Source organism: Loxodonta africana, chromosome 1, assembly GCF_030014295.1.
Source record: "Loxodonta africana isolate mLoxAfr1 chromosome 1, mLoxAfr1.hap2, whole genome shotgun sequence".
Taxonomy (NCBI): Eukaryota; Metazoa; Chordata; class Mammalia; order Proboscidea; family Elephantidae; genus Loxodonta; species Loxodonta africana.
The window spans coordinates 71,932,882-72,004,970 of NC_087342.1; the positions used below are offsets into that span (position 1 = coordinate 71,932,882).

At 41.0% G+C, this 72,089-nt stretch overlaps 1 protein-coding gene and 1 non-coding gene across 14 annotated transcripts; one reads left to right on the forward strand and one right to left on the reverse strand.

Annotated features, from left to right (window-relative positions):
• Nucleotides 1-17,697: 17,697 nt before the first annotated feature.
• Nucleotides 17,698-38,929, reverse strand: ZNF322 (zinc finger protein 322). 13 transcript variants are annotated; one of them, XM_064282031.1, is made up of 7 exons: nucleotides 38,617-38,929; nucleotides 37,727-37,815; nucleotides 26,483-26,766; nucleotides 22,101-22,233; nucleotides 20,479-20,553; nucleotides 19,666-19,680; nucleotides 17,698-19,568 (listed from the first exon to the last, which is right to left on the reverse strand). In XM_064282031.1, the coding sequence occupies exon 7, from the start codon at nucleotides 19,496-19,498 to the stop codon at nucleotides 18,290-18,292; it is 1,209 nt and encodes a 402-aa protein (XP_064138101.1). In that variant the 5' UTR covers nucleotides 19,499-19,568; nucleotides 19,666-19,680; nucleotides 20,479-20,553; nucleotides 22,101-22,233; nucleotides 26,483-26,766; nucleotides 37,727-37,815; nucleotides 38,617-38,929; the 3' UTR covers nucleotides 17,698-18,289. The 13 variants fall into 13 exon arrangements, with proteins under 13 accessions (XP_064138101.1, XP_064138071.1, XP_064138093.1 ...); XM_064282001.1 differs by having other exon boundaries at nucleotides 17,698-19,680; nucleotides 26,575-26,766; XM_064282023.1 differs by lacking the exon at nucleotides 22,101-22,233.
• A 27,646-nt stretch (nucleotides 38,930-66,575) lies between these two features.
• On the forward strand, nucleotides 66,576-66,648 carry TRNAM-CAU (transfer RNA methionine (anticodon CAU)). Its single transcript has one exon. It is a non-coding gene; the product is annotated as a tRNA-Met (tRNA).
• Nucleotides 66,649-72,089: the final 5,441 nt, after the last annotated feature.

The following is a 72,089-nucleotide window of genomic DNA, read 5'->3' on the forward strand; positions in this document are numbered from 1 at the left end:
TTAAAAGTTATGAGTTAAAGATTTCTTTCTGTGAAACTGGCAGGATGTACATGATTTTTAATAAATAAATATAACAAATAGCAAGGTTTGTAAATAGAACAGTCTCACTAAAAAAAAAAAAAAAAAGCTACAATGAGATGAAAAATGACCACTATAGGCAGACCTCTATATTTGCATGAGAATGGAAATTTAGAGAACAGGCTAGTAACATTGATTAGCTCAATAAAGTGGTATGGATTTAGTCATAGGAGAGATTTTAGAATACATTTATACATATTTAGATATTGTTTCACTTCCCACTGTAAGCATGCATTATTTTGCAGAGTAAAATTTAAAAATATGACAAAGAAATTTAAGTATCTAGATTTGCCTTATAAACTCTGTAGGCAAATAAAAAGAATAAAAACAAACAGACACACAATGAAGAGGCGTCTGGAACTCCTCCTTGGCTCATGGCTTAAGTGTGTGAAAGCTGAAAGGAAAACATGGCTGAAGAATAAAGACAGGACTATGGTATTGGAAGAGAAGAAAACCTCAAATCTGGAGGCTCCACAAAGGGTAGAGGGAAGATAACAGATCTCAGAACTGGACACAAATACCGTAAAGAGCTCTTTGGGAGTGGGAAGAAGGCAGGGTCCTCTATGGGAGAGAAACTTCAGCCTAGAGCCCAAGAAGGCAAACACCGTAGAAAAGGGATGGAATCAAAAGGAGATGGCTCATGCAGTTGTAAAGACTGGAATGTCTGAAGTCCATGGGTCAGGCTGGAGGCTTCTCCTGGTTCACGTAGGCGCAAGGGCTGGCAAACTGAAGATCCGCAGGTCAGAGAGTAGGGCTCTTGCTCATAGGCTGTGAAGATGGGTGAAGCTCGTAAGCTGTTAGCTCAAGTCCCAAGAACCAGAGTCCACATGAACAGGAGCCAGCTGCAGGATCCAGAGCAAGCAAAAGTCCATGAGCCTTGCCAGAATGTCCACTTACATTCAATGTGTGTGTGTGTGTGTGTGTGTGTGTGTGTGTGATACTGTAGAGCTTGTACAAGGACAGTATCCCCTGCAGAGAAGCAGCTGAAAGCCTAGAGTTTGGAATTTCTGAAGAAAGTCCAAGAAATACCCTGGGAAGAGCAGGGAAATGGGAAGAGATGAATGCTAGTGCCTGCAAGAGAGAGGGGAAAAGTCTGGGACAGTTTTTCGGCTTCTATAATGTACTCTTCAAAAATCATTGATAATGAATGTACCATAAATTAAATCCATAAACATATGCTTAATGTCCTTTATACCAGTAACAGACTATGATGATACAGTGTTCAAAAAGGCTGATTATTCAGGAAGACTCATCTATTAACCATAATTGGGACTGTGGCCACTCAGAGCCCCCAGGCAGTCTACACTGGAGCACATATTGATCTCCATGGCTCCCACTGGAGCTGCTATTGTGCCACTCAACGTGAAGGGAAATGATCTTACCCCGATTTTCCCCTGCATTGAATGGCTACTGGCTACTTCTCCCAGTGGGCCTGACTCACTGATAACTAGGCTCTGTAGTTGCCACCTCTGCAGAGCCCAAATTCAAAGAACGCTGTGAAGATCCCAGAGGAGACAGCGAAGTTCACTGTGCGTGGACCAGCTTTATCCTGCAGTACGAGGGAGACATACCAGGCTGACAAATTGTGTCACCATTTGCTGAATCTTGAACAAGCATGGACCCACTATGGAGTCACGACGGAGTCTCTATTCACAAAAGCAGCACTATTCACAAAAGCAGCACTATTCACAAAAGCCAAGGTGTGGAAGCACCTAGATGTCCATCAACAGATGAATGGATAAACAAAATGTGATATATACATACAATGGAATAGTACTCAGCCATAAAGAGAGATGAAATCCTGATACATGGCGCAGCAGTTTTTCAACCATAAAACAAACTTATAATAACTAATAACTATGTGTTGTTATGGAGCCCCGGTGGCACAGTGGTTAAGCGTTTGGCTCCTAACAAAAAGGTTGGGAGTTCAAATTCACCAGCTGCTCCTTGGAAACCCTATGGAGCAGTTCTACTCTGTCCTGTAGTGTTGCGATGAGTTGGAATCAACTGGAAGGCAACGAGTTTTTCTTTGTTTTGTTCTTTGGTTATGTGTCTTTAGTTGCCGTGGAGCTGGCTCTAACTCATGGCGACCTTTCCTGTTGTGGCAGCTGAAGGCCTCCGACTCACCCTCGAGACTGGCAGAAGTTGGCCGACCCCCTACTTGAAAAGTCGCTCAGCAGATCTTGCTGCGAAGGGCGGGGCGCGGGGCGCGGGGCGCAGGGGGCGGAGCGCGGCTGGCGGGACAAGTGGGCGGCCCGCAGAGCAAGAAGCTCTAGAGGGAGGGACGGGGGCAAGGGGCGGGGGGACCGGGAAGGGGGCGACGGGGGACAGGGGGCGATGCCGGGCGCGGGGCTGGGGGAGATGGGAAGATGAGCGCGGAGGTCCGGGGGCAGAGCGAACTCTGTCCTACTGCTATATGGGTTATGTAGGAACCTGGTCCTGGGCAAGAACTTTGCTCTGAGCAGGAGTCTTAGATAAGAATAACGAACGGGCCACCGGCATCTAATTAGGAAAAAGCCACGAAGCTGGGTTAGGAACAATTTTAGCCTATGACTTTTAGAGAAACAAAAAATACACTTTTTAAAACGTAGGTTTCCGGAGTTCTGAAGGCTGGCACCTTCCTGCGCTTCCTGGAGGTAGGCGAGTCTGGCCTGAGGCTGCCGGCCCACCCCCAGGGGCTGAACCCGCTCAGGGGTTCCATGGTAGAAAGACCCCGTGCTCAGCTGTTGTCAAGATTAAGCCAGGAAAACACTATGGGGCAGCTTTTCTCTGTCACTTGGGGTCACTATGAGTTGAAAACGACTCCAATGCGTGAACAACAGAAACGTTTAAGAATTTCTTTGCACCGTTTATTGGTAATAGTAAAAGGGCTTTTTCATGGATTGAATTGTGTCCTCAAAAATATGTGTCAGCTTGGCTAGGCCATGATTCCTGGTATTGGGTTATTGTCCATCATTTTGTCATCTGATGTGATTTTCCTATATGTTGTAAACCTTGCTTCTATGATGTTAATGAGGCAGGATTAGAGGCAGTTGTGTTAAAGAGGCAGAACTCAACACACAAGATTAGGTTATGTCTTAAATCGATCTCTTTTGAAATATAAAGGACAAGTGAGCAGAGAGACATGAGGACTTCATACCACCAAGAAAGCAATGCCAGGAGTACAACGTGTCCTTTGAAGTCTAGGTTTCTGCACTGAGAAGCTCCCAGACCAGGGGAAAAGGTGGCACCCCGAATTTGGACTTCCAGCCTCCTAAACTGTGAGAGAGTAAATTTCTCTTTGTTAAAGCCATCCACTTGAGCTACTTCTGTTATAGCCCCAACCCAGTGCCCTCGAGTTGATTCCGACTCATAGTGACCTAGATAATTAAGACAGGCTTAGAACTGACAACAGCTGAGTAACAAGTAAAACCATAACCTAGATCTTGGTTTCTAAGTACCATTCCCCACTAAAAGGAACAAGGGCTACTTGGAGAAATGGTTAATTCTAGGGCTTGGGCAGGTAAAGTACAAGTGAAAGTAAAACTTTGCTGTGCTGGAAAACTCAACAGAGTGCTCAGTTGCTTGTAGGGACAGATCAAATTAACATAGGAGCTGGCTTGAAAGGATTCCTACTGACCATGTTTGGCACAATTTGAGCATTTAAAAGCATAACGATGGTAATGGATTAGAACACATCAAAATAAGAATCCCTAAATCCATAGTGATACTCAATTTAAAACAGAAAGGGTGTTAAGGAAAGTTCTTTTTTTTACAGAAGATTAGCTAAAAAAAGTAGAAGAAATGATAGAAATGGGAGCTATCCCCTTTGCAACTACCAAAGTAATAATCGATTCAGGCAAGGATCATCATGGATGCTAAAACCATTTCACACATTCTTAAAAGTATCATTTATTTACAAAAGGAAAATTCTGCAAAGGGGAAAAGGTACTTTCACCTTGGAGATATCTGGTATACACTCCTTAACCAAGTGCTTAAACTTGGCATTATCAATAATAGGACAAGCTGACAATTATGTGTCTCCCGATGTCATCCAATGGGAAGTGATATTACCCGCCTTGTTGTTAGGTTGTTACACGCGTTGAGTCAGTTCTGACTCACAATGACCCTGTGCACCACAGAATGAAATGCTGCCTGGTCCTGCGCCATCCTTACAATCTTGTTATGCTTGAGCCCATTGTTGTAGCCACTGTGTCAGTCCATCTTGTTGAGGGTCTTCCCCTTCTCCACTGACCCTGCAAGAAGCATGATGTCCTTCTCCAGGGACTGACCCCTTCTGACAACATGTCCAAAGTATGTAAGATGCAGTCTCACCATCCTTGCTTCTAAGATTACCTACCTTATATGTGGTAATGTGGAATGTCATAGTTCTTAGGAGACAGATGTTGAAGTATTTGGGGGTGAAGTGTCATGACTACAAACCATATCTAATAACTCAGAAAATAAGACTATTTATATATATAAAGTAAATGTGACAAAAATTAATTGCTAGTGAGTTTAAATAAACTTTCAACGTTTCTGTCGGCATGAAATTTTTTTAAATAAAAAAAAATTGTGGAAAGATAAAACTAAACCAACTAAATGAATGAAAAAGTGAATGACAGAGACACACATTTTTTCCCCTGGGTGTCCTAACGTCTAATGAGAAGGCAGAAGACTTTCAGGCATTCTACACCATAAGGGAACCAGCAAAAAGGTTTTTTTTGTTCATTCAGTCAATGTATTAATTTTCTAAGGCTGCATAACAAATTATCACAAATTTAGCTACTTACAACAACACAAATTTATTATTTTCTTGCCCTGCTCAGTGTCTTGTCAGGATGAAACCCAGGTGTCGCCAGGGATGTGACCTCATCTGAAGCTCAAAATTCTTTTCCAAATTCACTGGCTGTTGACAGAATTGACTTCTTTGCTCCTATAGGGCCGAAGTCCCCATTTTATTACTGGCTGCCAACTCAAGACTGCTTTTAGCTCGCAGAGGCTCCTCTCAGGTCTTTTCCACATAGGCCCCTCCTTAGGCCCTCTCATAACATGCCAGCTTCTTTTCAAGGCCAGCAGAATCTCTCTCTAGTCAGATTGGGTAAAGTCATGAGCACAATGTAATCATGTGAGTGGCTATTCCATCACGTTTGTCCTATAAGGTAACCTAACCAAGGGAGTAGAGCCCTGGTGGCACAGTAGTTAACAGCTACTGCTACTAACCAAGGTCAGCAGTTCGAATCCACCAGCTGCTCCTTGGGAGCTCTATTATAGGGCAGTTCTACTGTGTCCTGTAGGGTGGCTATGAGTTGGAATCGACTCGACGGCAACAGGTTAACAAGTAATCAAGGGAGTGACTATCATCATATTCGCTGGTCCCACAAACATAAGGGCAAAGGATTACACAGGATGTGTACAGCAGGGGGTGGGAATCTTGTGGGTGATCTTAGAATTTTGCTCAAAGCAGTCAATAAACATATATTAAGTGTCTACTGTGTTATAGGCAATATTATAGGTTCTGGGGATACAGTGGCAGTTAAATCAGACACACTCTGCCCTCATGGAATGTTCATTCTACAGGAGGCAGAAAATAAAATTTAAAAATATAAGCTAGTAGTTAAGTGTGATGCAAAGAATTAAAAGTGGATTATGTTACAGTAGTTTCGCAATTACTTTAAATGGCTGGAAAATCCTCTCTGAGGAGGGGGCATTTAAATTAAGACCTAAGTAAAAGAGAGATGACGAAATTGAAGATTTTTACCAGCTTCTGCATTCTGAAATTAATCGAACATGCAATCACACTGCATTGATAATTACTTGTGATTGGAATGTGAAAGTTGGAAACAAGGAAGGATGGGTAGTTGAAAAATATGACCTTGGTGACAGAAATAATGCCAGACGCGGCATGATAGAATTTCGCAAGACCAACGACTTCTTTATTGCAAATACCTTTTGTCAACAACATAAACAACTACTATACACGTGGACCTCACCGGATGGAATACACAGGAATCAAATCGACTACATCTGTGGAAAGAGACAATGGAAAAGCTCAGTATCATCAGTCAGAACAAGACCAAGGGCCGACTGCAGAATAGACCATCAATTGCTCATATACAAGTTCAAGCTGAAGCTGAAGAAAATTAGAACAAGTCCACGTGAGCCAAATTACAACTTTGAGTATATCCCACCTGAATTTAGAAAACCTCTCCAGGATATGCTTGATACATTGAACACTAATGATGGAGATCAGATGAGTTGTGGAAGGATATCATACGCGAAGAAAGCAAGAGGTCATTAAAGAGACAGGAAAGAAAGAAGAGACAAAATGGATGTCAGAAGGGACTCTGAAACTTGCTCTTGAACGTAGAGTAGCTAAAGCAAATGGAAGAAATGATAAAGGAAAAGAGCTGAACAGAAGATTTCAAAGGGTGGCTCAAGAAGACAAAATAAAGTATTATGACATGTGCAAAGACCTGAAATTAGAAAACCAAAAGGGAAGAACATGCTCGGCATTTCTCAAGCTGAAAGAACTGAAGAAAAAATTCAAGGCTGGAGTTGCAACAGTGAAGGATTCTATAGGCAAAATACTGAACAATGCAGGAAACATCAAAAGAAGATGGAAGGAATACACAGAGTCACTGTACTAAAAAGAACTGGTCGATGTTCAACCATTTTAGGAGGTAGCATATGATCTAGAACTGATGGTATGAAGGAAGAAGTCCAAGCTGCATTGAAGACACTGGTGAAAAATAAGGCTCCAGGAATCGACGGAATACCAATTAAAATGTCTCAACAAATGGATGCAGTACTGGAAGTGCTCGCTCATCTATGCCAAGAAATTTGGAAGACAGCTACCTGGCCAACCAACTGGAAGAGACCCATATTTATGCCTATTCCAAAGAAAGATAATCCAACCAAATATGGAAATTATCAAACAATATCATTAACATCACAAGCAAGTAAAATTTTGCTGAAGACCATTTAAAAGCAGCTGCAGTGGTATATCGACAAGGAACTGCCAGAAATTCAAGCAGGACTCATAAGAGGACATGGAATGAGGGATATCATTGCTGATGTCAGATGGTCCCTGGCTGAAAGCAGAGAATACCAGAAAGATGTTTACCTGTGTTTTATTACTATGCAAAGGCATTTAACTGTGTGGATCATAACAAATTATGGATAACATTGTGAAGAATGGGAATTCCAGAACACTTAATTGTGCTCATGAGGAACCTGTACATAGATCAAGAAGCAGTCATTTGGACAAAACAAGGGGATACTCTGTGGTTTAGAGTCAGGAAAAGTGTGCATTAGGGTTGTATCCTTTCACCATACTTATTCAATGTGTATGCTGAGCAACTAATCCGAGAAGCTGGACTATATAAAGAAAAACGGGGCATCGTAATTGGAGGAAGACTCATTAACAACCTTCGTTATGCAGATAACATAACCTCGCTTGCGGAAAGTGAAGAGAACTTGAAGCACTTAACTGATAAAGATCAAAGACTACAGCCTACAGTATGGATTACACCTCAATGTAAAGAAAACAAAAATGCTCACAACTGGACCAATAAGCAACATCATGATAAGCAGAGAAAAGGTTGAAGTTGTCAAGGATTTCATTTTACTTGGATCCAGGCTCGACACCCGTGGAAGCAGCAGTCACGAAATCAGACGCCGCATTACAATGGGCAAATATGCCGCAAGAGATCTCTTTGAAGTGTTAAAAAGCAAAGATCACATTTTAAGACTAAGATGCACCTAACCCAAGCCATGGTGTTTTCAATTGCCTCACATGCATGTGAAAGCTCGGCAATGAATAAGGAAGACCGAAGAATTGATGCCTTTGAATTATGGTGTTGTGAAGACTATTGAATACGCCATGGACTGCCAAAACAAATCCGTCTTGGAAGAAGTACAGCCAGAATGCTCCTTAGAAGTGCGGATGGCAAGACTTTCTCTCACATACTTTGGTCATGTTATCAGGAGGGACCAGTCCCTGGAGAAGGACATCATGCTTGATAAAGTAGAGGGTCAGTGAAAAAGAGGAGGACCTTCAACGACATGGACTTACACAGTGGCTGCTACAATGGGCTCATGCATAACAACAATTGTGAGGATGATGCAGGACAGGGCAGTGTTTTGTTCTGTTGTACACAGGGTTGGTACGAGCCTGAAGCATCTCAATGGCACCTAGTGACAGCAACAACAAAAAGAGAACATTCCAGTCAGTGAGAAAACATTCCAGGCAGTGGGAATGTTTACTTGGTGATTAGAAGGAATAGAAAGGCCAGTGTGGCCACAGTGTGAAAGGAGACAGGGAGTAATAGAAAATGAGGTAAGACATAGTAGGCAGGATTCAGATTACATCAGATTACATGGGGTGGTAATCAGATTATGGTCAGGGGACTGGGCTATATTCTAAAAATTGAGACATCACCAATAAAATTTTTAAAAACTGTTTATATTTAACCAGATATTATTAAATATAAATGTCCCATGATTTTTAAAACTGAGTGAGCTCAGTATACTCAGGCCACAAAATCCAGGTATACAAAAAACTAATTTTCTATAATTTTCTTAAGGTATTCATTTATTAGTTGGACTATTTGTATGTTTTCTCAACTGTTTTGATTCTGAGTATTAGAATTTATATAGAAAAAGTAGGATAAATGCTTGATTCTTCCCCCATTTACTGATTTTCAAAATAATGTTTTGGCTTCTTAACATCGCCAGAATGTGCCCAATTCATTTGTTTCACATTATAAACTCATAGTTTTAAATATATTTGATGTGTTTCAATCCATTGTAGTTATTATCCTTCTCAGTTCTTAAGGTGTTTCATCTCTGGCCAGTGGGGGCCTCTTCATGCTGGCTTTTGAGTCCACTTAACACAACCTAAATCTTTGATAGCTTCCTTGCTGTCTGGTGTGACATGATGTTGCAGACTCATCTTGAACATTTCCTGTTCCAAATTTGGTACTAGTTCTTTCTTCAAAGAGCCCTGGTTCCTTTAGAGGGAGATATATTTCAAGATCAAATGTTAGTGCCAGGGGATTTACTGCTCCTGAGTTGGTCATTTTAGTGGATAGATTAAAGTTGAGAAAGTTGTAGAAAAGTCCAAAAGATATCTTGCAGAACATCTGTAACTTGAGTTGGGCTTTAAATACAGTTCTAGATAGTTCATTGACCCACTGAAGCCTTTGTGTGAGTTCAGGTACAGAAGGCAGTATAAGCAAAAGAACAAGTATGTAGAGGATTGTAAAAACTTCCTAGATAGGTAAGAAGGGAGTTTAGGGGACATATCAGGATGTTTTCAGATACAAGTAACAGAAACTGAACTCAAGTAGCATAAACAAAAAGGAATTTTTTTTGGCTCATATAACTGGAAGTTATTACTAGCTCACTTCAGGCATGGTTCCTGACCCATCTCTTGGCAAATCTTTCAGCTCTGTCCTCTTCTACTCCCCAAAGCCTCTCAAAGAAACTGTGAAGCAAGGGGAGGGATTTTATACAAGAGTTTTCCTTTAGTCTAACTGGGTCAATGTAGTTCACATGTCCACCCCTGGACCAATAATGCTAATCAGGGTAATGCCATGTGCTTAGTTGAAGCCTGGCTCCCAAACTAAGCTTGACAAGAAAGATGTTATTTCATGCTAGGAGTTGTGCTCAGTTTAACAAGCCACAGTTCTACCAAAACAAAGGGTGAGGGTGAAATGTCCACTCTAGATTATTTATGGGAAATACAGCTAAAAAAAAAAAAAGAATCAGATCTTAAGCTCCTTAAAAGCTAGGTTATAAAACTTATAGCTGGTATTTAAATAATGAAAAGCAATTTCTTTAAGGCTTAACAAAGCAGTGGTAAAGCAAGTAAACCTGCTTAACTGATGTTATGGATTGAATTGTGTCCCTCCAAAATGTGTAACAACTTGGGTAGGCCATGATTCCTGATAGTATGTGATTGTCTACCATTTTGTCATCTGATGTGATTTTCATATGTGTTGTAAATCCTACCTCTATGATGTTAATGAGGCAGGATACAATCTACAGGATTAGGTTGTCTTGAGTCAGTCTCTTTTGAGATACAAAAGAAAGAAGTGAGCAGAGACAGGGGGACTTCACATCACCAAGGAAGTAGTGCCAGGAGCAGAATGTGTCCTTTGGACCCAGGGTCCCCGCGCTGAGAAGCTCCTAGGCCAGGGGAAGATTGATAACAATGACCTTCCCCCAGAGCCGACAGCTAGAGAAAGCCTTCCCCTGGAGCTGTTACCCTGAATTCAGACCTGTAGCTGCCTAGGCTGTGAGGGAATAACAAGATAACTTGTTAAAGCTATCCACTTGTGGTATTTCTGTTATAGCAGCACTAGATAACTATGACAGAATCGGGTACCGGAAGAGTAGGGTGCTGCTCTAACAGATACCTAAAATGTGGAAGCAATTTCGAAACTGTGAATGGATATAGGCTGGAAGAGTTTTAAGGTGCCTCATAGTAAAAGCCTAGATTGCCTTGAAGAGGCTGTTGGTGGAATTATGGACATCAAAGACAGTTCTTGTAAGGACACAGAAAGAAACGAGGAGAGTTGTTGCAAGAAGCAGCAGCAGAGCCAGGAGTGACCCACAGAGAAGAGTACTTTGCACAGAAGCCTTGCTGGCAGAGTGGGGGTGTCTCCGGGCACTTATTGGTGGAGCTAGGCTGACCCACAGAGCGAGAGGGCTGAGTGCCTGCTGGCCGAAGTTTACTGGTAGAGTTGGATGCCTCCAGGCACTTATCAGTGGAGCTAACAAACTTTGGAAAACTTGCCCCAGCAGGGCAGACCTGGGCCTCAGCCCAAAGGGCTGGGAGGCCAAGGAACTAGGAAGCAGAAGCTGAAGCGACAAGGGGCACAAGAAGCAGAGCTGCCTCAGTTTCAAAGGGTAGGCCCATGACCTCTGGGATCTCAAAGGGTGGAGCTATGACCTCTAGGGTCTCAAAGAATGCATCCATGACCTCTGGGATTGCAGAGTCATATCTTCACCGACTCAGTTCCCAAGAGTGGGGCTGCCATTCACAAGTCCCAGCGGGACGGGACCAGATCTGCTGCCCAAAGTTGATGGTTACCACTCAGATGGACTAGAACACTGAGGCCACCCAAATGTGAGGAAGCAGAGTTGCTGTCCCAGTTGGCCTGTAAGGCAGAGCTGAAGCCCAAGGCCGAGTGGCCTCCACCCAGAATTCAGAGTGTGGCCAGCAGTCAGAGTCTAGAGGGCAGGGCCATTGCCTAAATGGTCTCAGAGAACAGAGGATTCTTTTCAAGGCTTCAGAGTTAATGTAATGTGTTCTGCTGACTTGCTTGGTGCCTGTTATCTCTTCTTTCCCTCCAATTTCTCCTATTTATAATGGAAATGTCTAACTTGTGCCTGTTCCACCATTCTACTTTGGAAACAGATAACTTGTATTCTAGATTTCACAAATTAAGACGAATTTTTGGATTTTGGACTTGGAGTTAAGACTTCTGCTATATGATATGATGGGGTGAATGTGTTTTACATGTGACAAGGACATGAATTTTGGGGGACCAAAGGGTGGAATGTTATGGATTGAATTGTGTCCCCCCAAAATGTGTATCAACTTGGCTAGGCCATGATTCCTGATATTGAATTACTGTCCACCATTTTGTCATCTGATGTAATTTTCCTCTGTGTTGTAAATCCTACCTCTATGTTAATGAGGCAGGATTAGAGGCAGTTACGTTAATGAGGCAGGATACAATCTACAGAACTAGGCTTTGTCTTGAGTCAATCTCTTTTGAGATAAAAAGGAGACAAGCAAGCAGAAAAATAGGGGGACCTCATACCACCAAGAAAGTAGTCCCAGATACAGAGCGTGTCCGTTGGATCTGGGGTCCCTTTGCTGAGAAGCTCCTGACCCAGGGCAGGATTGATGACAAGGACCTTCCCCCAGAGCTAACTGAGCAAGTGTTCTCCTGGAGCTGTTCCCCTGAATTCTAGCCTCCTAGACTGTGAGAGAATAAACTTCTGTTTGTTAAAGCCTTCCACTTGTGGTATTTCTGTTAGAGCCAAAACCCAGTGCTGTCGAGTCAGGACAGAGCAGCACTAGATAACTAAGACTACTGATTAGGGTGGATTGGGAAGAAAGAGAAAGGAAATTTGAGATTATAGCAAAAATCAAGGCAAATTAACAAGGCCCTGGATTAGAGTGGTTTTAAGAATGAAAATGAAGGGACAGGTGTGACAGGACCTGGTGACAGTGGGTGGAAGAAAAGAGGAGTCACAGATGATTCCTGGGTCAGTAAAGGCGGTGCTGTCAATCCTAGTGGAGAATTCAGGATGTGAGTCAGTGGTTGACAGGAGTCAGAGAAAATGGAAATGAGTTGCATTTTTACATGGTTGGCAAATTTAGCAGAAGATTCAGAAAATTAATAAGAGCACTTCAGGATGCAAGAGTTTGGAGGTTGACAGAGGCTGGAAGAACTCATAAGACTATGGGCCCTAGACACTTTTAACTCAGAACTGAAGCCACTTCCAAAGTTCACCCTTCAGCCAAAGGTTAGACAGGTCTGTAAGACCAACAGTTCCACATATGAGGAACATGCTTTTCAGTTCGATCATGTGTATGTGGCCAAATGGGCAACACCTGCCCAAAAGCAGTGACAAGAAAGCAGGAAGGGACAGGAAAAATGGGCAGATGGAAATGGGGAGCTGGGTTGGGGAGGGGAGAGTGTTGATGCATCACAGCGATTACAACCAATGTCACAAAACAATTCGTGTGTAAATTGTTGAATGAGAAACTAACTTGCTCTGTAAACTTTCACCTAAAGCACAATTAAAAAAAAAAAAAAGTTTGGAGGTTATCACTTTTAAAAGACAAGAAAAGGCAAATGTACAGACAACAAGGTTTATTAGTGGTTACTGGGTGGGGCAGGAGGGAGAAAAGAGGGTTAACAGTGATGGAAAAATTGTAGATTAAGGTTAGGGTTGCATAGCTGATTATTGTAATTGATGTCAATAAGCTGTACAACTGTAAAAAGTTGAATTGGCAAACATTGTGACAGATCCGTCTACAACAATGACACAAAAAAAAAAAAGAGTAGGGGCTGAGGCTGCTTATGCACAACCAAACATCTCATGGGATCTGGGGGGCGGGGGATGGTTTGGAGGTTATTTAGATTTGTGGAGAAGACATACAGCACGGATGGATGAGCTTTATGAGATAGGGAAAAAAAAAAAAAAAAAGCAGCCAGCAAAGGGATTAAGGAAAAGAGCTATCAGATGTGCAATGCTGGAGAGAGTATCTTCCACTTTGGTTCAAAGATCACTGGTGATCCTTGAAAGATCAGCTGGGTAGAAAATTGAGAGAAGCCAGACTGCAGCAAGCAAGAACGAATGCTTAGAAATGGAAGCCTATATAGATTTTAAGCTGGTGATTTCTGGGAAGAGGAAAAAGAGAAAAACTACCATATTAAGGGCAATCTAATTTTTTTTTTTTTTAAAAAAAAAAACAGGGAATGAAAGAGCATTTACACGTATTTGAAGAAGGAGGGAAAATCTCAGTGAAGAACATGATTGAGATTGAAAAAAGTCTACAGAAGGGATAAATTGAGAAAAGAAGTTCCCAGAGGTGGATGAAGAAAATGTGGTTGGAAGGAATGATGGAAGGTTCGGCATGTTAAAGGAGTCAGAACATTTATTCCTTTGGGAGAAGAAACGCAGGATGGATAAAGAGATTGGTTTTGAAGTAGTCAGGAGGGCTCTGACTGGAAGAGATTTTTCTTTGTGGAGTACATGGATGATCCTATGGGGCAGAAGAGGGCTGGAAAACACGAGCTGAGGGACATCAGACGACACCAGAGAAATAATAGATCAGTGCAGCAGAGACCCTTCCATACAACCTCCTTATCAGTCCCCTGCTCAGTCAGAGTTGCCCAGGCAGAAATAACTGGTCTGGTTTAAATTAAAACAAAAAACCAAACCCACTGCCATTGATTCCAACTCATACTGAACTTACAGGACAGAACAGAACTGCCCCCATACGCTTCCCAAGGCTGTAGATCTTTATAGAAGCAGACTGCCATCTTTCTCCAACAGAGATGCTGATTGGTTCAAACCGCTGACCTTTCAGTTAGCAACTGACCAGCTAGCCACTGCACAACCAGGGCTCCTACCTAATCAGTAAACTATGATAAGGCCCTACTGCCCCCTTACTACCCGTCTCCCAAAGCAGCTCCAACTTCAACGTGTGGTCCTGTAAGACTAAGTCTCCCCACTTAGAGGAGACTGGATTCAATATTGTGAGCGGTCCACTTAAAATTTCATATAAAGGTTTCTCTTCATTTTCAGATATATTAAGGTGACTTTCAGTGCCAGACAATTGAAAAAGTCCTGCGAACAAAAGTTCCAGAGAATTTGAAAATGGGTAGGAAAAAAAGACAAACAGTAGCTACTCTTAAAAGGTCCTCTTTGTCCCCCAATAGGCTCTAATCATCAATTTGATGATATCAGTCACTGCCAGTAGGACCCCTATACCCCCACTTTTTAAGTCACTTATGCCAGATGGAAAAAGGATTCCCTCTGCAAGAATTAACTGCCTTTGGCCTCCCTTACCCCTTTAAAGTCCAAATCTCTACCTGAGTAATGAGGGGTAAATCAGACAACCATTTTTAAATAACCTCCCTCACCCCACTCAAATTCATGAAAGCATTAAGGAGGAAAGAGGTGGAATGGAAGCCAACTGTGGATCTGCCTGGCAACAGAGAATCATAATCTTCCTTCTTAATTTTGAAGGTGTTGGTTATTCACATTAAAGCACAGATGGTTTTATTATTATTGCATTTTACCAGAGCACTAAGTGTGGTCAATTTAAGCTACTATCCCTCTGGTATTTATGTAATGCAGTGGGGAAGCTCCGAAAGGATCCTGTGTTCACAGCAGAGAGTAGCCAATATTCCTTCCAGGTTTCCCTTCACTCTCTGCCTCAGCATCAAAAACTCTCGGAATTCTGGAGATGCTCTGATGGCTATCATCACCACCAAGTCTAAGAGTTACATGAATAACTGTTTTAATGCAAGTATATGGGGAAATTTTTTTCTCTTAGTACAGTGGAGACAAAAATGGAGTTTTTCAGAACAAACGTTTATTTAAGAATTAAGGGAAAACAAAAACATTAAAGCATAGGAATACACTGAATACAAGTGTCTCATTTGGTCTGAAATCTTGAAAGAGTTACTCTAACTACTTACCTGAGGTAGATTAGGTTGGCACTGCTTCAAGAGAACCTCCATCCATCCCAGAAGTTACCTTCTAGTTTTGGTTACAGGATCCCAAGTGGTCCTCTCCAACCTCAGGTTATGCTACATGGGTAATACCGACACTTTTTTAAAAAGCCCCCAGACCTGCTTCACACCCCCAAAATTCTCCGTTTGAGGGATGGTCCATCCCTAATTTACTTAGAGGCAATTATCAGTAAGATCAGTTGAAAGAAGGGGCAAGTCATTGCCCTGCTAATGATACCAACTTTGTTCCCAAGTTCCATCTAATGACTAGTAAGTGGCCATAAGGACTAAATTCCATCACCATCATGCCACATCCCCAATACTATTTTAAGTATTAAAACTGTCAAACATATACTAGTGATAGGCATGATTTTCACCAAAGAGAAACAAATATATCTTGCACACTGGGCAACTTTCATGGTACAAGAGGTCTTTCGAAAATTACTGAAACACATCAGCTCAAATAAACTTCCAGGATCTGTTTTCCAAAAGAGAACACATCCTAAAGTCAGGTTCCTTATCACCACTGTGAGCTAGATCCCCTGGCCCTAAACCTATGATCATCATGGCTCAACAGTCATTAAGAAAATAAGAAGAACCAATCATTAGGATCAAAGATTAGGGCCATATGCAAAGTAGCAATGCAGCCGTTAACCAACTCCATAAATTCAAATGACAGGTCTCTGAGCTCTGCTAAGATAAATCAAACCATATCTGTGGACTCAGACTAACAATAAATATTTATTCAACAGTTTAGAGTCCCATATTCTGCAGGAATCTGAAACATTTGTAATAATTGTCTTTTAATATGAGGGAATAAAAAACCCGTAAGTGTACATTTATAGATCCCTGGATTAATTACTGTATTTCTAGAGAATGTTAAAAGACAGCCACAATTATTCTGTTAAGTTGGAAACAAGTTTTTACCCTTAAACCTCCAATCAATTTGCAACTTCTTTTCCCTCCTAGTATTTAGAATCCTGCATTCCCAGCCAAATATACACCCTACAGTATAGTGACTGCAATCCTTTCTCTGAGAATAAAAGGTATTCTTTCCTTGGTAGAAATGGAATAAATGCAAGGTGTGTCATTGTGGGGCTAGATTTACTATAAGCAGCAGCAGGCTGGGGTGGAAAGAAAACTAGCTTTGGGGTCAGGATAGTCAAAGCCAGAAAGTCTGGCTCCTCCATTAATTTTGTATGATTATGTGGTCTTTACTTTGTGCCCAAATACGCTTAGATTTTGTCTTTCAATCTTCCCCTAACCATTTTACAAGATGGTTACAGGTATCTATCATTAAAAGACAAGATAAATGAAGTCATAAAATTAGAGGTACTGGCAACATTCTAACTAACCAAACCAAAATCCATTGCCATCAAGTCGATTCCGACTCACAGTGACCATACAGGACAGAGTAGAACTGCCCGATAAGAGTTCCCAAGGAGCGCCTGGCGGATTCGAACTGCTGACCTCTTGTTTAGCACTTAACCACTATGCCACCAGGGTTTCCAACATTCTAACTACTATTCCAGAATTTGAATTTCTGAGTTCAGAAATGAATCTCTAAGGCTGCAACTCTAAACACCAGTCATGGTCTGAAAGGTATTTTAGAGAAAAGGAAACTTCTGTGGGTATGTCTCAACACAGACTAAGTAAAAAACTTGAGTATTCTGCCTCTTTATGAGGCTGGCCCTGCAAAGGGGAAACTACCAGTACAGCTTTGTCCCAGGATAACTACTTCCTAGTTTCTTAGTTCTTTTCACTGCCAGAAAAAGTCCCCACATGCTACTACCAACACACTGGTCCCATCAAAGAATAAAAAACATAGGCAAAGTCAATATATTCCTTTCCCCCAAAAGTAACACATGCCACACCTTCTACCACACGGTTAGTCCTTGCCTTTATTGGATTTCTGAATTAAAAAAAAAAAAAAAAAAAGTAAAGCAATCATTAAGTGGTTCAGATAAAAGAAAAGCATCTTTACCTGAGTTACCCATCAGGCCTACTCTGACCTGCCCTAGCTCCTCCCAGAACAAGCTTCTGGGTATCTAAAAAACTGTTTCCACACTGATTCCATGTAAGGTCATCTCTACTGTATGTGTCAACTAACTATGAGAATAGTTCTTCTCATATGTATTATATGTACATAGATTCTCTCCCACAATGAGATCTCTCACTGGAGCAAAATTCTCCGCAGAGTGGGCTCTTTGGGGCCCGGTAAGAGCTTCTAGCAAAGCTTTTCTCAGGCTTAAGGTAAAGGGTTTTTCACTTATGTGAGTTCCCTGGTGTACCACAAGAACTGATCATTGACAGAAGCTTTTCTCACTCAGATACTTGTAAGATCTTTCCACCATTTTTTTTTAAATGCAAATGCAACTAGGCTCTCCAACTGATGATTCTGCCACACTCAAGACAAATACAGAATTTTTCAACAGTACGGGTTCTCTGATGGTAAGAAAGTCAGAGTTCTGTTAGAAGCTATTCTCACACTTGTTGGAACTTCTCCACAGTGTGAGTTTTCTGGTGTCCAACGAGATGTGCACATTGCCTGAAGCATTACTGACAATGAGGGATTTAAAAGATGTTCTGTGTCAATTCTCTTGGACCGAGGAGGGTTGAGCACTGCTAAAAACTTCTCTCATATTCACTGCATTATAAGGTTTCCCATCTGTCTGAATCCTATTGTAGGTGATCAAATTTGAGTCTGGACTAAAGGTTTTCCAAAACTCAGGGCATTTGTAGGTTTTCTCACTGGAGAATGATAAGGTGTTCTGTTAGGGCAGCTCTCTGGGCAAAACGTTTCTGACACTTCCTGCAAGTGCTGATTCTCTTGTCCCCACTGAGGTCTGAGCTCTGAGCAAAGTCTGTTTTCACTGTTGGGATATGCCTAAGGTTTTTCATCTTAGTGAGTTCTCTGACATGTAACACGTTTTCATATAGTATTATAACTTCTTGTCTGGTCAAGACATTTGTGAGGCTTCTGAAGCACGGGGAGGGCTGAGCTCCACCCCTTTCTCACCCACATTACAGACATATGGTTTTTCACCAATGTGGATTGTCTGGTGTTGAAGAAGTGCTGAGTTCTGGTGGAAGCCTTTATCGCAAACACCGTATTTATAATGCAGCTCCTCTGTCTGAGTTCTCATTTTCTGCTGGGCAACAAAGTCCATCCCTAGGATGAAGCCACTCTCACAGGTTGACCACTGATGTGGTTTCTCCTCCATGTGAATTCTCTGATGTAAAATAAGGTCTGAGTTACAGCTAAAACTTTTCTCATATTCAAGGCATTTAAATGTGTGAGTGTGAGTTGCCTGGTGCCTGATTAGGTTGGCACTCCGAGTAAAACTTCTCATACATTCCAAGCATTTATAGGGCTTTTCACCCGTGTGAACTCTCTGGTGCACAATAAGGTCTGATTTCTGGCCAAAGCATTTCTCACAGGCACTACACTTATAGGGCTTCTCCCCAGTATGAACTCTTTTATGTACAATGAAGGCTGAACGGTGTCGGTAACTCTTCTCACACTTATTACATTTGTAGGGCCTTTCACCAGTATGAGTTCTCTGGTGGCTAATAAGGTCTGATTTCCCACTAAAAGCTTTTTCACACTCCAGACACTTAAATGGTTTCTCACCTGTGTGAGTTCTTCGGTGCCTTATGAGGTTTGTACTTCGACTGAAGCATTTATCGCATTCACTACATAGATAAGGTTTCTCGCCTGTATGGCTTCGCTGGTGGACAAGCAGATCAGAGCTCTGACCAAAATTCTTGTCGCAAATGTCACATGTATAGAATTTTTTACCTGCATGGGTTCTCTGGTGTCCTGAAAGGGCTAAGTGGTGCCAAAAACTCTTCTCACATTTGCTACATTTATAAGGTTTCTCGTAAGTGTGGATCCTCTGATGTGAAATAAGATCTGAGCTTTGGATGAAGGTTTTCTCACACATATCACATCTATAAGGTTTCTCCCCAGTATGGGTTCTATCACACATAATAAGAGCTAAGTTTTCACAGAAGTTTCGCTCACGTTCAAGGCACTGGTATATCTGACCATCTATTTGAGTAATCTTATGCACATGAATAAAAATCTTTCTACCCTTCTGAGGGCATACATGATATATTTTTCTTTTTTGAGTTCTCTGGTTACAGCTCTCTTCTGAAGTGTACATCTTCTATGGCTCTCTCCTAGGGAGTCTTCCACTGGTCTTCTTGACCCATCATTGTCTTAGCAGTCATTTTCTAGATAAGAATTTGAAAGATACATCTTTTTCAGGCCTTTTAGTCATGGGCAGTTTACATCTACAAGTTTCCAGCATCATATATACTAATTTCTTACTTGGTATTTCCAAACCTGTGAGGCAAAGCAGAAATATTTATATTCTTATAACTAAGAAAAGAAGCTTCAAAATTAAAATCAATGCAGCAAAGTCAGAAATCCTTCATGGAGTCTATAAGTGTTCTAGGTTTCACAGTGGTTAAAATCAGTTATTTCATTGTCTCTTTGCTGATACACAACTGATCAACAAGGCATATGAAAACCCTTTCTTTTGTCAACTTGAGTGACTACAAGCCTGGGGCTCTTTCCCATGTTCCAGCTGAAAAATCAGGACAGGTTTGAGAATCAGTATGCCTGCTCATGAAGAAAGCAAACCACAAGGGGCTGTGAGTATCTCTGTACTTCTTTTTATAGAAATGGTTTATGATTATTAGAATTTCCAATGCTCAGAGAGAAAACACAGGTTCTTGTGACTCTAATATCTGTGTGACTTTAGACAAGTTACTTAACCATCTAGTTTCCTCATCTGTAAAATGGGCTAATATTAGGAAATATCTAACAGGGCTGAGCTGAATAACAAATAAATTAATCCCTGTAAATCTCATAAAACAGTAGTTCTTAACTTGGCATCCAGGGACTTCTAGATAACCTATGAAATTTCAGAAATCAAATGCAAAATGTTTGATGTATGCACACAGCTGGTGTTTAATAAATATTTGCTGTGTACATAAATGGATCCCCATTGAAATTCTACTTCTCTCCTTATCTAGTAAAAGAAAAGGGACAGAATGTCACCGGATGGCAGCTACTCTGCTGAGATGCAGTCTGGCAGGGTAGGGTACACTTCGAAATCCTAAAGAAGTTGCAGCTTACCTAGAATCTAGATGGAAGAAAGGCAGTGTTCACTTCCTGGTCCTGAGAATTTGCCTTCTCAAGGAAGACAGTGTTCTGTAAAATGCAAAGACAAGATTTATATATGAGATAAATTAGCACCAAATCATTTACACTCAAAGGGCATAAAGAATGGGTCACATCCAGGTAAACTAAAATTTCCTAAAATACAGCAGATAGGTTATCTCATGAAATCTCTTAAATTTAATTCTAAACAAAATAACCAAAATCTTAAGCCATCTCATTTGACTCTGGAGAAAAGAACAAGAAAGAATCTATAAACCTCACGAACGCAATCTATAGTTTCCTTCGGGATTGTAAACAACATTAAAGGAAAAGGCCCTGTATGGATTGAACTGTGTGCCCCCAAAATATGTATTGTAAATCCTACTATAAGGTCACTACGAGTAGGAATCAATTTGATGGCAATGGATAAATCCTCCTATACCTATGGTTACAATCCCACTTGGAAATAGGGTTTCCATTGTCATGTTAATGAGGCAGTATTAGGGTATGGTGCGTCTTAAACCAGTCTCTTTTCAGATAAGAAAGAGCAGATTAAGCGAGAAGCAAGGGAAGACATATGTCACACCACAGGAGATCCCCAAGACCAAGAAATAGAAGCTAAAAAGAGACGAGGACCTTCCTCCAGAGCCAACAGGACAGAAGGCCTTCTCCTAGAGCTGGCATCCTGAATTCAGACTTCTGGCCTCCTAAACGGAGCCCTGGTGGCACAGTGGTTAAAGACATTGGCTGCTAACCAAAAAGTCGGTAGTTCAAATCCACCAGCGACTCCTTGGAAGCCCTATGGGGCAGTTCTACTCTGTCCTATAGGGTTCCTATGAGTCGGCATCGACTCGATGGCTATGGGTTTAGCCTCCTAAACTATGACAAAATAAATTTGTTTGTTAAAGCCACCCACTTGTGGTATTTCTGTTATAGCGAACTAGATGACTAAGACAGGCCCCTGACACTAAACCTTAGTGCTATACTGAAAACACAGACATTATCTTCCCTGAAGTAACTCAGGCTGTGCCATGATCTAAAGTACAGTAGGGGCTACAAAGTACACTCGGGACTACAACAAAACCACCACTTTAATGTCAGTACTCCTCCTTCACTGGAAGGTACATGACCATCACAATTTTGATGACAGGAAGTCCCAGGGTTACAAACAAGATCTGCTCCTGTCTTTAAGTCGAATTTGTTAGGTTAAGTTGGAACAGATGCATACAGTTCTTAGTCTCACTTTAGTGCAGGAAAAAGCTCAAAGACTTTTCAATGATTTAAAAGCTGCCCGTGGAGCAAGTAAAGATGCTTGTGTGTATGTGAGTAGGGGTTGGTTCAATCCTTTCAACGCGGGGGCAAATTTACGTATCATTAAAGGGCAAGTACAAGTTGTTTGTAAGTCAGCCGTTCCTAACCCTGGGGACTGCTTGCACTGAAAATTTATAACAGCCCAGGGTGATTTATATTTGAGTCATAATCAATAAATAAAAACGAGGAGCCCCAGGGAATAGAAAAGTGACAGAGATAGTGGACAGGGATGAACTTAGAAAAGCAACCCCATAAAGCTGTTTATAAACTCCTGTGCTCACACTCACCTGTACACCCATGGATCAGGTATTCATTTGCACACCAAACCTGTTTGATAGAGCTGACAAGCAGACCTCTGTTCATGCCCCTGATTGACAACTGGGTGGCGCACAAGCAGGACAGACTCCAATAGCAGTGATTCTGTTGGAATCATAATCCACAGAAAATGGGCTAGAATGTGCAGCTTGAACTTAACCAAATCATCTAAACCAAAGATCATTCATCCTAGAGTTTTTGTAGGATCTCAAGGACCAAATCAAGCTCATAATAGTAAAGATATTAAAATAGCTGCCATGACAAGGACCAACTAATACCAGGAATTAAAGAACAAACTGGGACAGTAACAGGATCTATAGCAAAGAACACGAGTAGCAAACAGATGAAATCATATTAGGAAAAAGACAACTGGATTTCTAAATTCTAAACTAAAGGGAAATTGTAAAATGTTATTGTCAAACAGGACATTTCAGAAAACCTGTAACCTTGCACACCAATTATTTAAAATTGACTTCCTGTGGAAGCCAAGGAACAGAAAAGTGACATAAATATGGAAAAGGAACAAAAATTCCTCTGGAAAAAGAAATACAAAGGAGATGGTAAAAAAAAAAAATAAAGTTAGAGGAGGTAATGGTAGCTGAAGAAATCCAAACCTCTCGAGACATTCTAAAAGAAGGACAAGAGCAAATGTACTACACTAAACTCACCACCTCACCACAGCCCAGCTATCTACATCTCACGCTCTAACTGCAAGCCATGGATGACAGCAAGAGCAATCTAGGAAAGCAGGGAAAAGAGAGTAAGGGAGCGGACTGTCCTAAAATTCACTGCCAAAAAGAGAAAACCCACCCCAAGTACAAAAACTTTTAAAGAGTTCTGATTAGAACAGAACACAGGTGAAGGACTTAAAGAGTCCACAAAGGACTGAGGAGGCAAACCTGGAAAGACAATTCTTCAGGAAAGAAGATAGTAAAAAGGAAGGGAGAGAGGTCTTTGGGAAATCACACAGTGAAGGAGAAAAGGAAAGAGAGGGGAAAATTGAAGATGCTTCAAGATGAGAGAAAAAAAGAGATAGAAAGAAAGACACTCAATACTTCCCCTCCACCACTATCCTCCAAAAATGCCATTCAGTTTTGAAACAAACCTTAATCGCAATGATAAATGGGTGCTATTGAATTAGAAAGGAAACCCTAGTGGCATAGTGGTTAAGTGCTATGGCTGCTAACCAAAGGGCTGGCAGTTCAAATCCACCAGGCGCTCCTTGGAAACTCTATGGGGCAGCTCTACTCTGTCCTATAGGGTCACTATGAGTCGGAATCAACTTGACGGCACTGGGTTTGGTTTTTTTTTGGTATTAAAAACTGAAAAACAGTATAATTAAATGTTAAATTAAAAAATACGATGAAAGGCATTAAAAAGATCTAAGTATAAATGTAGTCATTAAAACGAACAAAAAAAATCTTCCACATTACCAGAAAAAATGTTTTTAAACAAAGGGCAATAAAAACACACCCTGTGCGTTATATGTGGGGGGTGGGGGAGGTGGAGGGGTGGGGGTGGGGAGACAGGGTGTTATAGATTGAATTATTGTTCCCCAAAATATGTGTTGTAAATTCTAACCTCTATGCTTGCGGTAGAGACACCGGCACTGGGTTTTTTATGCTTGTGGTTATGATTCCATCTGGGACCGGGTTACCTTTGTTATGTTAATGAGGCAGAATTAGTGCAGGGTAGTCTTGAGTTAGGAAACCCTGATGGCCTAGCGGTTAAGTGTTACGGCAGCGAACCAAAGGGTCAGCAGTTCAAACCTGCCAGGTGCTCCTTGGAAACTCTATGGGGCAGTTCTACTCTGTCCTATAGGGTCACTATGAGTCGGAATCGACTCAACAGCACTGGGTTTTTTTTTTAAGTCTTGAGTTAATCTCTTTTGAGATATAAAGGTGAATAAACAAGCAAGCTAGGAAGCAGAGATGAGGTAGGACAGATGCCAAGACACATGTAGATCTCCAAGGAGCCAGGGAGAAGCTGAAGAGACAGGGACCTTTCTTCAGAGCCAACAACAGAAAGAGAAAGCCTTCCCCTAGAGCTGGCGTTCTGAATTTGGACATCTAGCCTCCTAATCTGTGGGAAAATAAATTTCTGTTTGTTAAAGTCATCCACTTGTAGTATTTATGTTATAGCAGCACTAGATAACTAAGACACAGGGCAAATATGACACAACGCAATTGTAATTATAAAAAAAATAGTAGTAATAATATGACAGTGTTGAGACCGAACATATCGGTCATATAATTAAATGTGAATGAGTTTAACATAGCTGTTAATAGAAAAATATTTTAATTTTGTTTCACAAAGAAAGATCTAACTATATGCTAAACATGAGACACCTAGGACTGCTATGAGCCTGGAATCAACTAGATGGCAACGGGTCTGGTTTTTTGATTTTTGAGACGAAGTGATTCAGATAGCCTACAAATAAAGGGATGAACACAGGAATACGAGACGAATGGAAACAGTAAAAGCAGGAACTGTGATTCTGATATCACATGATGTAGAGATCAAGTCAAAAAGGATGAAACATGATAAACCAAAAAACTCAAACCCACTGCCATCAAGTCAATTCTGACTCATAGCAACCCCACAGGACTGAACAGAATCTGCCCCATAGCGTTTCCAAGGCTGTAATCTTGTCTGGAAGGAGACTACCACATCTTTTTCCCACAGAGAGGCTGGTGGGTTCAAAAGGCCAACTTTTCGGTTAGCAGCCAACCATTTAACCACTGTGCCACCAGGACTCCCTAAACATGATATAAAAAAAAAAAAAACACGATAACCCCCCCGCCAAAAACAAACCCATTGCCGTCGAGTCGATTCAGACTCATAGCGACCCTACAGGGCAGAGCAGAACTGCCCCATAGAGTTAAACATCATAAAAACCAGAAAAAAACCCAGTGCCGTCGATAAAGGATGCTTTAATTCTAAAAGCCATAATGGCAATGAAGTTTGTAACAGTCATGAATATCAATACACCAAATAACACAGCAGCCACCTTTATAAAGCAAGCAATATAACAGAATCAAAGAAATAGAAGATAAAACATTAATAACAGGAAAGCTTAACATACCACTCTCAGTATAAGACATAAAGTGGATCAAAAATAAATACAGAAGCAAAAAAAAAAGCATAAATGATCTAATTAGTAAGTAAATGTCAGCTGCTAACTGAAAGTTTGGTGGTTCAAGTCCACCCAGAGGTACCACAGGAGAAAGGCCTGGTGATCTACTTTTGAAAAATCAGCCACTGAAAACCTAAGGGGCACATTTCTCTATTCTGACAAATACAGGGTTGCCTGAGTCTGAACTGACTCAACGGCAATTGGTAATGGATATAGACTGAACCTTTCTTTCTTATAATAGGGAATAAACCTTCTCAAGCACACATGAAATATTGACAAAAATCTGTCATATCAGTAAGTTCCATAAAGTGGGCATACTACATGCGATACTTTGTAGTAAAACTAGAAATTTATTAAAATAACAAATAACATATGACCTTCCCAAACTGGGGTGGGGGGGGAGGGGGGAATCAAACTGGTAAATAACTCTTCAGTGAAAAGGAAAATAAAAAACATATAAAAAAAAAACTTCTAAAAATTATTAATAATTTAAAATGTTACATACTAGAATCTATGAAATAAATTTAAAGCAGTGATCAAAAGCACATTTTTAGCCTTAAATATTGTTTTCTCAGTAAAAATAAAATCAAATGAATTTAGATCAAAAGCTAAGGAAAAAGTAAATCAAAAGAAAAATGAGGAAGAAAATAGATAAAAATGGAAATCAATGATCCAGAGAGAAAAACAATAAACCTAATTATAAATCAAAATCTTATTTTGAAAACTTTAATAAGTAGATAAACTATAGCTAACATAATGAAGAAAAAAGCGAGAATGCACACATTTGCAAAATAACAAACATGAGGGAAATAACCACTGAAACAGAAAAACACATTATAAAACCACTTTGCAGACCTCTATACAAATAAATGTGGTAACCTTTAAATATATCTCTCGCAACTGAACCAATAAGCAACATCATGATAAAAGGAGAAAACACTGAAGTTGCCAAGGATTTCATTTTACTTGGATCCACAATCAATGCCCATGGAAGCACCAGTCAAGAAATCAAACATACTGCATCGGGCAAATCTGCTGCAAAAGACCTCCTGAAAGTGTTAAAGACCAAAGATGTCACTCTGAGGACTGAGGTGTGTCTGACTCAAGCCACGGTATTTTCAGTTGCCTCATATGCATACAAAAAATGGACAAATAAAGAAGACCAAAGAAGAACTGATGTCTCTGAATTATGGTGTTGGTGAAGAATATTGAACATACCATGGACTGCCAGGAGAACAAAAAAGCTGTCTTGGAAGAAGTAGTCAGAATGCTCCTTAAAAGAAGGGATGGCGAGACTTCATCGTACATACTTTGGACATGTTATCAGGAGGGACCAGTCCCTGGAGAAGAACATCGTGCTTGGTATAATGGAGGATCAGTGAAAATGAGGAAGGCCCTCAAGGAGATGGATTGACTCAGTGACTGCAACAATGGACGCAAGCATAACGACGACTGTGAGAAGGCGCACGACTGGGCAGTGTTTCGAACCAGCTCGATGGCACCTAACAACAACAACAGAAATACATATTTACTAGGGAAATACAATTCATTAAAATTGATCCCATCAGAGATGGAATGTTTAAAAACACCAGTTTCCACAAAAGAAATAGAGAAAGCTATCGAGAAACTATTGCACGAAAAAGCACTAGGCCTAGATCATTTCACAATGGAATTCTAATAGACTGTTGTAAGCCAAATAAACACAATGCTTCACAAATATTTTGTAAAGCACTGAAGATGAAGAAAAACTTCCTAATTCATTTTTTGGGAATCAAACATAATATTGATTCCTAAAACTGGTGAGGACAGAATAAAAAATTTTACAGCCCAATATCATTATGAGTATCAATGTGAAAAACACTGACAAAAATCTAACACCACATTAAGAAAGTAATACACCAGGACCAAATGGGATTTATTAAAAGAATATTAAGGTTGGTTCAATGTAAGAAAATCCATTAATATAATACAGGTAGTCCCTGACATACAACAGGGTGCCATTCTAACAACTGTTTTAAGTCTGTTCTGATGTGAGTGAAATCTTTTTTTTTTTAAGTTTTCATGATTATTGCCTTTTATTATCAGTATCTATATAAATCTGGCAGCGTTTTGAACAGTAAACCACAAAACTGAACATCTGAGAATGATAACATCAGCAAATTACGTGCTGCAACACTGTATGTAGCACGTATTACTAACCAAAAGATGTAAAAAAAAAAAAAAGAGATGCTCATTAAGTGCGATTTGTTGTAACTCCAATACGCTGTAAATCAGGGACTACTGACCTAAGGAGGGAAATCATGATTAGCTCCACGGATGCTGAAAGAACTCAAAAGAAAGCAACATCCAATCCTGATGAAAACACCTGAAAAAGTAGAAATTAACATACTTTTTTTTAACATGAGAAATATAAATATTTTAGTCCTAAAGCCAGCATCGTAAGCACATCAAAAAAAAAAAACCAAACCCAGTGCTGTCTAGTCGATTCCGACTGATAGTGACCCTACAGGACAGAGCAGAATTGCCCCACAGTTTCCAAGGAGCGCCTGGTGGATTCGAACTGCTGACCTGTTGGTTAGCAGCCATAGCACTTAACCACTACATCACCAGGGTTTCCCTCAAGCACACAGAAGCTAGTTATTTCCATTGAGATCAGGAACAAGGCAAGGATGATCACTGTCTCTTCTACTATTAAACCATCAAATACTGACCAATGTTAAACACTGATCACTTCAGGCGTACCTTGTTTTATTGTACTTCGCTTTATCACGCTTCACAGATATTTCATTTTTCACAAATTAAAGGTCTGTGGCAACTTGTGTTCAGTAAGTCTTTCGGCACCATTGTGCCAACAGCATGTGCTCACTTCGTGTCTCCGTGTCACATCTTGGTAACTCTCGCAGTATTTCTAACTTTTTCATTTTTATTATACCGTTACAGTGATCTGTGATCAGTGCTTTGATGTTACTATTGTAATTGTTTTAGGGAGCCACAGACCACACCCACATAAGAAGACGAACTTAATCCATAAATGTTGTGTGTGTTCTGACGGCTCCACCAACCGGCCGTTTCCTGTCTCTCTCACTCTTCTCAGGCCTCCCTATTCCCTGAGACATGACAATATTGAAATTAGGCCAATTAATAACCCTAAGAATGGCCTCTAAGTGTTCGAGTAAAAGGGAGAGTTTTATGTCTCTCACTTTAAATCAAAAGCTAGAAATGATTTAGCTAAGTGAGGAAGGCAAGTCGAAAGCCGAGACAATCCGAAAGCTAGGCATCTTGTGCCAGTTAGTCAAGGTGCGAATGCAAAGGAAAAGTTCGCAAAGGAAATCAGAAGCGCTGCTCCAGAGAAGACGCTAATGATGAGGAAGTGAAACAGCCTTATTGCTGACACGGAGAAAGTTTTAGTGGTGTGGATAGAAAATCAAAGCAACCACAACATTTCCTTAAGCCAAAGCCTAATCCTTAAACTTAAGCCAAAGCAAGGCCCTAACTCTCTTCAGTTCTCTGAAGGCGAAGAGAGGTAAGGAAGCTGTAGATGAGAAGTTTGAAGCTAGCAGAGGCTGGTTCGTGAGGTTAAGGGAAAGAAGCTGTCTCCATACCACGAAAAAGCAAGGGGAAGTAGCAAGTGTTGATGTGAGAAGCTGCTGCAAGTTATCCACAAGATCCAGCTAAGATAACTGATGAAGGCACCTACACTAAGCAACTGATTTACAATGCTGACAAAACATTAGAAATGTTACAGTAGAAGACGATGCCACCTAGGACTTTCACAGCTAGAGAGAAGTCAATGCATGGCTTCAAAGCTTCAAAGGACAGGCTGACTCTCACTCAATATTTTAAGCCCACTGTTGAGCTCGATGGCACTGGGTGGGTTGAGACCTACATGGAGCCCTGGTGGTGCAATGCTTAAGTGTTCCGCTGCTAACTGAAAGGATGACAGTTCAAACCCAAGAGCCACTCCCTAGAAACCCTATGGGGCAGTTCTACGCCGTCCTATAGGGTCGCTATGAGTTGAAATTGATTCAATGGCAATGGAATTTTTTGGTTTGGTTGAGACCTGTTGCTTAGAAAAAAAAGATTCCTTTAAAAACATTCCTGCTCATTGACAATGCACCTAGCCACCCAAGAGTTCTGATGGAGATGTACAAGGAGATTAATGTTGTTTTCATGCCTGCTAACACTACATCCATTCTCCAGCCCACAGATCAAAGAGTAATTTCGACTTTCAAGCATTATTATTTAATAATACATTTTGGAAGGCTATGGCGGCCGTAGATAGTGATTCCTCTCATGGATATGGGCAAAATAAATTGGAAACCTTCTGGAAAGTATTCACCATTCTAGATGCCATTAGGAACATTTCATGACTCACCCAAGAAAAAAAACCAAACCCACTGCTGTCGAGTCAATTCCGACTCATAGCGACCCTACAGGACAGCGTAGAACTGCCCCATAGAGTTCCCAAGGAGCGCCTGGTGGATGTGAACTGCCGACCTCTTGGTTAGCAGCTGTGGCACTTAACCACTATGTCACCAGGGTTTCATGGGAGGTCAAAATATCAACATTAACCAGAGTTTGGAAGAAGCTGATTCCAACTCTCCTGGATGAGTTTGAGGGATTCAAGACACCAAAGAAGTAAATGCAGATGTGGTGGCAACAGTAAGAGAACCAGAATGAAAAGTGGGGCCTGAAGATGTCACTGAACTGCTTCAATCTCATGATAAAATTTTAATGGATGAGGAGTTCCTTTTTATGGATGAGCAAAGATAGTGGTTTCTTTAGATGGACTCTACTCCTGGCAAAGATGCTGTGAACATTGCTGATATGACAACAAAGGATTTAGAATATTACATAAACTTAGTTGATAAGGAAACCCTGTTGACATAATGGTTAAGAGCTACAGCTGCTAATCAAAAGGTCGGCAGTTGAGAGTCTACCAGGTGCTCCTCGGAAACCCTATGGGGGGGCAGTTCTACTCTGTCCTATAGGGTCACTATGAGTCAGGAACGACTTGACGGCAACAGGTTTGATTTGGTTTGGTAGCTGATAAAGCAGTGGCAGAGTTTGAGAAGACTGACCCCAATTTTGAAAGAAATTCTACTCTGGGTAAAATGCTATCAAACAGCATTGCATGCTACAGAGAAATCGTTCACGAAAGGAAGAGTTAATCATGGCAAACTTCACTATCGTCTTACTTTAAGAAATTGCCACAGCCACCCCAGCCTTCAGGAACCACCACCCTGATCTATCAGAAGCCATCAACATCGAGGCAAAGCCTTCCACCAGCAAAAACATTATGACTCACTGAAGGCTCAAGTGATGGTTAACATTTTTTAGTAATAAAGTATTTTTTAATTAAGGTATGGACATAATGCTATTGCACAATTTTAAAACAATGTAGTTCTGGTACATGAGTAGACGAAAAAGAACAGGAAGAACAGAAAATCCAGAAACAAGACCCCAAAACACATGAAAATTTAGTATATGATAAAGGTGACATCTCAAACAGGGCAAAGATAGACTTTTTAATAAATGGTACGAGAAAAACATGGTAGCCACTTAAAAATACATAATATTTGATCTATATCATACCATATGCTAAAATCAAGTCCAAACTGAAACCATACAAGTATTAAAACACGAGAGAATTCCATTTTAACCTCTGTGCATGGAAAGGTTTTCTAACTATGACACAAAATCCAGATAAAATAAAAATTGATTATTTTGCTAACAAAAATAAAAACATTTTGCATGTAAAGTCAATGGACAAACTTAGATAATGTATATGTAACATATATTTAAGATAAACGGATAATATACCTAACATAAAGACCTCTTCAAAACTGAGGAGAAAAATACAAAACCTAATTAAAAAAAAAAAACAGGCAAAAGACAATTTGCATATAAAAGAGATAAAAATGTTCCTTAAGTATATAAAGATATTATATTTCATTCACAAGTAGAGAAATGCAAATTAAACGTACACTACACTACAAACTACTATTTCTCACCTATCAAACTGGCAAAAAGTAAAAGGTATGGTAACACATTTTGCTGTCAAGACTGTGGGGAAACAGACATTCTCCTACACTGCTGGAGGAAATGCACATTGGTACCTTTTTGGAGGGCAATCTGGCAATATCTGACAAAACCAGTATGCATTTGCATTTGAATCAGCAATTCCATTTCCAGAAATTAAAGATACACCTCCAACAATATGGAAATACACATGATTTACGTTATTTATTGTAGCACAATATGGAAATACACATGCTTTATGTTATTTATTTGCATTAATGTTTATAATTGGAAAATATTTAAAACAACCTACATTTCCATATGGAAGAAAGCAGCTGCACAAACTATCATACGTACACATAATGGAACACTATGCAGCTGTAAAAAAGAATGAGGAAAATCTTCATGAACTGATACAGAGTGATTTTCAGGATAAATTGTAAATTTTATAAAGCAAAGTATAATGAAGTATGCTACATTCTGTGTAAGAAAGAACGTAGAAATAAAAAAATATATATATATACATGTATCTGCTCATCTGGCAAAAAAGAAATTCAGGAAATATAAAACAAGAAACTAATGAGTTTGGTTATCATCAGATAGTAGGTAAAAAAGGGGTTGAAAGAACAGGAAAATGGAATTGGTGTAAAAGGGTGGAGGGAGGGGGAATGAAACTTAGCTCTGAGTATAACTTGTGTATACATACACACTTTTTTTACTTTTGGAGACATGTTATGTTTCATATACTCAGTAAATGAATAAACAAGCAAGAATGGGGAAGAACAACATAAAACAAGATACAGACAAAACTAAGTAAGCCCATGTTTTAAAAGAATAACATACCACTCTGAAGAGGAAAAATAACTCCAATAACTTTAATAAGTGTACAAACTAAAGAACCCCGAAATAAAGATAAAAAGAACTATAACCAAATATTGAACTCTAACTTGAAGTGTTTTTTTTTTCTCACAGTGGAATAAAAACCAAAAAAACCAAATCCGTTGCCATCAAGTCAATTTTGACTCACAGTGACCCTACAAGACAGAGAATTGCCCCACAGAATTTCCAAGGAGTAGCTGGCGGATTCGAACTGCCGACCTTTTGGTTAGCAGCCAAGCTCTGATCCACCAGGGCTTCCACAGTGGCATACGCACTCCTTTCTCTGACAGTGAGGACTAGCTGCCATTATCCATAGTGTATTTAGTTATTTGTTCAGTTCTAAAATACACACTAAGTAGTGTGCCTATATGAGTTGGAATCTCACAGTGGTATTAAAAAAAAAAGAAAAACTCATCAGCCTTGAGTCAATTGTGACTCATAGTGATCCTACAGGACAGAGTAGAACTGCCCCATAGAGTTTCCAAGGACAGCCTGGTGGATTCGAACTGCTGACCTTTTGGTTAGCAGCTGTAGCACTTAACCACTAGCTATACCACCAGGGTTTCCTACAGTGGTACATATAAACCAGTGTAACCCAGTGCCGTCGAGTCGTGGCATAGGCACACTCAAAAAAAAAAAAAACCAAATCCATTGGCATCAACTACTACTACTCAGTGTGTACCAGTGTGTATTCTAGGATTGAACAAATAACTAAATATACTGTGGATAATGGCAACCAATCCTCACTATCAGAGAAAGGAGTTACAAATATGGAAAAGAGACTAGAATAAACTCTGTAGTGCTGAAATGGACTTGGAGATAACAGTAGAAGGGCAAGGTCACTTTAAATATATGTAGAAAAAAATAAAAACGTTCTTGTGTGTTTGTGTATGTATTATTTTCCCTAGTAATGTCTGCTGAGGTCACTGAATCAATGAAATCCCAGTAGTAATGAGCGTATCAAGCACCCGGATTTTGGCTTCTAAATACCATCACTAAAAGGAATCAAAGTTCCTCAGAAAAATGGCGGTTTCCAGAACTGGGAAAGTACACAATGAGCCTGAAACATCTTTGTTAGGCCAGAAAGTAAGGAATTGCAAAAAAAAAAAAAAAAAATGAGTACATTTCTAAAGGACCCAGGAAGCAGCTAAAGGGGCTCCCACTGTATATATCTGGAACAATTATAAAATCAAAATAAATAATGATACTAACATATTAGTAACACAACAAAATAAGATCCCATGAATCTATGCTTAAAAATAAACCAATAAAGGGGGAAAAAAACGAAGCTTTTTTCTTACTTAGAAAACCAACAACTAAACATAGAAGGAATGATGGAACTAGAAAATCACCATCTCTAATCAAAGGGAGAATCTAACTGCTCTAGGCAAAAATACAGTGAATGAAAGTGTGATGAGAATCAGGATATTTACATAGTCTGAAAATACCTCTCCACTAGATATTTAATAATTACAAGGAAAAAAAGAATGACTTCACAGTATAGAAACTTGGCAGAAATCACTTTAACCAAGTGATCAAAGCTATTATCACCAGTAATGAGATATACTGACATCATGTACAAGGAGAAGAACATAGTATCACCCCTGTTGATCTTGCCAAAAATGTATAACCAGAGTTAAATCATGAAGAAATACCAGAAAAACCCAAATTGAGGAATATTCTACCAAATAAATGGCCTAAATTCTTCAAAAGCATCAAGGTTGTAGAAGACCAAGTCTGAGGATCTCTTCTAGCATGATGAAGATATAACTAAATGCAATGAGTGATGCTTGATTGGATCTTGGACCAGAAAAAAACAAAACAAAACAAAACTTGCTTTTACTATAAAGACCATTAGTAGGACAAATGGCTAAATTTGAGCATGGTCTACAAATTTGATAGTATTACTGTATCAATGCTAATTCCCTGATTTTGATAGCTCTGACCGAATATCCTGTTTTTAGAAAATAAACAGCTCAGTACTTAGGTTAGGCTTTCTCAAACAAGGTGCTGGGAGAGAATTAAGTCCTACAGAAAAAAATCTGAGTAACTATTTTCTCAGTTCTACCAAGGGCTTAACTCTCTTACAACTTTAGGGCTTAGGATGTCTAGGACTTTAGACCTTAATTTCCTCACAGTCTGAAAAAGGGTATTATGTCTGTAACTTAGTCTCAAATAGTTCAGAAAGATAATGTACATAGGTATACAGAGAGACAGAATCACAAAGCAAAAATGTTAACATTTAGGCAATCTGGGTGAAGGGCATGAGGGCATTCTTTGCACTATTTTGCAACTTTTCTGTAAATGTGAAATTATTTCAAAATTGAAAGCTACTTTTTGTTTTATTTTTTTTAAAGGACATGGTGGCTCAGGGTTGGAATATCATACTGATTAAAATTAAAAGTTCAAGCTCTGGAACCAGATTTTAGTTGGAGCTGTGATAACTTGGGTAAGCTATTTAAACTCCCTAAGCTTCCATTTCCCGTTTGATAAAATAGGTACGTTACATGCCTCACGGAGTTGCTATGAGGCCTGAGTCTCTGTGTGTAAGCACTCAGCTCAGTACCTAGGTCTCAGAGGGTACTCGATAAATGGTTCTGTTATTTCCTTGGAGTCCCTGGGTGATGCAAACAGTTAACACGCTTGGCTGCTAATCAAAAGGTTGGTGGTTCAAGTCCACCCAGAGGCACTTCAGAAGAAAGGCTTAACAATCTACTTCCAAAATGTCACTGAAAACACTGTGGAACACAGTTCTACTCTGACGCGCATGGGGTCATTATGAATTGACTTGATGGCAACTAGTTTATTATTTTATTTCTACTTCACATGCACACGAACATTTATTGAGCTTACCCTCTGTGCCTGCCTCTTGTATAAAGCCTTATTCAAATTCCATTTAAAATAATTCATCCAGTGATACTATGAAATTACACAAAAGCGAAAAAGAGTCTATGAAGAAATGTTAAGAAGAAACAGAAGAATACCAAATCAGAATCACATCTTAGTAACAAAACGCAGGCAGATATGGACGTTTGGACAAATACCTGGGTTAAGATGTTGGGCTTATGAGAACACTTTTAAAATGTGTACTGTTACTGATGGAAAATGAAGAACAGAGTAGAAATAATGAATTCTGAGCTTGGTTATAACCTGTTACATCAATCAGATTGTTCTCTAAAGTTATCAGCCCACGGTATTGTATTTGACAAAAAAAACAGCCAACAAAGCATGAGACACAAAGAAGAAAATTTCTTAAAAATAAGGAAATCATTTTCCTATTCATATGTAAGTTTTGAGATGTTAGTACCTAGAAAATACAGTTCTGACTGTTCAACCTCAAAGTAAAACATGACACTTCCCCAGTTCAAAATTCTCTAACTGCTTCCTATCACACTCAGAACAAATTCCAAAAAGTTTTAGTGATCTCTACTGCTCTGCATAATCTGGCAGCTCTGTCTTCCTCACAGGCCACTTCAGAGTCTCTGCACTTGTCCCTCCTGCCTAAAAGCCTCTTCTCCTAGAGTCTGCTCCTTCATTTGATTCAACTCTCTGCCTGAAAATTGCTTCCTCAAAGAGAGGCACGTACATAACTATCTTACCTAAAACAATGCCTGTATCCTTTTACCCTGCTTTTATATTTTCTTCACAGCACTGATCCCCATTCAACTTTGTGGTGTATAGTTCATATCCATTCATTCAGTTGCCTCTTCCACTAGAATATAAATTCCATTAGGATTAAGACAGACTTCTGTTCAATGCAATATCCCTAGCATCTAGAATACATTTGCTGAATGAATGAAAACCAGGAATGAATAAATGCTAGTGACAAAAGACATACTAGGCCAGTAGCCCCTGGCTGGTCCATCTGGCAAACCTAAATATATCCTTTAAGCCCTATCTCCAGGGTCCCGTCCTCTAGGAAGTTCTCTAAACCCAGCCTAGGAAGAGAATGGAACTTTCCTCCATGCCTAGGATCCGAGTGTACAGAATAAACAAGTGATGGAAGTTTAAGCAGACAGCTTAAGTCACAGAACTTCAGAGGAGGCACTCAGCTCAAAGTTATCTGAATGCCTGAAGGATATACGGGACAAGGAGTCAACATCAATAAAGCATTACCTAAAAACAAAATAATGCTTACTATATCAGGCCCTAGCCTAGGTAGAGCCTCTTTTGTTACATGATTATCTCATTTAATCCTCCCAAAAATCCTGTAAAATAGGTACTAATACCAATGTTACCACATTACAGATTAAAAAACCTGATGTTTAGGGCAGTTAAATCCATTACCCAAGAAGTCACAGCTAGTATGGAGCACTGCCGGGATTTAAATCTACATCTCTACATCATTTTCGACTCCAGAGCATGCCTAACCATTGGGCATAATGCCTCCTTTGGGCAGAAAATCAATCAAGAAGCAATTACTGCAAGCCTATTTTGAAGCACTTACTGATGAAGATCAAAGACCAGAGCCTTCAGCATGGATTACACCTCAACATAAAGAAAACAAAAATCCTCACAACTGGACCAATAAACAGCATCATGATAAAAGAAGAAAAGACTGAGGTTGTCATGGATGCCATTTTACTTGGATCCACAATCAATATCCATGGAAGCAGCAGTCAAGAAATCAAAAGATGCATTGCATTGGACAGATCTGCTGCAAAAGACCTCTTTAAAGTGCTGAAAAGCAGAAAAGTCTGCTTGAAGACTAAGGTGCACCTGACCCAAGCCATGGTGTTTTCAATTGCCTCATAAACATGTAAAAGTTGGGCAATAAAGAAGGAAGACCAAAAAAGAATTGATGCCTTTGAATTATGGTGTTGGTGAAGAATACTGAAGATATATGGACTGACAAAGGAAGGAACAAATTTGTCTTGGAAGAAGTACAGCCAGAATGTTCCTCAGACAAGGATGGTGAGTCTACGTCTCACATACGTTGAGCATGTTATCAGGAGGGATCGGTCCCTGGAAAAGGACATCATGCACGGTAAGCAGAGGGTCAGTGAAAAAGAGGATGACCCTCAAAGAGATGGACTGACACAGTAGTTGCAACAATGAGCTCAAGCGTAACAATGATTGTGGGGATGGTGCAGGACTGGGCAGTGTTTCGTTCTATTGCACATTCGGTTGCTATCAGTTGAAAGGACTCGATGGCACCTAACAAGAACATTTCAATCACTGCTTATCCAAAGGCTGGCAGCTGGAACCCACCCAGCAGCTCTGAGGAAGAAAGGCTTGGAGAACTGCTCTGGGGAGCTGTTCTACTCTGTAAAACATAAGGTTATCATGAGTCAGAATGAACCTGTCAACGAGATTACCAGAACGCATATTGAAAAGGAGTAGAAAATACACTTAAATTGGTAGACAAGGGCCCAGTTTTATCCTTGCTATCTATGAGTCGGCATCGACTCGATGGCACTGGGTTTTTTTTGGATCTTAGGAACTAAGAAAAGGCCCTTTTGCACACATCTCTTCCCATTTCCGTGCTTCCTTCCCTCCAATGACCCACCCCACCACAACCCACCATTCATATAGAAGTATACAGCTTGGTATGCCACTCACCAAAAAAGGAAAGACTGGAGACTGTCTTCCCTTTAGTTCCAAAAGGTCTCTAGTCCAGAACCATTCACAGCATTCAATTCTTCCCTCTCCTAGAGGAAAAATCAATAATATGGAAGATAACTTTCTGCAATTTATACTTTTGCTGGAACTGGACATTTAATATTGGTCCCATTTACTTGACAGTCTGGTCAGCATCCTTTAACCATATCTCACCTCTATTTTGCTTACATTTTGTTTCTCCGGCCCAGAAGTACCTACCTGTCACTGGTAGCAATCAGTTCCTTCTCGACCTGGCTCTAGACAAAACATCAAAAATTCTTCCGGGTAATGACTAACTTCGTAACAGAATCCTGAGCTCTGTTCTCGTTTGTTTTAATTTTCCCTTCTGCTTTTTTGTTTATATTACCTCAACTTCTAAGGTCAAGGACCCATTCTTCTACAACTATAAACCTCATGGTGTACCTGATAAGTGTATATAATATAAAACCATATATAATTCAGTTTCCAAAAATAACTGTGGAGTAGTCTGTTTAAACCAGATTCTTCTGCATATAGATTTGACTGAAACGTAACTAATCCCTGCATTAAAGATGGGAGGGGAGCAAACTCCACTCAAAGTCCCTGTTTTTTTCCAACATAAAATACATATATGTATACCGCTTAAAAAAGCGTTCAGCAGTGTTTACTATTATTATCTCCAGGAACGACCACACTAAGCTTCTCTTCCTTCAACTTTTCATTGACCGCCTTCCCGTCTTCCGTCCGCCGTCAGCGGGCCCAGATCCCGCTCGGCCGCGAAGGGCAGGGGCAGCACCCCTCGGGCTTACGCCGGGGGTCTCGGGTGTCGGCCGCGCCCCTCCCCACCGCCGGGACCCGGTGGCAGAGCTTACCCCGCTAGCCGCCGGCGCCGCCCCTCGGGCTAGGGACAGCACTTCCGGTTACTCTCCGGACTCTCGGATCTTGGCTTCCCGGCGGCCATAGGCTCCGCAGCAGTGGCCCTCAGGGCCCAGCTAAGAGAAGAGGAGGCAGCGGACCCGGGGGCGCTGACGGGAGAGAATAGCTACTCCCTCCAAGCGGATCGGCGAGCGGAATTCAGGTTAGGCCGCCAGCTGGGCGCTTTAAGGGCCGAGAAGGCCGGCTACGAGAGCCTTTTCAACCCGGCAGGGAAGCAGCCAGCGTGGCCCCGCCCCCGCAAGTCACATGACCGCTCCGCTATGGCGACTAGCGCGCTGCCCCCTCCCATGCCTCTGGGCCAATAGGATCGAGCCTCCGGACAGGGGCGGGGCCCGGGAGCGCCTGCGTTCGGGGGCTCTGGGAGCGTCGCAGTGGAGGGCGGGGGCTACGGGGAGCCATTTGAGATTACCTTGTCCAAGGATGAATGGAATCCACAGCCAGGCTGTTTAGTTTCCGGCTTCTGTTCTCCTCTCTCGAGGCAGTTAAGAGAGGAATCTGGCCAGGACTAGCACCACAGAGATGGATGCTGCCGACCCTGAGAAAAACATCACCGGGGTGGAGGAGAGATGGAGGATCTGGAAAAGATGGAGGATTTCGAAACAGCGGGAGCGCTCAGTCACTACAGAGGTGGCGAGCGAAATGGATGAAATGCTTTGAAAGGGGTAGCGACATTGTGTGGGTGGAGACAACTGCGTGGGGCAAGGGGCTGCTCTGATTTCAGGAGGTTGCCCGGTGGTTTCTGATTGTGTTTCTTGGCTGGACTCAGTTAAGAGTAATGATCTATGTGTGGGGTGAAGCAGAAGAGATTTTTTTCAGAGTGAACAGTTTATCTATATGGAGATTTATTCTCCCAGCTCAATTTTTCAATGAAAAAACGTTTTTAAAAAGCCTTCAGATACAAAAGCGTGTCCCAGTCCTAAGAATATAGACTAAAGCCTGGGCGGTGTGACCAAGGACTTGTGTTGTGCTCAGTGTTGGAGTTAGGGAAGCAGAGAGAGCATAATTAGGAGATGGGTCTTTAAGTCACATGTTCAAGATTAAGCTCTGACCCCCTACTTCTGGAATTCTTCCCCAGTGGAGCTTATTTTAGTTTCATGTTTGTTTTTAAGGAAAACTTATCGGCAAGGCCAAAATGGTCCATCCAGGGTCTTCGTTTTTTTAAACTTATATTTTATTTTTGTTGCTGAGAATATACACAGCAGAACATACACCACCAGGGTCTTCCTAATATTTGAAATAATAACTTGAGTGTGTGGTATGCATCAGACACTATTCAAACCACTTTATTAGAACAGAAGTTCTATGAGATATGTATTATTATCATCCTAGGAGGAAGCTGGTGTACAAGAGAGGTTACTTGCCCAAGATCACACATTTAGAGCCCTGGTGGTGCAATGGTTAAGAGCTCAGCTGCTAACCAACCAAAAAGGTCAGCGGTTTGAATCCCCCAGCTGCTCTTTGGAAACCCTATGGAGCAGTTGTACTCTGTCTTACAGGGTCACTATGAGTCGGAATCAACTCCAAGGCAACAGGTTTGGTTATTTTGGTTTAGGGTCTGATTTCTGTATTGCGTATAACATCTCAATAATACTGAACTCTTAAGTCGTTTATTTCAAGAGACATTGGCCCAAGGAAAGTGTTCATATTATTCATTGTTTTATTCACTAAACAAACATTTATTGAGCACCGTTAGTTCATCTGGCATTATGCTGGGTACTACGAATTTAAAGACAGTTAAGACTCAATCCTGCTCCTCTAACGGCAGTCAGTCTAGAATGTAGACACCAGGTAGGACCATAGAGAAGTACTTAGATAAGGCTTTGTTTAGGAAAGGGTTAGAAAAGGCTCTCCGAAGGAGATGAGGTGATGCTTGAAGGAATACAACAGAAGAGTTGGTTGAAGATGAATCTGGAATAGAAAATGGAAAATAAGTTGCAGGCATACCTGAATGTGATTTCAATGAGTGGACTTTATCTTGTAGGAAAAGGGGAAGCCACTTCTATAGTTTAAGCATACAAGTAACTCACCTGTCCCCAAGTTTAAACTCTTTAGGTAATTTTATTTTAGTTTGAAGTATGGAGAGAAGCAAGGAGACCAAGGTAGAGAATAAGAAGGAGCAGCCAGCAAATTTTGAGGAAAACAAACAAAAAATGGGTCATAGCAACCAAGGGAGGAGAGTTTCAATTAAAAGGTTGTTGTTAGCAGTGCCACATGTTATAGACAGATCAGATGAGATAAGCGCCAAGCAATATTAAATAATGTTTACATGGGATTTATTCTGTTTCAGGCACTGTTATAAGAACTTTACGTATATAGGCTCATTTAACCTTCCATCAACATCACGAGGTCTGATGCTCAAAATAATCTTATTTCACAAGCGGGGAAACTGAGGTATAGTAAGTAATTTGGGCACGATTGTGCAGCTGGTAAGTGGCAGAGTGGGAATTTAAACCCAGGCAGTCTGGTTTCTGAGTCTGTGCGTGTTACCACTATCCTATACTGCCTCTCTGAAGAGGATATGTGAAGTTTAGGAAACAAGAGGCTGTTTTCATCCTTAGTAAGGGCAGCTTCTGTGGAGTGTGGTGGAAAGGGAAGGGGACACAAGAAGTATCATCTGTTCTTTCCAGAAGCTTGGCCGTAAAGATGAACAAAGAAAGGCCATCTACAGCACAGATTAAAGACTCGAGAAAGAAGCTGGGCCTAGGACTTGAGGAGAATTGAAAGAATTGAAAGAATTGAGTATGTTGCTAAAGGAAAATTCTAGTATAGAGAGGGTGAGGGTTCAGTAAAGGAGATATTTGGTCTACAGAAATAAGAGAAGCTGGGGTCTGTAGTACTGGAGAGTAATTAACTTTGAGTGGGAAAAGGAATCTGAGAGTAGAAGAAGAGAGATGTATCTGTATTGATCTGGTCTTGTTCAGATATCCTTACTTTTTAGAATTTGGAGGGAGGAACTTCAACTAGTAACAAGTACCATTTGCATCAGGCTCCTTCCCAGTCTATTCTATTAGTCATTCACCAGGACTCTGATTCAGAGGACTTATGTTCTTTTCACGAAAATATCTTCTGTCTAATTTGATGCAAAGATAATTTAACGAATGTTGTTGTGTGTTGTTGAGTCAATTGTGACTCATAGCACTCTATATGACAGAGTAGAACTGCCCCGTAGGGTTCCCTAGGCTGTAATCTTTATGGGAACAGATCACCACGTCTTTTCTCCCATGGAATGGCTGGTGGGTTCAAACCACTGACTTCTCGATTAGTAGTCGAGCACTTAACCATTGTGCCACCAGGGCACCTTATTCAACCAATAATATTTAATAAATAAATCACTGTGTTGATGGTTCAATAATTTCAAAAAGATAACATTGCTGTTCTTCACCTCCTGATTTCCCAGGGCATCTCAGATTTTCCTACTGAAGTATACCCAAGGAAGAGAGGAATGAACGAGTGCCCTAAAGGGGCCTGTCACAGGTGTAAAATTATCTAGAAACCCTGGTGGCATAGTGGTTTAAGAGCTACGCTGCTAACCAAAAGGTCAGCGGTTCAAATCTACCAGCACTCCTTGGAAACCCAGAGGGGCAGTTCTACTCTGTCTTATAAGGTCACTGAGAGTTAGAATTGACAGCAACTGCTTTGGTTTTTTTTTTTTTTTTTTAATTATATTATCTAAAAAGAATTATGTAATTTGCATTTTACCTCATAATCTATTTGGGTACTTGAAGTAGAAAATAAAAAAGATTAGTTCCTACCCTTTAGAAGCCATAGTTGAAAATTAGATAGATACCTGCGTAGTTCAGAGATGTCAAATCTATGGGGCAAGTTTCTAGTTCCCTAAATCTGTGTCAACCAGCACCAGTCAGTTTTGACTTTCTTTTCCATTCAGCAAGAACTTAGGCTCGCCCCCGGACACCCTTTTAATTCAGTGCTGAAGTCACTCCTGAGGTTCACTGTTCAGCCAAAGATTACACAGGCCCATGAAACAAAATGAGACTAAATGGGCATACCAGCCCAGGGGCAAGGACAAGAAGGCAAAAGGAGACAGGAAGGCTGGCAATGGGGAACCCAGTGTGAGAAGGGGAGAATGGTGACATGTTGTGGGGTTAGCAACTAATGTCACAAAACAGTATGTGTAGTTGTTTAATAAGAAACTACTTTCCTATGTGTCTTAGTTATCTAGTTATCTAGTGCTGCTATAACAGAAATACCACAAGTGGATGGCTTTAATGAACAGAAATTTATTTCCTCACAGTAAAGTTGGCTAGAAGTCCAAATTCTGGATGTCAGTTCCAGGGGAAGACTTTCTTTCTCTGTTGGCCTTCTCATCAATCTTCCCCAGACTAGGAGCTTCTCCACACAGGGACCCCAGGTCGAAAGGATGCGCTCTGCTCCCAGCACCACTTTCTTGGTGGTATGAGGTCCCCCTGTGTGTCTGCTTGAGATTGTCTCAAAACACAGTCCAATCTTGTAGATTGAGTCCTGCCTCACTAACACAACTTCCACCCATCCTCCCTCATTTAACATCTTAGGTTTGCAACATATAGGAAAATCACACAATACCAGGAATCGTGGCCCAGCCAAATTAATGCACACATTTTTGGGGGGACATAATTCAATCCATGACACTATGTAATCCTTCATCTAAAGCACAGTTAAAAAAAAATGACACACACAAAAAAACTTAGGCTCAGGTTCCTTCTCAATGCAGTCCTCAGGTATCCACTACCAGTCAGTCAGAGTAGGTTCTGATTTGCCATCTCTGCTGAGTCGGAATCGACTTGACAGCAGTGGGTTTGGTTTTTTTTTTTGGTTGGAGCATGAGAGGCAAGGTTAGCTCAATAGGATATGTACTAGAGGAAAGACCTGGGCAAAATTCAATAAGAGCGTTGGAGAAAGTGGGTAGTTCTACCTGGGGGAGTCAGATAAAACTTTACAAAAAAGGTAGACAGTTCATTGTTATGATAACTGTCCCACAAAGTCTTCAGGAAACCAGGTCACTTCTGGTTAATTCTCCACCATCCCTTGGATGTGGACCTCACTTTTATGGCCCAAGATGAGAGGTAGAGTTCTAGCCATCACATTCAAATTTCAGGCAGAAAGATAAATAGACAAAAAAGGACAAAGGCCAAGTACCAACTCTGTAAAGGAAGTTTCCCAGGAGGCGTCATACGATTGTTTTACCTACATCTTATTGGCCACACCTAGCTGCAAGTTCTATTCCTATAGGAAGAACATGAATATGGATATTATATGGGAGTCTGGAGTAGGGGAAGAAAGGGGGTATCTAAAATGGCTATTTTGTCAAGTACGGGTAGGAAATAACTGGATTAAATCAAGGAAAGTGGTTTTATTTTTGCAGGACTCTTTTAGCTATTATCCCATCCCCTCTACATGTAATATCCGTATTCATTTTCTTCCATAGGAATAGAACCCCAAGTTTTTTTTTTGTTTGTTTGTTTTAAGTAGATGGATAACAATGAAAATTAACTCCCTTGCAGCTAGGAAGAATGAAGAGACAGTGATATCCACTGAATAAAGGATGAGAGGAGTAAGAAACCCTGGACAGAATCAGCTTAAAGAAGTAACAAGAAATGAAGTTGATAGTATGGTGGGCCCAGTAGATAGAGGGAGTAGATTATGTAGAGAGAGCTGACCTGAGAAATCTGAGGGAAATCGATTTGGCCATGTCTGAAGTCTCCTTTTAAAAGAGTTCAAGTGGAGGGAGTAAGCTCAAGTCTGGAGGGGAGAAATATAAGAGGGATATTTCTGAGTATCTTGTCCTATCCCATTAAAAGCTCCATTCCTTCTGCACCAGAATATGCCTTTCCCAAGAAGAAGAACTCAAGGAATTAGGCTGAGTTTCTTCCTTGGCCTCATGGCTACCCTCCTGCTGAAATGGACTTCTCTCTCCCCTCACAGGATGCAAATTATATTCCTTATCAAGCTGATATTTAGCAGGGTCTAGGACATGTTTTGAAAATGATTCTTGGCCTTCTCCTGGTACAAAGGGTAAGCAGGACCCTGTAGCAGCTATAGAGAATGTTCAGTTTGTTGCAGGCTTGGTCTCTTGTTAGGTGGTATTACTGAGCCACCTCATAAGGTAGCAGTAGGAAGCCTGTAAGAAATGCAGACCTTTATCTAGGCGGAACAGGAGCCATGGTGGTGTGGTGGTTAAGCGCTTAGCCGCTAACCCAAAGGTGGGTGGTTCAAACCCACCAGCGGCTCCACGAGAGAAAGACGTGACCGTCCGCTTACATAAAGATTATAGCCTTCAAAACCCTATGAGACAGTTCTACTCTGTCCTATAGGGTCACTATGAGTCAGAATTGACTCAACAGCAGTGGGTTTGGTTTGATTTTAGTTTTATCTAGGCTGATGTTGCAGTAGGGGAAGAAGCTCAGAGTGAGGTCTGGCCCTTCTCAAACTCCCCTACTCCTAGAACCCAAACTCCCTCACATTCTGTTTATTCCTCATCTCCCTCCTCAGTCCTCCAGTATCCTGTCCCTGAGTCCCTAAACTCACTTGTTTCAGTTTCTGTCTTAGCTATCTAGTTCTACTATAACAGAAATACCACAAGTAGGTGGCTTTAACAAATAGAAATTTATTTTCTCACAGTTTAGGAGGTTAGAAGTCTGAATTCAGGGTGCCCGCTCTAGGGGAAGGCCTTCTGTCTGTCAGCCCTGGAGGAAGGTCCTTGTCTCTTCTGAGCTTCTGCTTGTGGGCAATCTTCATGTGGCCTGGCATCTGTCCTAGGCTGGATTCTCTAGAGAAGCAAAACCAGTAAAGCGTATAAGTATATATATAGAGAGAAGGAGATTTATATCAATTAAATGGCTCATGTGGTTGTAGAGGCCCTGGTAGCACAGTGGTTAAGAGCTACGGCTGCTAACCAAAAGATCAGCAGTTCGGATCCACCAGGCACTCTTTGGAAACCGTATGGGGCAGTTCTGCTCTGTCCTATAGGGTTGCCATGAGTCGGAATCAACTCGGCGTCAACGACTTTGGTTTGGTTTTGGTTGGTTGTAGAGGCTGCAACATCCCAAGTCCATGGGCCAGGAAAGAGGCTTCTCCTAATTCCCAGAGCCGCAGGGGCCGGTGAACCCAAAATCAGCAAGCTAGAGAGCAGGGCTGTTGCTCACAGGCTGTGAAGATCGATGAATCCCAAGATTGGTAGGGAAGACCGCAGGTAAGCTGCTAGCTCAAGTCCCAAGAACTGGAGGCCAGATGAACAGGAGCCAGCTGCAGGATCCAGAATAAGCAAAAGCCCTTGACAAGAAGAGTAGGAAGCGTGCTAGGAGGCAGAGAACAGAAAGATGAAGGCTGAGTGGATTGGTACCGCCCCCGCTGGTACCAGCTCACAGCCAGTCCCATCATGGGTGTGATCACAACATTGCACCACTGCCAAAACACAGAATCATAGCCCAGACAAGTTGTCACAGGATCTTAACCATCACAGCATCTCTTCCCCCATCTCAGCTTGCTTGCTTGTTTAATCTCTTTTATATCTCAAAAGATTGACTGGAGACACACCCCATACTAATCCAGCCTCATTAACATAACAAAGACAGCCCATTCCCAGATGGGAAGATAACCACAGGCATAAAGGTCAGGATTTACAATACATATTTCTGGGGGACACAATTAAATCCATAACACTGTCTATTCATAATCATTAGTTTTCCCTCAGCCATGCTCTCTGACTTTTTTAAAAAGTTTTATCTTATTGTTGAGAATATATACAGCAGTACATACACAGATTAAACATTTTCTACATGTAGCATTTAGTGACATTGATTACATTCTTTGAGTTGTGCAACCACTCTCGCCCTCCTTTTCTGAGTTGTTCCTCTTCCATTGACATTAATTCACTGCCCCCTAATTTTCCTAGAAACCCTGGTGGTGTAATGGTTAAGTGCTATGGCTGCTAACCAAAAGGTCTGCGGTTTGAATCCACCAGATGCTCTTTGGAAACTCCATGGGGCAGTTCTACTCTGTCCTTTAGGGTCACTATGAGTCGAAATCAATGTAATGGGTTTTTTTTTGGTTTTAAGGTTCCTATCTAATCTTTGCTCTTCTCTTGACTATGTGAAGGTGAGCAGGGAAGATGAGTTTGGAGGCTAAAATAGTTGACTCCATCCCCAAGCTTGAGTTCTTCCTCCACCTAGCATATTTGTTTTTTGGCTGATGTTTTATTGTCTTTGCCATTATTCGCTCCTTCTTTTTGTGCCTCATTTTGCTAGTGTCCTTCTTCAGGATCTATCTCTTTTTCACTCAGAGGCAGTTGTTTTTGCCACCTGGGAATTTGCTTCCAGGTAAGAGATGGAGAAACCACTTGATTGTTTTGGTTTGGAAGAGTATCTGGCTTTGGGTATAGGGATGGAGGGTGTTACGGATTGAATTGTGTCCCCCCAAAATGTGTGTCGGCTTGACTGGACCATGATTTCCAGTATTGTCTGGTTGTCCACCATTTTGTGATCTGATATAATTATCCTATATGTTGTAAGTCCTAACTTCTATGATGTTGAGGCAGGATTAGAGGCAGATATGTTAATGAGACAGAACTCGTTCTATAAGATTAGGTTTTATCTTGAGCAAATTTCTTTTGAGATATAAAAGAGAGATGCAGTCAGAGAGGAGAAGGACCTCTACCACCAAGAAAGAAACACTGGGAGCAGAGTGCATCCTTTGGACCCAGGGTCCCCGTGCTGAGAAGGTCCTGGACACGGGAAGATTGATAACAAGGACTTTCCCCAGAGGTGACGGAGAAAGAAAGCCTTCCCCTGGTGTTGGCGCCCTGAATTCGAACTTCTAGCTTCCTGATCTGTGAGAAAATAAATTTCTGTTTGTTAAAGCCATCCACTTGTGGTATTTCTGTTATAGCAGCACTAGATGACTAAGACAGAGAGTAATGGGAGACTATTGTGACTAGAATTGAACCAAGTTAGAAATCGTGACCCACAACCCCTGAACAAGTACATTTCATTGACCGGTCTCCTTATGGCCAGTATTTCTGAGACCCTTTATGAAACTAGGTACTAGAGGAAACAAGGATTGCCAGATTTAGAAAGCAAAAAACAAACACACAAAACCAGAAGGCTCAGTTACATTTGAGTTTGAGATAAGCAATGACTTTTTTTTCTTTTTAGTTCTTTTTAACATGGAACATTCTTAAGTTAGAAAATGTAATTATTCATCTGAAATTCATATTAACTGGGAGTCCTATATTTTATCTGGCAGCCCTATAATTAGCCTTTGTATCACAGAGAAATAAAAATTGTATGGTAGGAGTTCATTTATAAGGGGCAGGATTTGTATTGAGATGAGGCAGAGAATTCCAAGTTGGAGGGGCATATAAAGTTCCCTGGGGTGCCTTTATGGGGGGGAGGGGTAAAGAGATTATATGAGAGGATTAGATCACATGAGGGTTTGAACTAAAGTAATGAGATCTAATTATCTCTAGCTAGGATCAGATATTTGGTGGGAATAAGGATGTGATTTGGGAAAGAGGAAATACAAATTTAGAGTTAATAGCAGATAGGATGATAAGAGATTGGACATCTCGGGGAGAGGAGCAAGATCACGGGCCAGCAGAGGTTTGGTGTGTGGGTCATATTGAGGTGGAAGGGTGAATTTAGCCAGGAAGTAACTTCAAATAGGTAGACGATGAATTCCCGTTGGTTGAACAAACACGTTTAGAACAGCAAGTCATTAGTAGGGAGATATGACTTGGGGTTGGAACTTTAAAGTGTGGAGAGTTAATGATTTGTAGAGCAAAAGTGGTCAATAGATTTGTCATAGAGAAGAGTTTATGTGGAAGGTGGTAAATTTGGTGTTAGATTCTAGCATACATTGAAATTCCATTTGAAAGGCTTTTGAATCTTCTTTATACACCATGTGGTCTTTTTTTCCCTGAGTGACATACACACTAAAGAGATAAACAGGACATAATCAAGATTCAAATGGACCTTCCTAGAACACTTTTAGCTGGTCATGGGAAGGCTAAGGGATACTACATAATATTTTGGCCACATTAGGGTGTTCCCTGCCCTAATCAAAGTCCACAGCCTCCAGGAATGGACTCCAGAGAGGAGATATAATCTTTGTATGTCTGTGTGACTGGTATATTTTTGATTCTTGGGATCCTGATGCATGATCTGCTGATGAAGACTTTTACAGGAGCCAGACCTCCAAATCACCCATTAGAGGCCTCATTTGTCTTCATTGTATGTGCCATATTGTTCCTGAGTTCTGGTGATTGTCCCCACACATGTGAATCCAAATTTTAACTTAGTCAAAGACAGATCTTCAATCCATGCCATCTCTTCTTAATTTACCTTTTATACACTGAGTCTGTCTAGCCCTTCAAATGGAGTGTCACACAGCACTGCAAATCTGTGTGGTGCTCACAGGTTGCCCCCAATTTCTAGATAGCCATGAGGCCATTAAAAAAAGGGCACCAATAACTAATATGGATTGCTCCATAAACATCATGTCCTTTTGATCAAAACCTGAGCACACATTATTAGCACATGGAAAATAGCCTTCATTACAAGAATCAGACAGCATACAACACGAAAAGTTCCATCACGAGCAATGCCCCCTGGCTCAAAAGCTGTCTGAGCAGAGACAATGCCTCTTGCACATACAGAACACTTTGTGCCATGGGTGAAGAGCTTAAATAGGACACTACCTACTGCTGGTCTCTCCCTGGCCAGGTAGGTCCACTTAGGTGGACTATAAACTTATGCTATGTGTGCCCCACCTTAGGAAACTAAGAAAACTTCTTCCTCCCAGATATTTTTTACCCCCTGCCTAAGTGACTGTTATCTTTTTAACCCTATAAACAAACATCCTACTGCATCATGCTCTCCTGATTTCCAGAGGGGAGCAGGTGGTTAGCCCAAAATTGTATCTTTTTAATCTGGCTAATAAACATAAGTACTCATTGGGGGTGGTGGTTTGTTCTGAGGCCTGAAGATGCCAGCAGGGAGAGGAATGGAGAAAACCCATGGCTTCCTGGCTTGTCTGAAGGACTTGCTTCTTACAGTATCTACCGCTCAGCTGTTGTCTTATCCATTTTGCTTGAGCACAGCCAGTTTTGTAACCCTACCACCCGCTCCCTTGGACGCAGGAGTGGAGGTCTGTCTCTGTAGTATTATTCAAACATTTAAAGGTCCAGTCCAACCAGGGTTCTGCCCTAGCGTAGTAGCATAAGTCCAGCTGTCCCCTACATAGGGGCTTTGTTTGGTCCAGGCATGGTCCACATCAGCACTGCAACACTTGTTCTGCCGCTTCTCACATGGGTGGAGTTGTGGACCCTGTAGTTTAGGACCGGAAACATCAAAGAATTACAGGATGTAGGGGCAGAGTGAGGTTCTGGATGGCAAGTCCTGCAGTCTGTGAGGTTTCTTACTGATGCCACTGCCTGAGCAGTGTCTTGCCAGGTTGATATCCTGCTCCTGCCAAACAAACTTGACAAAAACATCATTAATGACCCATGCTTTTCTTGTCGGTTGTCATGGGGAAGGAGCCACCTGGTGAGGAATGGGGTTTTTGTCTATGGCCACCCAATCACTCTGACCTTTTCCTGTTGCCACCACCTCTATTTCCATCCCTCCGTGGTATATACCCACACCTTTTTGCCATTTTCTCCTGTTGGGGGTTCAATGGAAACAACCAAAACACTTCCTCAGTCTCCTGAGATATGACCCATAAGGACAAGGGCCTGCCAAGTAGGGTGGAACATCCAAGGGTCCTGAAAACTCAGTGGGGTCTTTTAGCCCAGCAGGTCTGGCCCACTGGACTAGGTACTTGCAAGACATCAGGACAGCCAGGTTCTGACACCTCATTGAGGTCATCTTTCTTGTCTTGTTCCAGGCTCTGCAGGCAGGCATCATCGGCTGCATGATTCCATGAATGTTCAGTTCTGTAAGGCCCTTTGCCATGGTCATAGACATGGGTGACATACAAGTCTGGCCATTTACTCAGCTTGGCCCAGATGTTGACACTGCATACTGGGGAGCCTTTAATTGTCCAAGAATCCTTTTCCTCAGTCTCCAAATCATAGAGCCAGTCCACTAGCAACATCCTCCAGAGTCAGTACAAATCCACACAGGCTCATCAGGGGAGTGGGCAACTGTGAGCCATTTCACACAAAGCTCGGTTTATTGGGCATAGCATCCATGTCCATAGTCAGTCACATCTCTGGTGCTGAGGCTGATTGATCCTGGCTTCAGATTATCTCACACCCCCTGGTTTTGACTTCGCTAAACTGTCCGTGAACCAGCGGGTGGTGCCAGCGGCAACACATCTCTGAGCCACTGTCTCCGTTGCACACTGGGGGCCAGCAGGCTATCTGGACACAGGTTGGCAATGAAGCTACTTGTTTCATGTAGGCTGGTGACTCCCCCAGCCCCATCGAAAAATTATGGAATCTATCTAATGGGGACCCTTTCCTGTCCCCTCCCTTCCATTTTGAGTGTGAACACACACCCACGAAGTCATGCAAGCCAGCCCTGAATGCCTTTATTTTCCCTGTTATAAACAGCCAATGTTTTTTATTGCCTGCTTACTCAGGATTAAACCATACCCCTTAGTCTGAAAAATCTTCTGTTCTGGCTCTCTCTCACAGAATTCTGCACATCTGTACCCATAATCAAAGTCCAGGTCAAAGCTACTAGCAACAGTCTGACTTGTCAGCTATGCACAGGGCTTTTGCCCCAGGGAATGTGTCCCCATAACCTTTTACAGTCTTTCTGTCTTGTATACAGCAGTTTTTGCTGGCCTTTTATTATTCAGAGGGTGCAGAGAACTATGTTTAGGCTCTGCCCATATCAGTATTACTGATTCTCCCCATTTCTTGTTCATGGGCTTGCCTGGTTTTCCAGCAAGCATCCATTTGCTTGCTGGCTGCTACCAGAATTTCGTCCGGGAAAGGGGATTCCTCATGAACATTGATATACTTGTCTCAGGGTACCCTTCCAATTTCCACAGGGCTGTGTCCCACCTGGAAACCCTGGTGGCATAGCGGTTAAGTGCTATGGCTGCTAACCAAGAGGTCAGCAGTTCAAATCCTCCAGGCGCTCCTTGGAAACTCTATAGGGCAGTTCTACTCTGTCCTATAGGGTTGCTATGAGTCGGAATCGACTGGACGGCAGTGGGTTTGGTTTTTGGGTGCCCCACCTGGGCATCTCCCCAACAAGCCAGGCCAGGCCTTCACAAGTATTGCTCAAAAGCAGAGACTTAAAACTGCAAAGCAGCTTGCCCTCAGTTCAAAAAACAAAACTGCCTTTGTTTTTTTTTTTCCTGCAGGTAACTCTAGCTCAGATGCAAATCTGCTCTCCCAGTCTTTCTGCAGGTCTTTAAATGCAGGTTTTCCTGCGTCACAGTTTTCACAGTCTTATCTGGATGGATTTTGCTTCCACCTAAAAAAAAAAAAAAAATTTTTTTTTTTTTTTTTTTTTAAGCCCCCAGTCTAGTTCAGGGGAATCCTAGTTCCACTTTGAGTACACCCAATTAGAGGTGTAAGGGCAGATTTGCATTCTGTCTGGCTTTACATACAATATAAGCAAGCAAAATGTTTTTCACAGTATTTTTCCTCCTCCTAATATACATTCAGAAACCTTTGTTTTTTTTAACATTTTACAAATATTTTACAGTCAGTTTAAATCTCTCAGTTTCTATCCAAAATCTTTTTCCCCACCACCTTGCTGGAAAGAGCTCCTTTTGACTCTTAGCATAACTTTCCCCTTTTGCAAAGGGCTCCTTAGCTAGTGGCCTTGCCTCAGTTCCCTCACCCACACATTTTCTTCATTGTTAGGGGTTCCTGAGCTTCAGGCTCTGGTTTGAACTGGCCAGATACCGTATATCAACAACCAAAGTAACCATTCAGAATCTCTCTCCATTTTACCCTTCTCACCTCTAAAACCCCACACTTTCCTCTAGTCATTGCTGTGGTTCCTTACTTTTCCAGACCTCAGCTGCTACCCTTTCTCTCACCTGGGTCTAGGTTAGTGAATGCCAGCTGCAAATTACAGAGCCCTCACAACACCCCAACTCTAGCCTCAAGCAAGGGAGCCTGCACAAACTCCCACCCCCCCATTCCAGCCACAAGTTAGGGAGCCCACACAACTCCCACTGCCCCCAAGATAACACTACTCTCCTAGGCCTGCAACAACTCACCAACTCCTGGAAAAGGGCTATCTTTAAAATACACCGCCCCGTCCTGTGCCACCCTCATGATCGTTGTTATGCTTGAGCCCATTGTTGCAGCCACTGTGTAAATCTATCTCATTGAGGGTCTTCCTCTTTTCTACTGATCCTCTACTTTACCAAGCATGATGTTTTTCTCCAGGGACTGGTCCCCCCTGATCATACATGTCCAAAGTATGTGAGGTGAAGTCTCGCCATCTTCTGTTCTAAGGAATATTCTGGCTATACTTCTCCCAGGACAGATTTGTTCATTCTTCTGGCAGCCTATGGTATATTCAATATTCTTTACCAACACCATAATTCAAAGGCATCAATTCTCCTTCAGCCTTCCTCATGCATTGTCTAGCTTTCACATGTACATGAGGCAACTGAAAATAGCATGGCTTGAGTTAGGCACACCTTAGTCCTCAAAGTGACATCTTTGCTTTTGAACACTGTAAAAAGGTCTTTTGCAGCAGATTTTTCCAATGCAACGCGTCATTTGATTTCTTGACTGCTGCTTTCCTGGGCATTGATTGTGGATCCAAGTAAAATGAGAACTTCAATCTTTTCTCCATTTATCGTGATGTTGCTTATTGGACCAGTTGTGAGGATTTTTGTTTTCTTTATGTTGAGGTGCAATCCATACTGAAGGCTGTGGTCTTTGATCTTCATCAGTAAGTGCTTCAAGTCCTCTTCACTTTCAGCAAGGAAGGTTGTGTCATCTGCATAACGCAGGTTGTTAATGAGTCTTCTTCCAATCCTGACGCCGCCTTCTTCTTTGTATAGTCCGGCTTTTTCAACTATTTGCTCAGCATACAGATTGAATAAGTATGGTGAAAGGATACAACCCCGACAAACACCTTTCCTGATTTAAACCACGCAGTATCCCCTTGTTCTGTTTGAAGGAGGCCTATGTACAGGTTCCTCACGAGCACAATTAAGTGTTCTGGAATTCTCATTCTTTGCAATGTTATCCGTAATTTGTTATGACCCACACAGTCGAACACCTTTGCATAGCCAGTCAATAAAAACACAGAAAAACACCTTTCTGGTATTCTCTGCTTTCAGCCAAGATCCATCTGACATCAGCAATTATATCGCTCATAAAGTTCAAAAAAAAATGAAGCTGGAATTGAAGTTTGAGCTTGGGAAATACATTTGCTGAAAATTTGTATGGAAATGGAGAACTTGCTTCTTGTTTTAACTTTTGACAGCTCTGGAAATGCCTAAACAGCGTCACATTGCTTGTGACTCAGACAATGTTAGTTTTTGTTGAAATGACTACTACAGTATGAGTTTCACATAGAAGCACTGTTTTGCCTTGTAATTTTAGATTGAATTCATCAGGCAGCATTATCAGATCTGTAGCAAAAGCTAATTTTCAAAGCCATTTAGTGCTCAATAATAGTGGTTGAGAGTGGTTCTTCTCATTCAGAAAAATTTCAATCTCTGCCCTAAGCTCAACAAATTACAATAAAATTTTTACCGCTGTTAGGCCGTCAAACTTCTGTGCGATAGGGCAAATCAAAGTCAAGATATTCAGCTTCTATTTCAGACAAAACTTCACAGAACTGACAATGGTTAAGTCCATGAGAGTGAATGAAGTTAACAGTTGACACTACTGATTCAATAACACATGATGTTGTTGTTGTTAGGTGCCGTCGAGTTGGTTCCGACTCATAGCGACCCTATGCACGACAGAACGAAACACTGCCTGGTCCTGCACCATCCTCACAATTGTTGTTATGCTTGAGCTCATTGTTGCAGCCACTGTGTCAATCCACCTTGTTGAGGGTCTTCCTATTTTCCGCTGACCCTGTACTCTGCCAAGCATGATGTCCTTCTCCAGGGACTCATCCCTCCTGACAACATGTCCAAAGTATGTAAGACGCAGTCTCACCATCCTTGCCTCTAAGGAGCATTCTGGCTGCACTTCTTCCAAGACAGATTTGTTTGTTCTTTTGGCAGTCCATGGTATATTCAATATTCTTCGCCAACACCACAATTCAAAGGTGTCAACTCTTCTTTGGTCTTCCTTATTCATTGTCCAGCTTTCACACGCATATGATGTGATTGAAAATACTGTGGCTTGGGTCAGGCGCACCTTAGTCTTCAAGGTGACATCTTTGCTCTTCAACACTTTGAAGAGGTCCTTTGCAGCAGACTTACCCAATGCAATGCTCTTTTGATTTCTCGACTGCCGCTTCCATGGCTGTTGATTGTGGATCCAAGATAAATGAAATCCTTGACAACTTCAATCTTTTCTCCATTTATCATAATGTTGCTCATTGGTCCAGTTGTGAGGATTTTTGTTTTCTTTATGTTGAGGTGTAATCCATACTGAAGGCTGTGGTCTTTGATCTTCACTTTTAAGTGCTTCAAGTCCTCTTCACTTTCAGCAAGCAAGGTTGTGTCATCTGCATAATGCAGGCTGTTAATGAGTCTTCCTCCAATCCTGATGCCCCATTCTTCTTCATATAGTACAGCTTCTCGTATTATTTGCTCAGCATACAGATTGAATAGGTATGGTGAAAGAGTACAACCCTGACGCACACATTTCCTGACTTTAAACCAATCAGTATCCCCTTGTTCTGCTCGAACAACTGCCTTTTAATCTATGTAAAGGTTCCTCAAGAGCACAATTAAGTGTTCTGGAATTCCCATTCTTTGCAGTATTATCCATAGTTTGTTATGATTCACACAGTCGAATGCCTTTGCATAGTCAATAAAACACAGGTAAACATCCTTCTGGTATTCTCTGCTTTCAGCTGGGATCCATCTGACATCAGCAATGATATCCCTGGTTCCACATCCTCTTCTGAAACCGGCCTGAATTTCTGGCAGTTCCCTGTCGATATACTGCTGCAGCCGTTTTTGAATGATCTTCAGCAAAATTTTGCTTGCGTGTGATATTAATGATATTGTTCTATAATTTCCACATTCGGTTGGATCACCTTTCTTGGGAATAGGCATAAATATGGATCTCTTCCAGTCAGTTGGCCAGGAAGCTGTCTTCCATATTTCTTGGCATAGATGAGTGAGCACCTCCAGCGCTGCAAGCTTTTGTTGAAACATCTCAATTGATATTCCATCAATTCCTGGAGCCTTGTTTTTTGCCAATGCCTTCAGAGCAGCTTGGACTTCTTCCTTCAGTACCATCGGTTCCTGACCACATGCCACCTCTTGAAATGGTTGAATATGAACTAATTCTTTTTTGGTATAATGACTATGTGTATTCCTTCCATCTTCTTTTGATGCTTCCTGCATCATTTAATATTTTCCCCCTGGAATCCTTCACTATTGCAACTCGAGGCTTGAATTTTTTCTTCAGTTCTTTCAGCTTGAGAAACACCGAGCGTGTTCTTCCCTTTTGGTTTTCCATCTCCAGCTCTTTGCACGTGTCATTATGATACTTTACTTTGTCTTCTCGAGAAGCCCTTTGAAATCTTCTGTTCAGTTCTTTTACTTCATCAATTCTTCTTTTGCTTTAGCTGCTCGACACTCAAGAGCAAGTTTCAGAGTCTCCTCTGACATCCATCTTGGTCTTTTCTTTCTTTCCTGTCCTTTCAGTGACCTCTTGCTTTCTTCATGTATGATGTCCTTGATGTCATGCCACAACTTGTCTGGTCTGCGGTCACTAGTGTTTAATGTGTCAAATCTATTCTTTAGATTGTCTCTAAATTCAGGTGGGATATACTCAAGGTCATATATTGGCTCTCATGGACTTACTCTGAGTTTCTTCAGTTTCAGCTTGAATTTGTATATGAGCAATTGATGGTCTGTTCCACAGTCAGCCCCTGGCCTTGTTCTGACTGATGATATTGAGCTTTTCCATTGTCTCTTTCCACACATGTAGTCAATTTGATTTCTGTGTGTTCCATCTGGCGAGGTCCATGTATATAGTCGCCGTTTATGTTGGTGAAAGAAGGTATTTGCAATGAAGAAGTCACTGGTCTTGCAAAATTCTATCATTTGATCCCCCACGAGTCTGTCAGTTTGTCATACTGTGGGGGCTTGTGTGTTGCTGTGATGCTGGAAGCCATGCCACCGGTATTCAGATACCAGCAGGGTCACCCATGGAGGACAGGTTTCAGCTGAGCTTCCAGACTAAGACTGACTAGGAAGAAGGACCTGGCTGTCTACTTCTGAAAAGCATTAGCCAGTGAAAACCTTATGAATAGTGGTGGAACACATGATACACACAAAAAACCAAAGCCACTGCTGTTGAATCAATTCCAACTCATAGTGACCCTGTAGATAGATTCAAATATTTTCCACATCCTACCTGTTTTTGAGTAATACAGTGAATAACCATAGGCTTTAAAACCTAACATTTTCATAAGTTTTGTAAATTTGTCTAAATAAGCCTTTTACTGCTCCGTATATATTTTTACCACCATCACTTGTAACGCATCTTAGCAGATTCTACTTCAGCTTGTACTGAGTTAATCTGGTCTCAGCATTTTTGAGGATATTCTCTCCTATAGTTGTCCCATAAAGACTATTTACAGAGGCTAATTCTCCAGTCACGTTGAACTTGACATTGACTCTGAATAAACAGCAACAAATGCACAGTATCAGCAACATCTGTTGACTCATCAAGAGCCAAGGCAAACATTTGAAATCTTGCCTTCTATTTTAAGTAAGTGTTGACATTACTTCCATTTTCCTCAAGTCTTTGAGCAAGTGTCCTCAATAAAAGACTAAAAGTCTTAAACAATTTTATTTTTTCTGGACACATTTCTTTAATTTCTACAATCAAACACAATTCAACTTACCATTGATAAAGAGCTTTGATTGCACAGCTAACAAATGAGCCACTAAGAAAATTGCCTTTATTGCCGCCTCACTTTTTTATTTTGCTGTGATGAGATATTCTATTTTAAATTTTCTAATTTTCCTGACCATTACTTTCCTGTATGTTGGTAATACTTTGGTGAGTGTTTAGTCTGGTAATGTTGATTTATATTGCATTCTTTTACCAGAGCTATAGTGTCATTTTCTGATAAATACAATGTTTTGCCACCTAATTTGATAAAATAATCCACGTTCCCCTCTGCCTTAAAAGTGCGACATTCCAAGTTCACTTTTCTCTCTGGCTTTGACATGATGGGTATTGCCAAGCAGCAGTGTGAAGTGATGAGAGCACCACATATGGTCTCCATCAAAACTATTCTACTCTGCTATTGTAGCGTGAAAGCAGCCACAGAATGAGTGTGGCTGTGTTCCAATAAAATTTTATCTATAGAGGCTGAAATTTGAATTTTATATAATTTTCACATGTCTTGAAATAATATTCTTTGGATTAGATAGGAAACTTAGGCACTGAGTTTATGTTAATGGGGAAGGAACAACTTAGAAAAAGAGGGTGAGAATGGTTGCACAGCTCAAAGAATGTGGTCAACATCCTTGAATTGTATTTGTAAAAATTGTTGTATGTTCTGCTGTGTATATTCTCAACAACAAAAATAAAATATATATAAAAAACATTCTTTTTTTTTTTTTCAAGCACTTAAAAATGCAGAAATTCTTCTCAGTTCATGGGTCATACAGAAACAGGGAATCACCAATTTGGCCCTTTGGGTGGTAATTTTCCAACCCTGGTCTAGATATCCCAGAAAGAAGATGCTTCAATCAGGGTTTGGAGTATTTACCTCACTAAACTTGATGCTACAACTGTTGCCTGTTCACTTTGAACTCTTTTACCAGTAGCCCAGCAAGCACAGAAAGACATTACTATTCTGGCAGGGAAATTAACCCTAACCATCATGAACAGGAAGGCTCCTGCTACACAATGAGATTATGGAGGAATGTATTTGGTACTGAGGTGATTCACTGGAGTATCTCTGGGTATTCCCATGTCTGCTTTTAATTAAATGATAAATTCCAACGACATGATAACAACATGGACTGATAATAACATGGTGACCAAGGCTTTGCCCCTCAGAGATGAGAATATGTGCCACTGAACCAGACCAGCCACCTGCAGGAAGAAGAAGATGAAGAGTGTCAGTTATGGCTCAGGACAAACTGAAGTGGTGGAGGCTGTAGTTTATTCCACTAAACCTACTCGTATAAATTTTCTCAGACATTATGACTAACTCAAATCCTAGAAAAATTGCACCTGGATATGAGAAGCATGTGGGAGTGGTGCAAAGAGTGGACTCAAGTGCAGAGCAGTACAATAGAACTTTCTGAGATGGTAAAGATGTTCTGCACTGTTGGATAGGGTAGCCACTAACCACACGTGACTACCGAGCACTTGAAATCTGGCTAGTGCAACTGAATTTTATTTTGTTTTTATTAATTAACATTTAAATTTAAATAGCCACATGTGGCTAGTGGCTATTGTAATGGACAGCACAGCTCTAGTGAATACTGTTGGTTCTCTACCAAAATATTCTTTCCTGGTCCAATCCACCAATCCTTCAGCTGCTGTGTCTTCTGCTAAGAGTACATAGCTGTCCCCTTCTCTAGAGAATTGCCCTTGGCTGAATGGAAACTGCCTTGCTTGGGAGATTATAATGCCTCTTCTCCTACAGACAATGACTAACTGACACAGGAATACAAAAATCTGGCCCCCTTACATCAAGGTGGGAACAACCCCGTGGTGCAATTCAGGCTCCAGAGCTTTCTGGGAATCAGGCTGAAGCTAAGTGAGACCACATTCTAGATCAGCTTTTTCCCTCTGACCCAACCTCTTCCCTCACTCTCCTCCTGAGAGCACTCAATAAATCAATGCATCCAAGTTCCTGTCCCAGGCTCTGCTTCTAGGAGCCTGAACTAAGATAGTAGGTTTGCCTCTTAAGACTCATAAACAAAAACACTTTTCGGATATCTATATGTGTTTAGGAGCCCTGGTGGTGCAGTGGTTAAGCTTTCAACTGCTAACCAAAAGGTCAGGAGTTCGAATCCACCAGCTGCTCCTTGAAAACCCTATGGGGAAGTTGTACTCTGTCCTGTGGGGGTTGCTATGAGCAGAATTGACTCTACAGCAATGTTTTTTTGCATTTTGTTTTTTTAAATATATATTTAAGTATTTGCTTATATTTTCACCGTACCTTCTTCATCATTATAAATAAACAGTAATTAATGTTGGGTTGGCATTCTACACAGGGACCCCTATTCCTGGAACAAGTGCAATTGTGACAGCTCAGTCTCAGTTGCAATGAATATTGGGAATATAGAAGGTTTAAGTGTTTCTGGGCATCCTTACTCCGCCAGAGTGGCTCTCCCAGGGCTGTATGGCACCATAGCTGCTGTGGTGAGCACACTTGATTCATTTGTGCTTTATTTCTCTGAGGTCTGGACATTAGTTTTTCCTGAAACAACAACTGAGAAACTGTCTTTGTCAAGGGAAGAGCATTCTTGGGAGACTTCGGCGCCTGATACTTTGAGATTCTGTATAAAAGATGTGTGTGGGGGGCCTGAGAGTTGATGGAGTGCCGGTCCCAGCTGACATTGCCTAACCGTCTGCTTCTTTCTGTCCCCTAGTTAAAGATCTATCTCTATATAGCAGTAATACAAGTTTTCATTTGATGTGTTTGTGGAGTAATCGACCCTCTTTGCTGTCTTCAAAAGGGGAAGAGAAGGTGCAGAAATCATCTGACATTTGCAGACATTGGTGTATCAAAGACAACCAGTTGTTTACTCAGTTCTCTTTGGCATTTAGATATTGATTCTTTCATCGATATTCACGTTTATGTAAATTGGGTTTCTTATCTCTGTTTTCTTTAGTCTACTTAATGCAGACAATCTTGTCTTCCCCATTAAGTTGTAAATTTCCTGCGACCTTGATTTTGAATTTCTTAAGTTTTCCTCCTGCCTCCAACCTTCATACTCATGCTTCAGCCCCAATATTTAATACTGGGCAATATTTATAGAAAATAGCTGACAGAGTTTCAAATAGTAACAAATAGTTGCCTTTTAGTGAAAGCTTACACTGCGTGCGCCAGCTACTGAGTGCTGGGCATTGCTGTAAGTGTTTTACGTCAACCCGTTGAACCCATTGCCATTGAGTTGATTCTGATTCATAGCAACCCTATAGGATAGAGTAGAATTGTCCCATAGGGTTTCCAAGAAATGCTTGGTGGATTCGAACTGCCGACTTTTTGGTTAACAGCCATAGACAGCTCTTAACCACTGCACCATCAGGGTTTTACATATACTTACTAATTTACATATATACTAAATTAATTCTTGAGACAATCCTATGATGTAGGTACTATTAACACTTCATTTGAGGTATTGAGAAAGTGAACTTGAAGAGTTTGATTACTTGCTTATCATCACACAGCAATAATTGTGAGAGCTGAGACTGAACCTAAGCAATCTAACCCCAGAGTCTACACTTTTATCCACTACTGCAAACGTACATTATCTCATTTGTTCTCACAATAGCCTTTTTTTTTTAAAAAAACAGATGTGAAAACTGAGGCTTATAAATTTAAGTATCTTGTGCAAGGTCACAAAACCATGAAGTGTGGTAGCCATCATTACATTGCATCTGTCTGATGTCTGAGTCCCATCATTTGCATCTGTATGATTAGAAACCTTGACACCCCACCCCCACCACCAAAGCTCAACCTTACTACTCAAGCAGGTGGGTGTCTCATGCCATTCTAAACACTGCCAACAACCTATCAATCAGTGAAAGGAGCTAAGAGATGATGAAATTTGCTGGAGAAATAGCCAAGGGTTGGTGAAGAGGGATTAGCACAGGGCCAGGAGAAAACAGAATGTGTTCTGCTAAGAGTATCTGAGCATTTAAGTGCCAAGGGCACTTTCCTGCACCACGTCTCCAGTTCCCTTATTACTCTACCTTGCAGCGTCCCAAATACATTATTTGCACTGAAATCCTTGTCCCAGGGTCTGGTTCTGAGGGAACCCAAATTAGATATTTCGTTTTGAATGTGGAATTAGAAGGAAAGTGGGATAAGATTCTAGAATCGGATCCCTTACAGTCCAGATGTCAGCAAGGATCCCACTGCTGATGGTAAGTGGGGTGGTGATTATCCCTGGACTCCTTTAGCATCATTATTACTAAGATACTCATTCGCAGTGAATTAGGATGAGATATAGGAACGAAGGGTCGACTAGTGGACACAATTGGCCTAGAATTTGAGAGAGATAGTGGCCATGGTAATTATAAGGACCGTGGAATTGGTTAATTATTACATGCCATCAAGACACTGAAGGAAGAAAATGACAGGTGCAAGATAAGTCATTCACCAACTGCAGGTACAACGTGAGGGCCAGAATGTCTCTATGACGGTGCTTAAAGAGCCACTTATTTCCTGAAACTAGAAGGAACAGCATACTGAAAATCAAAACTAGGGCTCAATTCGAAGGGAGCAGAATTACAGAGAAGGCTGTATTTTCACCATCTCTAGCAAGTCCACTATTATGCTATGTGGGCAGCTCCTGTCTGGAGAAGAGAGGAGAAGACAGAGGGGGTCAGAAATTGGCTGAATGGACATGAAAACAGAGAATGTAGGGAAGCAGTGTGCTGTCTCATTAGAGGGAGAGCAACTAGAAGTATATAGCAAGGTGTATATAAGTTTTTGTATGAGAAACTGACTTGGTTTGTAAACTTTCACTTAAAGCACAATAAAAAAAAAAGAAAAAAGTTACCTTGATTAAAAAAATAATAATAAAAAAGAAGATTGAGGGGAGACAGCAATGCAGAGGGAAAAGCACAAGCAAAGGTACTGTGGTAAAAACCAGCATGAAGCAGTTCAGTTACTGCGTGCATTTCAGTGACCTAAGGGAAGAGTGTCAATGAATATGGCACAGACGAATAAATGTACTAATATGACAATACTATCTTTTTTTTTTATCATAATAATCAGTTTTAATTCTGCAGTATATAAAATAAATATAAAGGGTTCAATACGGGAATTATTTCAGATGGCCCTGGCCTTCAGTTCCCCATCGACATTTCAACTACTTTTTTCATGCCTGTTTAACCTGAGAGAAAATGAACACATTGCTTATCCCTCTCCACGTCCCTTATCTGCTTATCTTCATGCTTTGTACTCAAGAAGTTTCTTTCTCTCCTCTCTGTTTTTCTTCACTTCAAAACTAATTATTCATAGATCAAACCCAGCTTATACTTCTAAGATCAGTACAAATGCTAATTTTTTAATGAAAAACTTCCTGCTTCTGTAAATCTTCCTCCTCTGAATCACATTCCACTTTCTTGTCTGTATTATAGTTCATTCATTCAAGCATTCTTTAATTTAACAAATACTAATTGAATGTCTACCATGTGCCAGGCAAATTCTAAGGCCATGAGTTGAATAAATGAACAAAAGAGGCAAAAAGCACTGCTGCGCCAAAGCTGATTTTTCTGGTAGTCAGAGACAATCATTACCCCAAAATAACTTGTTCAGGTAGAATGTGTGTGGTGGTGACACAGAATATGGAGAAATCGAAACAAGGAAAGGAGATGGGGAGTGCAGCAGGTCAGAGGTAGCACATTCAAACAGGGTAATGGGGTGGCCCAATGAGAAGGTAAATGATGAAAAGATCTAAGCATAGTGAGAATGTGAGCCACGGAATAAAATAAAGCTCAAAATAAGTAAATGCCACTGAGTACCAAGAGCTTAAGATCCATCTTCCGAACCAATACTCTGATTCTAACGTCCTGCCTGTGGTTTTGATATGTTGATAACTATATCACTGAGCAGAGGATGCAACATACATCACCTTTACATGAATTTCTAAGGGTCTGTGTGTGTTGAGCAGCTATGTCTCTGTCCTTACCTCATAGCAGTTATCTACAATGTTTGCCATGCCCTTGATGTGGCTCTCAACTGCTTAATCCATAAGAACAATCTAACATTCCCTACTTTAAAAAAAAAAAAAAAAGACAAAACAAACAGCAACAAAAAAACCCAATGAATATTGGTGAAATATCACTTATCTATCTTGTGTAGAGCTCCACAAACTGAAAGGTGAATTTACAAAATGAATTTAACCATTCATGGTCACTTCTCCCTCATTCTAATAAAAGGCTTATTGTAGATCATGAAACCAGTTAGGCGGCAGTTGTAATAGGGATGGTGAGATTACTGGATGGCTTGAATTTAGATGGGAAATTTAAAGGAGAAGCTATGAGGTGCTAAACTGGTACAATGAACAGGACTTGGAAATTAGTTCTGAGGGATGAGAATGATCAAAATGCCAATGATGACTCTCAGATTTCTCACTCAGGGGTTTGCTGGGCTTAAATATCTGCTACTGTCATGGGGTAAGTAGGATAAGAAGATAAGTTGGGTGACATTCTTTTCTGGTTTTACATCCAAACTCAGCAGGTGGTAGTTTCTTTAAGGTTAGTTATTTTGGAATCTGAAGCCATATCAGTAACTTCGACTGGCTCTTTTATCATATGTGATTTTGTAATATCTTGGTCTTATTTTCCAATTTTTGAAAATGTTGAAAGCTCTTCTAAATGTTGAAAAGATTTCAATATACAGTTTACTGGGAAGCTGTAAGATTATTATTATGGAAAGAAGTGTGTTCCCCCCCCAAATATGTTGAAGTCCTAAGTCCTGTATCTGTGACCGTGACCTTGTTTGAAATAGGGTTTTTCTACTGGAAACAGTTAAATTAAACAAGGTAATACTGGAGTAGGGTGGTTCCTAATCCTTCTGAGTAAGTTTATAAAAGGGGAGAACAGACACAGAAACAAAAGTCACACACAGCGGGTAGGCAGACTCCACGGGATGAGGGGGGCAGGTGCATCTACAAGCAACAAAGGAATTCCAAGGATTGCTGGCAGCCATCAGAATCTAGGAGAGAGGTATGGAACAGTTCTCTCTCCAAGCCCACAGAAGGAGTTAACATAGCCAATACCTTGATTTGGACTTCTAGCCTCCAGAACTGTGAGACAATAAACTTCTGTTCTTTAAAGCTACCCACTTTGTGGTATTTTGTTTGTTATGACAGGTCAAGGAAGCGAAAACACTCATGACATTTCCTAAATGCTAGTTTTCACTTGAAAGTCAATATTTTATCATTGAAAACAAATACAGTCAATTATTTTGTTTGAAGTGACAGGCTCACTTCTTTGATTTTTGAGAAAATATGTGTCAAATAAAGAAATGTGAATAATTGTAGTTTTGCCTGTTACTTATTCTTTCAAATAAATATAATGTTCCATGAAAAAAATAAAAAGTTTAGTTCACATTTGGGTACACAGTTTAAGTATTTTTTGTGCATTTCCCATTTAATCATGCAGACTTTTAAAAAGACATTTACTTAAAAATTGAGATTTAAAAAATTAATATTTTTTGCTGTTTCATCAAGGACATTCTTAAATAAACTGGCCTTTTGTTTATTTACTTTTTCGAGTGTGTGGCAGTTATGGGTCCAACTATTGGTACCACTGGTGTCACTGCCTTGATCCATATGAGGTACCAGCAGCTTTACCCACTATTGGTACATCAGCTTTATTCATAGCAAATAAAGTCTTGGTATTATTATGAAAACACTATTGGTCTTGCAGATATTCTGAAGGTGTTTCTGGACATCACACTTTGAGGACTGATGATCTATGGTATTTGTGGGGATTTGAGGGAGAAAGAATCAAGGATGTCTTGCAAGTTTTGAACCCAGGTGCCAAGCAAATGGCAGGTTGTGAATTGATGTCTGCTGAATGAATTAAAGAGCCCAAGATTCTTTAAATATTTGCTTAGTGAATGTACTGATGCAGGTAAGAATGATGGGCAGAACATTACCTGAAGTGGGGAAAAGATCACACTTTTAGGAATTAGGAAAATCTGCTTTCCAGGTCTGGGTTTGACACTTAGCAGCTGTGGATTTAATTTGATTCTACTGAGCCTCAATTTCACCAGTAAAATGAGGGTAGTAATGTATATGTTTATGGCAAAAACTGAGACAGACTAAGTGAAATGAGGAGTCCCTACATGGCGCAGTTAACACGCTCAGCCCAGCTTTATTAAACATGTAAGTAACACACATTTGGATTCTCTGGGTAGTAAAAATGGTTAATGTGCTCAGCTGCTATCCAGTAGGTTGGTGATTGGAGTCCACCCAGAGGCATCTCAGAAGAAAGACCTGGCGATCCACTTCAGAAGAATAGGCCCTTGAAAACAATAGGGAGCACAGTTCTACTCTTATACACAAGGGGGCGCCATCGCTTAACTTTTGGTCAAGCGAACTGTGAATAAAATCTTTAAGACAGGTTTTGGTACACAGAAGTGAAAAAACCATGTGAGTCATCATAAAATCAGTTCATGATAATTTAAAGGAGAACATCTCAGACGACCTAGGTGGAAATGCAGATTTAAATTAAGAAAGATAAGTGTAGATTGCAGACAGTTTTGGCAGCTAGTCATTCATTCTTTCTACTAATGTTTTAGTGAGGGCCTCCTATACCAAGAGAGGAGACTATGGGAGGTAAAAGATCGCTTGATACCTCTGAGGGAATGAAGCTCCAAATCAATAGAAAATAAGAGGAAAAACACTATCTGGAGGTCAGGCACAATTGCTCAGCGGAAACACCACGTCTGACGGGTCTAAGATTCTGTGGAGCGCCCAGCTAAAAAGGCATTCACACAAGTTTGTTAGGAAATAATCTTCAAGAACCAGTGACAAGAAATCTGGAAAATAACTTGTCCTGGAGACAGAAAGAACGTAATTCCTTCAGAATCTAGCCCAAGCGTAAAACCGGACTGCCTTCTTAGCGCAGTGGGCAGCGCGTCAGTCTCATAATCTGAAGGTCCTGAGTTCGAGCCTCAGAGAGGGCAGTCTTTTCTCAATCTAGAAGTTTTTTTTGCTCGTGGCGCTTCTGCAGGTGTTAATCACTTTTCTCTCGGAGATAAAATACCCAGAGCGTTCTGAGATAGCTGTACTTACTTGCAGCTGGGACGGAGTTCCTTCTTTTCTAAAGTATCTCAAAAGTGGAATTGTGTCAGCCTAGGGCTTTCTCAGGGTAACGGCCTCCGGGTTCCCGTTTTACCGTAGCTCCCCGCATTAAAAAAAAAAAAAATTTTTTTTTTTTGAATGTTTTATTTTCTGAGAAGTCCTGGAGACGTTCCACCCTTAGTCCCGTTCTGGCCCCACCAAGGCGGTGGCTGTGGGGCTCCCGGAGATCCGCATGGTCCTGGAACACCCTGTAATATTTATTCCCGAAAAAACCAGTTATTCAAAATAGCCAAGAGCGCCGGAGTTGGCGGAAATTGTACCTGGTCACTTACTCTCCAGCTTTGGTCCTCCGTTCTGCCTCGGTCTGCGACTGCGACTTTCCCTTGACTTCTCGGAGGTTCGCACTTGAATGCAGATGAAGAAAACATTGTTTTCATATATATATATTTTTATCTTCTAGCTTTTAATTTTATGGGCACATAGAAGTCAGGGAAACATTGGACGTCTTTGAAACGTAGGAAATTTGAGTTTTTTGGCATTTTTGCCCCCGTGTCTCGGTGGTTAAGGACTCAGACTGCTAACCAAAAGGTCTGCAGTTGGAAACCACCAGCCGCTCCTTGGAAACTCTATGGGTCAGTTCTACTCTGCCCTGCAGGGTCGCTCTGAGTCGGATAGTACTCGAGGACAATGAATTTTTTTTTTTTTTTATTTAAATAGTTCCACATACGACAGGACTGGCAAAGTTTTGACCGACACTCCCAAGGATTGTAGTTAGACGACCGTCTTCCGCTTCACTTCCCTTTCAGAACTGTTCTCTCCTTGCCATAGCTTTGGCATTTTGCCTACTTCTTTGCCCCCAGGGGAGCAGCTACATAAAATACAAATTAACATTTCAACTATCCTAACGCACTTGGAAACTCTATTAACACACTTTAAAACGTGGGACCGCAGCATCCGCTAATTGGTTTTGCCTGAAAGAGCAAAAGAACAAAGAAGTTTGGGTTTAGTCCATCTGTTTTTTTTGACTGGCGATTGAACTTTTTTCCCAATAGACCAGCCAAATATTGCCATTTTCTAATTAATGAATTAGCACACTTATCGTTACTGTTTATTCTGCTTTTTCAGTATTTCTTTTGTCTTATTTTGTTGAATGCACAGCTTATTTAATCATTTGTACTTGAAAAGTATTTAAGACTGAAATCTAAAATCTAAGATATACTATGAGGAATGCTACAAAATTTGTCAGCACATCATTTTCATTATTTTCAAATTAGTCCGATAATGTACTTTAAAGATTTTTCTAATGTTTGCATTAAGAATTAATATTTTTTGATAAATAATTTGGTGTTCAAGTTTCCTTTTAATACAATTTTCTATTTTCACCTTGTTTATATTTCCTATGTTAATAAGTAATATTACATCCATGTATGCACATAATTTAGTAAAAAGAAATAGAATTTACCACCCTTCATTTTTCTCATTATTAAATTAATTTTTAAAATCTAATGTGTAGCATTGAATAAAAATTGAATGTTAATGAATAGATCTCAAGGTTGTCATATTGAATAAAGCAATTAAGATATTATTAAGATTCAAAATACTGAATATAACTTGATTTGTTTGCTAATGTCCTATACAAATTATGTTTTCTGATATATTTAAATTGAACAGTGCTAAGTGTGAGAGATGCCACACTATGAAATTATTTTAATTTTATCCATGTCCTTAGTCTTCATTTTACTGTTGGGAGGACAGAACACTTGTTAATTCGTCCTATAGCATGAGGAAAACAGATTTGTGCTGGAATCGATGAGTTGTCCTACCTGCCTGTAATTATTAGATTCCTTTAGCTCATTCTTTTACCTCTCTTAGAGCTGGGATTAAATTGAAAAAATAACATAATACCATTTAGCTTTTCCCTAACAGACTAATCATTTGGAATTCATATCTGTCTCCTCCAGCCCGTTTTTTTCTTTCTACCACAATCCACCTTTATTCCAGATGTCCTGATCTAACCCTAGACACTGGGGATACATTCGGAGAACAAGAAAGGAAAAGCCTCAGGAGGTGTACATTCTAGGGAGAAGATAGACAGTACAGCAGTAATTTAGTGATACTCTTCAATACAGATATATTTTTTGTAGAAGATGGAGACACAGAGGGCTTTAATTTAGTTGAAGTGGTTAGAAAAATGCTCTCTGATGAAATGACATTTTTTTTGAGACCTGAATGATTGAGAGGAAGGCCACAGAGTCAACTCTGGAGCAAGATTGGACAAGTTCTCAGTGAAGACTGTTAGCTAGAGTGAAGGGCCTCTGGGATGAGCCAACCAGCCTATAAAGGAACCAATGAAGAAGCCCAGCCACCACCTCTATGGCACTGGGTGTCTGTGCAGCTGAGCCAACTGTGAGCATTTTCTCAACCCATTTCCTCTACACTGCATCACTGCCCTCACCAATGCTAGTTTCCCAGGACTCCTTCGTGTCCTGAGCATTATCAAGAGGCTTCTTGATGGCTCAAGACCTGAGAACCTGAGACTCAGGTGCTTAGTTCAGGTTGGAGAGGAAAGCTGTGAGCTAGGGGTGAAATGCAAGGACTCTGCTGCTCTGCAATAGGAGCACCAAACGCCTCTCTATCTTCTCTTCACTGTCTTGACCCTCACTGGGATCTGAGAACTGATGGGGATAAAATTGCTTTTCACTAATTCTCAGTGGGGAGGTCCCCCGCCTCCATATTTCTGCCTCTAAAACTAGAGGAAAAAATCATCTCAGGTTTTGGCATTGGTGCTGGAAAATTGCATCTATGTTTTCCTTTTTTAATTTTTGAGGCCATTCTAAGGATATACATCAGGACTGTCATTACAGTGAGCTGTAATGTCAGTGATGGAGGGATCTGAAACAGACCATTACACTTCTTCTGTGTTGACCACCTATTTCCGATTACCCCCCTGCTCCCACACTGCCCAGATGAATTTTCTCTAAAGGTTTCACTAGGTCTCAGAATCTTCCTTTCACTGACTCTCTCGCTCTTCATGCCCCCTCCCCAGGCACTTCAAACTGGGAGACCCCAGACTCACAAATTCTCTGGTTTGTCTAGCTTTTCTAGGAGCCAGCCATTAGCTTTCTTGTTTCCCAGGCTGTTGTCTGCTGTGTGCCAAAAACTCATAGCGACCCCGTGTGACAGAGTAGAACTGCCCTGTAAGATTTCCTAGGCTGTAATATTTACAGAAGATCGGCAGGTCTTTCTCTCTCGGAGTCACGGCACCCCAAAAATAGACGAGAATATTCAGGGCAGCTCAATACAGAGGAACTTAGCCTGCCTTACTCTTAATTCCTGGGACCTACTCTAGCCTACTTGGGGCCCCAACTCTACCACTCCCCTCATGATTTCCTTTGTCCTGGTCTTGTTTTTAGAAACTCTGGTGGCGTAGTGGTTAACTGCAATGGATACTGACCACAAACTTGGCAGTTGAAATCCACCAGGCTCTCCTTGGAAACTCGGGTAGTTCTACTCTGTCCTATAGTCGCTATGAGTCGGAATCGACTCGACGGGAATGGGTTTGTTTTGGGGGTTTTTTGGCCTTGTTTTCATCCAGTGAAAAAACTGGAGAATGCGGGTGTCGATCCCGGTACCTCTCGCATGCTAAGCGAGCGCTCTACCACTTGAGCTAATTCCCCTCACTTGCCTCCGTTATGAGTCAGAGTTCACTCGGAAGCAGTGGGTTTGGTCCCTTTTTTTTTTTTGTTCCGGATTTGGACTCACTTGCAATTCAGATCAACAAATGCCGCGCCCTCTTGCCTCCAAGGTTTAAGCCAGGATCCAAATACAGTAACTGCTTAGCATCTCAGAGGCTACCTCGGGCAAGAACGCGGGAGGGACATTGATTTGAGAGGAGGAGGGAGGGGCTAAGGAAGACCTGGAGAAGATCGCTGTGGGAAATTTCTTGTTTCCATTATAATTTATACTTCCCAATTTCATGGAAGAGAAGAAAGCAAGTCGTATCTAGGGGAGGCTACGACGATAACTGCCGGGTTAATTAGCTGTTGTGCCTAAAAAGGTTAGGATTATCAATTGACCGTTGACGTAGTGATGTCTAGGAGATGGTTTGGAGTCGCATTTCCAGGATCCACTTTCACCTGCCAACTCCCAGTGTGGCTAAACCAAAACCAAACCTCTTTCGGTCCAATCAGTTCGGACTTCTAGGGATCCAAAAGACAAGCAGAACTGCCTCATAGGGTTTCCAAGGTTGTAAATCTTTAGGAAAGCAGACTGCCACATCTTTCTCCCCTGGAGCAGCTAACGGAACGGGTTTGTTAGCAGTTGAGCGCTTTAACCACTGCACCACCAGGGCTCCCCCAGTGCGACTAGCTATGTATAAGCAGAAAATTATGTTTACGGGTATAACTTGTACATTTATAGGTAAGACAAGATGAGCATTTTAGTTTAAAATCCCAATGAAATATTCCAACCTTCAGACATGAAAGGATATTTGTTTTGTTTTCAGTTGCTGAAAAATCACTGTTAGAAAGAAATCAACGTTCAGCTTTAATTGTTGGCACTACAATACCTATCTGGAAACAGGTGGGGGCCGTGCAGTGTTTGGAGAGTTGTTTAGTCTACTGGTTCCTGTTCCTCCCATTCCCCTTCCAACAACATTGTAAGTCCCTTGTGCTCCACATTCTCTCTGAGCCATCCCATCATGAAAAAACCTTCAGCTCCTCCAGGCCAGCAGCAATGGACTGTCTCCCTGATATCTGGAGGCTGCACATACCTCCCTCTGTGCAGTCTTTTCAGAATATTGTGATGGATTTTCCTCCTGATTTTCATCTAGACAGGAAACTCATTTTCTTTGTGTGTTGTTAGCATACATGGAGATCTTATCCATTAAATCCCAGTTTTATTGAAGGAATAAAAATAAGTTATTTAGATGACTCAAATAAGAGTGATCAACTGGACCTTTGAGCCTGGAATGACCTGAGAAAAACTTGATACAGGGCCTGATAGAGCTGCAAGACATCCCCTGTCCAAAGGTTGGGGCTGGGAGAAGATATGAGAACACTATGTATAGAGTGAATGGCAGGTGTATAGATTAACCGCTGGTCTTTGTGGAACCCCAGGCAGATTGACAGGGCTAGAGCTGCCTCTGGTTACAGTTCAGCCTCTGTCTATCTGCCTTAGATCCCCGTGCCCCACCAGGCACTGTTTGATCTTCCCTCACAGAGGGTTTGAGCCATGGGTAGCTGGGAAGTGAATGTTGGGTTTAGGTTTCCATAGCTTGAGTCTCTTTACTCCAGAGCCTGTAGACTTTTGGCGGAGCACTTGA

Bases quoted from the DNA above. Each gene is read 5' to 3' on its own strand.
- ZNF322 (XM_064282036.1), bottom strand. From the start codon at position 19,498: ATGTACACTTCAGAAGAGAGCTGTAACCAGAGAACTCAAAAAAGAAAA.